Consider the following 70584-nt stretch of genomic DNA (forward strand, 5'->3'; position numbering starts at 1 on the left):
TCGGGGCCCCTCTGCGCGCTGCTGCCCCCTGCCGGCCGGCCGGGAGGAGGACGGGCTGCGTTGCCCGGGTGACCGGCGGGGCAGGAGGGGGCGCGCATGCGCGCCGAGGGGGCGCACCACGTGACGCGAGGGGCGCGGCGCAGGGCATGCCGGGGCTTGTAGTCCGCCGCTCCCGCCCCTCTTCCGCCCCAGCTGGGACCGGAGCGGGCGTCCTGCCCGCTTCGTTGGAGGGAGAAGTTCGCCCCCCGACCGCTGGGAGGGCGCTCACTCTGTGCCAAACGCTGTTCTCGGCGCTGCCCCCCCCTTCCGTTATGTAATCGCCACCCAGCCCCCCCCCCCCCCCCCCCCCGGCCCCAAACACTTCCAGCAGGCCCCCGCCGCCCCCGGCATCCGGTGCCCGAGGGGGCCCGGGCGCGTTACCTGTCGTGGCGGCGGGGCTCAGTGGGCTGGCATAGTCCGGCCCCCCGGGCGGAGGGGGCGGGCAGGGGGTGTGCTGGCGGCCGCAGCGCCCCCGAGGCTCGGGCCGGCTCCGCTTCGCGCGCCGCCGCCGCCGCCCGCTCAGCCTCTGCTCATGTTGCCTCGGCAGCCCCCGCCGCCCTCCTGCCTCCGGCTCCCCCCCCGCCGCCCGCCGCCTAGTGGAACCGTCCGCGGACCGCACCATCCGCGCCGCGGAGCGCGGGGGACGCCCCCCCTGCTCCTGCTGCGCAGCCGCACGCCTCCCCTCCGCGGGCTAGTGGGACCGGCCGCGGGCCGCACCATCCGCGCCGCGGAGTGGGGGGGGCCGGTCCTATGCGCAGGCGCGGAAAGACGCCTCCCCCGAGCCGCCCAGTGGAACCGGCCGCGGGCCGCGCCATCCGTGCCGCGGAGCGAGGGGGGAAGATCCCGCTCTGTGCGCAGGCGCGGGAGGCCGCGTCCCCTCCGCCGCCCAGTGGGACCGGCCTCGGGCCGTACCATCCGCGCCGCAGAGCGAGGGGGGGAAGCCCGCCGCCCCTCGGCCGCCTCCAGATGGAACCGTCCGAGGTCTGCGCCCCACAGGGGCGGGGCTTAGGACCAATTCATTCATTCATTCATTCAATCAAGTGTATTTAGTGAGCGCTTACTGTGTGCAGAGCACTGTACTAAGCATTTGGGAAGTACAAGTTGGCAACATATTGTACGTATTTGTTACTCTATTTGTACATATTTATTCTATTTATTTTATTTTGCTAATATGTTTGGTTTTGTTCTCTGTCTCCCCCTTCTAGACTGTGAGCCCGCTGTTGGGTAGGGACCGTCTCTATCTGTTGCCATCTTGGACTTCCCAAGCGCTTAGTACAGTGCTCTGCATATAGTAAGCGCTCAATAAATAGTACTGAATGAATGAATGAATGAATGAACGTATAGAGATGGTGCCTACCCAACAGCGGGCTCACAGTCTATAAGGGGGAGACAGACAACAAAACATATTAACAAAATAAAATAAATGGAATAAATATGTACAAGTAAAATAAATAAATAAATAGAAATAATGAATACGTACAAACATATATACATATATACAGGTGCTGCGGGGGGATGGCATTCAATCATCCTGTATCTTTTTTGGTATTTAGTTCAGTGCTTAATTGCCCAGCGAGCAATTAATAAATACTACTCTCATTACTATCACCATCATCATTAGTATTATTAATAACGATAACATTAATGATGATGAGAAGAATAATAAAGGGTCTAATAATAAAGGCCCAGACCAGCCTGCCCTCAGTGCTGCCACCTTGTGGTCATGAGGACTCACTGCTGGTGATAATTACTGCCAACTTGTACTTCCCAAGCGCTTAGTCCAGTGCTCTGCACACAGTAAGCGCTCAATAAATACAATTGATTGATTGATTGACTGATTGACTGATTCACTCATTCATTCATTCACTCAAACGAATTTATTGAGCACTTACTGTGTGCAGAGCCTCTTTTCCACCCAGCTTCCTGCCTCGGCACCAAAGAGAGTATTCAGAAGAGATAATCCGGGTGGGACAACAGGGGGGCAGCGTGGCCTGATAAAGGAATCAGAAACACAAGGAATAGCTTAGAATTATGATTAGGAGCTATTAATCAATCAGTGGTGTTTATTGAGCGCTTATGTGTGCAGAGCACTGTGTTACGTGCTTGGGAGAGGACAATATAAGGGACACATTCCTTGCCCTCAAGGAGTTTACAGGCTAGAGAGGGAGACAGACATTAATAAGTCATTGTCCTCTAACAGTAATAATAATTGGGGTATTAGTTAATAATAATAATAATGGCATTTATTAAGCACTTACTATGTGGAAAGCACTGTTCTAAGCACTGAGGAGGTTACAAGGTGATCAGGTTGTCCCACGGGGGGTTCACAGTCTTAATCCCCATTTTATAGATGAGGGAACTGAGGCACATAGAAGTTAAGTGACTTACCCAAAGTCACACAGCTGACAATTGGCGTAGCTGGGATTTGAACCCGTGACCTCTGACTCCAAAGCCTGTTCTCTTTTCACCGAGCCATGCTGCTTCTTATTAAGCCCTTTCTATGAGCAAAGCACTCTGCTAAGCATGATATTGGATCAGATACAGGGATCGCAGTGTAACGGGGAGGGGGGGACAGGTATTTAATCCCCATTTTACAGATGGGGCAACAGAGGCACAGAGAGGTTAAGTGACTTGCCCAAGGTCACAGAGCAGGCACATGGTGGAGCCGGGATTAGAGCTCAGATCTCCTGACCCAGACCTCTTTTTACTAGACCACACTGCCTCTCGGTGAAGCTGGAAGGTGGCAAAATTCAGGGCAAAGGAAAAGAAACATATTTTCACCCAGAAGAATTGGGCTAAGTATTTGGGAGTGTCCAGTAGAGTTGGTAGACACGAATTTAGGTGATGCAGTCGGAGGAGAAATAGAGTCAGGAAATGAGAGATTAATCAGGGAAGGCCTCCTGGAGATGTGATTTCAGAAGAGCCTTGATGAGAGGGAGAGCGGCCGCCTGTCATTCATTCATTCATTCATTCATTCATTCAAATACGATTCATTCAATCGTATTTATTGAGCGCTTACTGTGTGCAGGGCACTGTACTAAGTGCTTGGGAAGTACAAGTTGGCAACATCTAGAGACGGTCCCTACCCAACAGCGGGCTCACAGTCTAGAAGGGGGAGACAGACAACAAAACAAAACATATTAATAAAATAAAATAAAATAAAATAAAAGTTCGAAGTGCTGGGGGAGATACAAGGTCATCAGATCATCCCACGTGGGGCTCACGGTCTCCGTCCCCACCACCCCACCCCGTTTCAAGCTTTACTGAAGACCCATCTCCTCCAAGAGGCCTTCCCTGACTGAGCCCCCCACCTTTCTCAGTTCTCGGAAGGGACTTCTGCGTCGGCCTGACTTGCTCCCCTTTATTCATCATCAATCGTATTTATTGAGCGCTTACTATGTGCAGAGCACTGTACTAAGCGCTTGGGAAGTACAAATTGGCAACATACAGAGACAGTCCCTACCCAACAGTGGGCTCACAGTCTATTCATCCCCCGTCTTATGTCCATATCTGTCATTTATGTATTTCTATTAATTGCCTTCTTCCTCTCTAAACTGTAAGCTCATTGTGGGCAGGGAATGTGTCTATTTATTGTGATACTGTACTTTCCCAATACTCTGCGCACAGCAAGCGCTCAATAAATGTGACTGAATATGAATATGAGTCTGTCAGACGTGGACAGGGGAGGAGGCTCCAGGCCGATGGGGAGGATCAGAGCGAGGGGTCAATGGCGGGAGAGATGACGGTGAGGCCCGGTGGGTAGGTTGGCGGCTTCTCCGAAGGCTGAATACCAGCGGCTCAAAGGTCACAGATTCAAGCTGATCCTCCCTGATGAGTCTGTCCCGAAAGGGGAGTTAAAATTGCCCCAGGGGGTGACACCTGACGTTTAGGGAGCAATTGCCCCTGGGGTCAAAGGAGCAACTGGATCCAGCAAAGGAATCCTTGCCATTCCTGAGGATGAAGAAAGGCCGGGTCATGATGAATAACTCTGGTATTAGTTAAGTGCGTACTATGTGCCGGGAACTGTACTAAGTGCTGGGGTGGAGACAAGCAAATTGGGTCGGACACAGTCCCTGACCCTCGTGGGGCTCGCACTCCCAATCTCCATTTTCCAGATGAGAGAACTGAGGCCCAGAGAAGTGAAGTGACTTCCTCAAGGTCACACAGCAGATAAGTGGTGGAGCTGGGTGTAGAACCAATGACCTCCTGACTGAACATGTCCAAAACAGAACTCCTTATCTTCCCACCCAAACACTGATTTTCCCATCACTGTAGACAGCACCACCTTCCTGTCTCACAAGCTTGGCACTATCCTTGACTTCTCTCTTGACTCCTCTTTGACTTCACATACTCAATAATAATAATAATAATAATGGCATTTATCAAGCGCTTACTATGTGCAAAGCACTGTTCTAAGCGCTGGGGAGGTTACAAGGTGATCAGCTTGTCCCACAGGGGCTCACATTCTTAATCCCCATTTTACAGATGAGGGAACTGAGGCACAGAGAAGTGAAGTGACTTGCCCAAAATCACACAGCTGACAAGTGGCGGAGCCAGGATTTGAACCTATGACCTCTGACTCCAAAGCCCGGGCTCTTTCCACTGAGCCACGCTGCTTCTCTATCTACTCAATCCATCACTAAATCCTGTCAGTCCCACCTTCACAACGTGGCTAAAATCCCCCCTTTTCTCTCCATCCAAACTGCTACCATGTTAATTCAGTCCCTAATCCTAACCCGCCTGGATTACAGCATCAACCTCCCCGCTGACTTTCCAAGCCTCCTGTCTCTCCCCACTCCAGTCCATACTTCACCTGCTGTCCAGATTATTTTTTCTACATAGAGGTTCGGGACCCGCTTCTCGAAAAACTCCGGTGGTTGCCGCTTCCCCATCAAACAAAAACTCCTCACCATTGACTTTGAGGCCATCCACCACCTCGCCCCCTCCTACCTCACCTCGCTTCTCTTCTTCTACAACCGAGCCTGCACACTTCACTCGTCTAGGGCCGCTAACCTTCTCACTGGGCCTCCATCTCGCCCGTCTCACTGCCGAAACCCTTGCCCACTTTCTGCCTCTGGCCTGGGAGGCCCTCCCTCCTCAAATCCAACAGACAATGACTCTCCCCATCTTCCAAGCCTTAATGAAGGCACATTTCCTTCGAAAGGCCTTCCCAGACTAAGCCCCCCGCTTTCCTCTTCTCCCACTCCCTTCTGCGTCAGCCCGACTTGCTCTTTTTGCTCTCCCCCAACTTCCAGCCTCACAGTACCTGCAATTTATTTCTTTTTATTGACGTCTGTCTCCCTGCCCCGAGACTGTAAGCTCCTTGTGAGTAGGAAATATGTATTGTCCTCTCCCAAGCGCTCAGTACCATGCTCTGCACCCAGTAAGCGCTCAATAAATACGACTGAATGACTCCCAAACTCAATCAATCAATCAGTCGTATTTATTGAGCGCTTACTGTGTGCAGAGCACCGTACTAAGAGCTTGGGAAGTACAAGCTGGCAACATATGGAGACGGTCCCTACCCAACAGTGGGCTCACAGTCTAGAAGACTATATGCCATGCTGTTTGTTTATGACTGGCAGAGCTGACACGTTACTGAAAAACTAAGCCAAATTCGTATGCAAATATTTCCATTTATGAGGAGATTAATGTCACTGTAATTTCTTTTCTAAATAAATGTACAGAGAATGACTAATGCAGAACACCATCCCTGTGAACTCTCTGACTTCTCCTCCGTGGCTCCCGCGCCTATCCCTGCCCTCTGCCCCTGCCTCTCCTTTCATTCATTTGTATTTATTGAGCACTTACTGAACTTAATGAGCGCTTACTAAGCTCTTGGGAGAGTACAATGCAACGATAAGAAGCAGAGAAGCTGCATGGCTTAATGGCTAGAGCCCGGGTCTGGGGGTCAGAAAGACCTGGGTTCTAATCCCAGCTCCGCCACTTGTCTGCTGGGTGTTCTTGGGCAAGTCACTTCACTTCTCTGGGCCTCAACTGCCTCATCTGTAAAATGGAGATTATGAGTGTGAGCCCCATGTGGGACAGGGACCGTGCCCAACCAGATTAATTTGTATCTACTACAGCACTTAGCACGTAGTAAGCACTTAACAAGTACCACTATTATTAATAAAAACATTTCCTGCCCAGAATGAGGGGGAGACAAACATTAATATGAATAGATAAATATTTTTTAATGGCATTTATGAAGTGCTTACTGTGTGCAAAGCACTGTTCTAAGCGCTGGGGAGGCTACAAGGTGATCAGGTTGTCCCACGGGGGGCTCACAGTCTTCATCCCCATTTGACAGATGAGGGAACTGAGGCACAGAGAAGTGAAGTGACTTCCCCAAAGTCACACAGCTGACAATTCTGCTCCAGCTTCTATAGTTTCCCCTACCAATCTTTCTGGCGCTTCAATCATCATCAATCGTATTTATTAAGCGCTTACTATGTGCAGAGCACTGTACTAAGCGCTTGGGAAGTACAAATTGGCAACATATAGAGACGGTCCCTACCCAACAGTGGGCTCACAGTCTTAAAGGGGGAGACAGAGAACAAAACCAAACATACTAACAAAATAAAATAGAATAGATATGTACAAGTAAAATAAATAAATAAATAGAGTAATAAATATGTACAAACATATATACATATCATCATCATCATCAATCGTATTTATTGAGCGCTTACTATGTGCAGAGCACTGTACTAAGCGCTTGGGAAGTACAAATTGGCAACATATAGAGATAGTCCCTACCCAACAGTGGGCTCACAGTCTAAAAGACATATATTCTCAATCAATCAATCAATCAATCAATCGTATTTATTGAGCGCTTACTATGTGCAGAGCACTGTACTAAGCGCTTGGGAAGTACAAATTGGCAACATATAGAGACAGTCCCTACCCACCAGTGGGCTCACAGTCTAAAAGGGGGAGACAGAGAACAAAACCAAACATACTAACAAAATAAAATAGAATAGATATGTACAAGTAAAATAAATAAATAAATAGAGTAATAAATATGTACAAACATATATACATATCATCATCACCATCAATCGTATTTATTGAGCGCTTACTATGTGCAGAGCACTGTACTAAGCGCTTGGGAAGTACAAATTGGCAACATATAGAGACAGTCCCTACCCAACAGTGGGCTCACAGTCTAAAAGACATATATTCTCAATCAATCAATCAATCAATCAATCGTAATTATTGCGCGCTTACTATGTGCAGAGCACTGTACTAAGCGCTTGGGAAGTACAGGTTGGCAACATATAGAGACAGCCCCTACCCACCAGTGGGCTCACAGTCTAAAAGGGGGAGACAGAGAACAAAACCAAACATACTAACAAAATAAAATAAATAGAATAGATATGTACAAGTAAAATAAACAAATAAATAAATAGAGTAATAAATATGTACAAACATATATACATATCATCATCATCATCAATCGTATCTATTGAGCGCTTACTATGTGCAGAGCACCGTACTAAGCGCTTGGGAAGTACAAATTGGCAACATATAGAGACAGTCCCTACCCACCAGTGGGCTCACAGTCTAAAAGGGGGAGACAGAGAACAAAACCAAACATACTAACAAAATAAAATAAGTAGAATAGATATGTACAAGTAAAATAAATCGAGTAATAAATATGTACAAACATATATACATATCATCATCATCATCAATCGTATTTATTGAGCGCTTACTATGTGCAGAGCACTGTACTAAGTGCTTGGGAAGTACAAACTGGCAACATATAGAGACGGTCCCTACCCAATAGTGGGCTCACAGTTTAAAAGACATATATTCTCAATGTGTCTTCTACTGTTGTACTGTACTGTCCCAAGTGCTTAGTACAGCGCTCTGCGCACAGTCAACGCTCAATACGTACGACGGACTGACTTCCCAAACGTTGGCCCTCAAACCCTCCATCCCAGGGCCTCCCTCTTCCACCATCCCGTCTCCCTGCCCCCCCGGAGCCGGGCGCTTCTCCGGAGAAGTGGAGAAGGAGGAAGTGGTGATGTGAGGAGAAAGGGCAGTGGCTTGGGGTGTTAATGATTACCATGGGGCAGTGGGAAGAAGAACCAAAGTCTGCCCTTCTGTCAGAGGATCGGGCCGCCCCAGCTTTGAGAAGCATCTCCTAGCGCAGGTAGGGCTTCAAGCAGAGGGGCTTGGGGAGGGGGAAACTGAGGCGGCGGAGGGGGGGCTGGGGGGACTCCTTGAGACCCCAGCAGAGGGAAGAGTTGGGGAGCGGAGGCACTGGCGTACCCCCAGGGCGCGTTTCCGGGGTAATGTTGTCAGGCTTGAGAGGCTTCTCCCTCTCTGGGCCGCTTCTCTTAATCATTCACTTAATCGTCTTTATTGAGCGCTTGCCGGGTGCAGAGCAATCAATCAATCAATCGTATTTATCGAGCGCTTACTGGGTGCAGGGCACTGTGCTAAGCGCTTGGGAAGTCCAAGTTGGCAATATATAGAGACAGTCCCTACCCAACAGTGGGCTCACAGTCTAAAAGTATTAAGTGCTTGGAAAGTACAGTATAGCAATACAGAGAGATAATCCCTGCCCACAGTGAGCTCATAGTCGAGGTGGGGGGGTAGACAGACATCAATACAAGTAAACAGGCATCAATATAAATAAATAAAATTACATATATATCTGTAATTTTATATATGTTTATATATATATATATATATATATATAAGGAAGGACTTGGGTTCGGGGGAGGCCGGAGGAAGGGGTGGCGGGGTGGGGGGGGTCTTCTGGATCCGGGGATAGGTGTCGGCTGGCGGATTTTTGCTGGGCAGGAGCAGGTGGTGACTTGGGGGTGGCAGGGGAGGGCAGAGACAGGAAAGGAGGAGGAATTTCCAACAGGAGAAGGCCCAGGAAAGAAAGCACGGAAAATGGGAATGGAGAGAGGAAGGATAGCAAAGCCCTCTGGGACCAGGGAAGGGCATTTAGAGAAAACAAGGCTGTCATTCACTTGTATCCTTCCTGCTTCTTCTAGACTGTGAGCCCACTGTTGGGTAGGGACCGTCTCTACATGTTGCCAACTTGTACTTCCCAAGCGCTTAGTACAGTGCTCTGCACACAGTAAGCGCTCAATAAATATGATTGAATGAATTGAATGAATGCTTCTCTCCAGGGGAACGTCCTACCCTGAAGCCTCCAGTTTCTACCTCTCTCCCTCAGTCATGTCAGGCCTTACTTTCCCGCTCCATGCCCCGGCCTCTCAGGCAGTCTGCGGTCTGTCTCTGAGCGCCCACGGGGAGGATGGCATCAGGTTGGGCCCCTCCAGCCAAGCCTGGTTCTCCAGGAGCTGAGCTCCTCATGTTATGGCTGGGGTTCACTGTCCCGGAGAGCAGGGAGTTTCTCAAATTTTCCTCCAGGCCTGATCTAGGCTGGGGATTGGGATTCCCTCTAGACTGTAAGCTCGTTGTGGGCAGGGAATGTGTCTGTTTATTGCTCTACTGTACTCTTCCCAGCGCTTAGTGCACACAGAAAGCACTCAATAAATACGATTGAATGAATAACGCTCCTCCCGGCCTGCTATAATAATAATAATAACGGTATTTGTTAAGCACTTACAGTGTGCCAAGCACTGTGGTAAATACAAGGTAATCAGTTTGTCTCAGGTGGGGCTCACAGTCTTAGTCCCCATTTTACAGATGAGGTGACTGAGGCACAGAGAAGTTAAGTGACGTGCCCAAAGTCACACAGCTGACAAGTGTCAGAGCGGGATTCAAACCCAAGATCTCTGACTCCCAAATCAGGACTCTTTCCATTAAGCCACGCTGCTTCTCTAGACTGTGAGCTCGTTATGGCCAGGGGATGTATCCACCAACTCTGTTCTATTGGACTCCCAAGTGCTTAGTGCAGTTCTCTGCATATAGTAAGTGCTCAATAAATACCATTGATTGACTGATTGCTAATGCTGTTGTATTGGATTCCCCCAAGCACTTAGTACAGGGCTCTGCACATAGGAAGTGGGCAATAAATGCCATGGGCTGATTGATTGATTGATTGATTGGGAGATTCTAGTTAATTGTGGGCAGAGAACATGTCTACCAACCCTGTTATATTGTACTCTCAAGCGCTTAGTACAGTGTTTCAAACACGGAAAGTGCTCAATAAATTCCACTGATTGATTGAGTGACTGATTGGCTTCCTCAGCGCCCAGGGCAGAGCAGGCTGTCAGTCTCCTGAGGTTGAAGACGTCTACTGTTTCTCTTATGTGTGCAATAATACTAATAATATCAATCAATCGATAAATCAATTGTATTTATTGAGCATTTACTGTGCGCAGGGCACTGTACTAAGCACTTGGACGAGCACAACACAACAATATAACAGATACATTAATAATTAAGGTAATTGTTAAGTGATTACTATGTGCCAAGCGCTGTAGTCGCGGGGGTAAATACAGATTAATCAGATGGGACAAAGGTCCTGTCTCACATGGGGTTCACAGTCTAAGGAGGCGGGAGTAAAATTCAACCCCCATTTTGCAGATGAGGAAACTGAGGCACAGAGAAGTGAAATGACTTGACTAAGGTCACATAGCAGATACATGGCGGAGCTGGGAGCTTGGGTACTTCCCAAGCGCTTAGTACAGTGCTCTGCACACAGTAAGCGCTCAATAAATACGATTGATGATGATGATGATTAGAACCCAGGACTGCTGACTCCAGGGCCGGTGCTTTTTCCAATGGGCCACGTTGCTTCTAAAATAAGAATAGTAAATATGGCATTTGTTAAGCGCTTATTACACAACAAGCCCTGTTCTAAATGCCAGGGTAGATGTGGTACAATCAGATGGAGAAGCAGCGTGGCTCAGTGGAGAGAGCCCGGGCTTTATAGTCGGAGGTCATGGGTTCAAATCCCGGCTCCGCCAACTGTCAGCTGGGTGACTTTGGGCGACTCACTTAACTTCTCTTTGCTTCAGTTACCTCATCTGTAAAATGGGGATTAAAACTGTGAGCCTCCCGTGGGACAACCTGATCACCTTATAACCTCCCCAGCGCTTAGAACAGTGCTTTGCACACAGTCAGCGCGTAACAAATACTATTATTGTTATTATTATTGTTAGATCGGACAGAGTCCCTGTCCCATGTGGAGCTCACAGTCTATGGGACCAGGGATCTGGGACAGATAGGGGTCTCAACCCCGCTCCACCCCTTGTCCCCTGTGTGGGGAAGACACTTATCACAAAACAGTATGAACAAAACAGATAAAAGTTGCAATCCTCTCCCACCGGTGGCTTTGGCTTATCCATCAGCCACTTTTAGCTCTCAAGCAATCAATTAATAGTAGTCAGTGGTATTTACTCATCAACAGTGGTCTTTACTGAGTGCTTACTACGATCAGGCCACTGTACTGAGCGCTTGGGAGACCAGAGTGATAGACGCGTTCCATGCTCACGCCGATCTTACAGTCTGTAATCATGTACATATCTGTAGTTTATTTATTTGTATATTTATTTATATTAATGTCTGTCTCCCTCTCTAGACTGTGAGCTTGCTGTGGGCAAGGTATGTATCTATTGTTATGCTGTATTCTCCCAAGTGCTTAGTACAGTGCTTTGCACACACTGTGCTCAATTCATTCATTCATTCATTCATTCAATTGTATTTATTGAGCGCTTACTGTGTGCAGAGCACTGTACTGAGCACTTGGGAAGTACAAGTTGGCGACATCTAGAGACGGTCCCTACCCAACAGTGGGCTCACAGTCTAGAAGGGGGGGACAGACAACAAAACAAAACATATTAACGAGATAAAATAAATAGAATAGTAAATTCATTAATTCAATCATATTTATTCAATAAACATGATTGAATTATATTTCTTGACCATTTACTGAAGGCAAAGAACCGTAGTAAGTGTTTGGGAGAGTATATTACAGTTATAATCATCACTCAGTTATCCATAGATTTTATTTTTGCTTTTAATTGTTCGTTTTCCTTTTTTACAACTGGTATCTGGCTCTTACTTTTTGGTCTTCTTGTATGTTTTCAATTTTTGTCTGCCTTTCTCCTCGCCCTCAGAACGTAAGCTCCTTGAGGACAGGGATTGAGTCTACCAACTCGGTTTAACTGTGCTCTCTCAAGCGCTCAGTACAGAGCTCTGCACAAAGTAAACTGTAAGCTCCTCGAGAGCAGGGATTGTGCCCTCTGACCTTTCTCTTCCTTCTCCCATCCTTTCCTTTTTCATTTCTTTCTCTCTCTTCCGCTTCTCTTAGTGCTCAACTGAATTCTTTCTCTGTTACCTCATCTGTGAAATGGGAATTAAGGCTGTCAGCCCTGTGTGGGACAGGCAATGCTTCCAATCCAGATTATCTACCCCAACACTTAGAAAGCGTTTAGCAAATACCCTAAACAAACAAAGAAAAAGATAAGCCACAGCCACAGAGAGAGACAGACTAGTTTTTCTAATTCCCATTTCACAGAGGAGGAAACTGAGGCACTGAGAGGTTAACTCCCTCTGAAACTGAGAGGTTAAGAAGCAGCGTGGCTCAGTGGAAACAGCTTGGGCTTTGGAGTCAACGGTCATGGGTTCAAATCCCGGCTCCGCCAAATGTCAGGTGTGTGACTTTGGGCAAGTCACTTAACTTCTCTGGACCTCCGTTACCTCATCTGTAAAACGGGGATTAAGACTGTGAGCCCCCCTTGGGACAACCTGATCACCGTGTAACCTCCCCAGCACTTAGAACAGTGCTTTGCACATAGTAAGCACTTAATAAATGCCATTATTATTATTGCCTTGGGCAAAGTCACCCAGTAGGTAAGCGGCGGAGTCGGGATTAGAACCCCAGGTTCCTGGCATCCAGTCCTCTGCCCTTTTCACAAGGCCATGAGTAGTTGTAATGGTATTTATTGAGCTCCCATGGGGTGTACGGAATACTGGGCAAAGTTCAACTTGAAGATGTGACGTGTTCCCTCCCCACCAGAGGCTTCTGCTCTTACAGGGGAGGGGGGACATAAAGTATGGCTATTCTCCTGCTCCAACCCAGCGGGCACGCTTCACTCTTCTAACGCCAACCCCTTGCCCCCTTCCTGCCTCTGGCCTGGAATGCCCTTCCTCCTCATACCCAACAATGACTCTCCCCCCGTTCAAAATCTTATTGAAGGCCCATCTCCTCCAAGAGGCCTTCCCTGACTAAGCCCTCCTGTCCTCTTCTCCCACTCCCTTCTGACTTGCTCCCCTTTATTCACCCCCGCCTCCAGCCCCCCAGCACTTAAGTACATATCTGCAGTTTCTTTATTTCTATAAACGTCTGTCTTCCCCCTCTAGACTGTAAGCTCGTTGTGGGCAGGGAATGTGTCTGTTCTATTGCTCTACTGTGCTTGCCCAAGCGCTTAGTACTGTGCTCTGCACCCTGTAAGCGCTCAATAAATACGACTGAATCAAAGTATCTAGAACCAGCAAGATCGTCTGGAAATAGTCAGATTCTATAGGAAGACCAGGGATCAGGAGTCCAGGAGAGGCTGAGGGCCTCTTTTAGACTGTGAGCCCACTGTTGGGTAGGGACTGTCTCTATATGTTGCCAACTTGTACTTCCCAAGCGCTTAGTACAGTGCTCTGCACACAGTAAGCGCTCAATAAATACGACTGATTGATTGATTGATTGATTGATTGAGTTTGGGAGTCATTCAGTCGTATTTATTGAGCGCTTACTGGGTGCAGAGCATGGTACTAAGCGCTTGGGAGAGGACAATACACACTTCCTACTCACAAGGAGCTTACAGTCTCGGGGTAGGGAGACAGACGTCAATAAAAAGAAATAAATTGCAGGTACTGTGAGGCTGGAAGTTGGGGGAGAGTCAATGAGGGGAAGGAGGAGCCCAAAGCAGCGCAAAGAGGAGGCTGCCCGGATCCAGCTGTGGGAGCGCAGGGGATGGGGATTGCGCTGTGTGACTTCAGGAAGGTCAGCCGCCCTCTCTGGTCCTACCCAGGAAAGGACAGCGAGCAGGGTGGTGATTGAGGTCAATAAACGAGAGACTCTAAAGTGACTTCTCCTGCTAGGGGAGTGGGGGGTTAGGGTGGGTTGCGGACTCATCTTGAATCATCGATTCGTCGAGGGAGGAGGGGTTTGGTCAGGGGGTGCGGGCGAGGCTGGGGTGGGGTGCCCGTCAGTCAGCAGGTACTTTGGCCATGCCCACTGGCTGCCGGGCAGTGCCCCTTCCCCCTTCCTAGTTCAGCTTTAATGCCCTCAATCACCTCGCCCCCTCTTACCTCACCTCCCCGCTCTTCTACTCCAAGCCTGCCCACACGCTTCATTCCTCTATTACCAACCTCCTCACTGCACTTCGATCTCTTCTATCTCGCCGCCGACCTCTCTCGCCCAAGGCCTGCCTCTAAGAGCCCAGGCTTGGGGGTCAGAGGTTGTGGGTTCGAATCCCGGCTCCGCCAACTGTCAGCTGTGTGACTTCGGGCAAGTCACTTCACTTCTCTAGGCCTCAGTTCCCTCATTTGTCAAATGGGGATTAAGACTGCGAGCCCCCCGTGGGACAACCTGATCACCTTGTAACCTCTCCAGCGCTTAGAACAGTGCTTTGCACATAGTAATAGTAAGTGCTTAACAAATGCCATCATTATTATTATTATTATTATTAAATCTGACAGACAATGACTCTCCCTCACTTCAAAGCCTTACTGAAGGCCCATCTCCTCCAAGAGAACTTCCTTGACTAAGCCCTCTTTTCCTTTTCTTCCACTCCCTTCTTTGTCACCCTGACTTGCTCCCTTTATTAATCCCTGCTCCCAGGCCCATGGCACTTATGTCCATATCTCTCATTTATTTCTTTCTATTAACGTCTGTCTCCCCCTCTAGACTTTAAGCTCACTGTGGGCAGGGAATGTGTCTGTTACATCTTCCTTCGGCAGCACAAATACTAAAATCAGAACGATACAGAGAAGGTTAGCACGGCCCCTGCACAAGGATGACACGCAAATTTGCGAAGCGCTCCATATTTTTCCTGTTTACTTGATTTGATGTGTATGTATCTATAATTCTATCTATTTATATGGATGCTATTGATGCCTGTTTACTTATTTTGATGTCTGTCTCCCCCCTTCTAGACTGTGAGCCCGTTGTGGGCAGGGATTGTCTCTCTCTGTTGCTGAACTGCCCTTTCCAAGCGCATAGTACAGTGCTCTGCACACAGTAAGTGCTCAATAAATACGATTGAATGAATGAATGCTTAGTACAGTGCTCTGCACACAGTCAGAGCTTAATGGCACTTAGTACAGTGCTTTACACACAGTAAGTGCTCAAAAAATACAAATGAATGAATAAATACAACTGACTGACTACTGTGTGCAGGGTACTGTATTGAGTGCCCACTGTGGGCAGAGCTCCATACTGAGTGCCTACAATGTGAACCCAGAGTCTCCAAGGGAACAGTCTAATTTTGAAGTTCTCAAGGGATAGAGAGAAGGAAAAAGAGGCAATCTCCCAGTTTACTGGAGACAGAACGGCAAACATAAATTGATGACTTTCGATTACAAATAATAATAATAATTGTGGTATTTGACAATAATAATAATAATTGAGGTCTTTGTTATTAATAATAATATTTGTGGGCTTTTTTAAGTGCTTACTATGAGCCAGACACTGCACTAAACTCTGGGGTAGATAAAAGCTAATCAGGTTGGACGCAGTCCCTGTCCCACATAAGGCGCAGAGTTTTAATCTCCATCTTCCAGATGAGATAACTGAGGCCCAGATAAGCTATGTAATTTGCCCAAGTTTACCCGTGGATTAGTGGCGGAGCCGCAATTAGAACCCAGGTCCTTCTGAGTCTCAGGCCTGGGCTCTAACCGCTAGACCACAGTGCTTCTCACTGAGAAGGAATGTGCTAAACACCTTGTATCTACCCCAGTGCTTAGAACAGTTCTTGGCACATAGTAAGCACTTAACAAATACCACAATTTTATCCTTATTATTATATATTATAACCATTTATATTATAATATTATAATTATTATAAGCCCCTGCCCCATCGTAAGCCCTTAAGCCTGCCACTCAAGCCTCCTTCCCTCCAGGTCCTGGCAGGTGCCACCGGGGAGGATGGCGTGGCACCTGCTTGCCCTCCTGCTCTTCTTCACCGTCTCTGGTAAGTTCCCTTCTTGCCCCCCTTCACATCCTCCACAACCCCTGGTGCCATGGATGCCTCCTCCTGCCCACTGGCTAAATGCCCGTGCGGCCGGGCTACTGGGCGAAGCTTTGATGGGTCGGGCTTCTACACACTTGGGGGGGATGGAGGGGGAGAAAATGGTGACATCACTGGGGATGGAGCTGGGGTGAGGCCTAGTTTCACTACCCCCGCTCCCTCCAGGCTTGGGGCAGGGTGGATGGGGGAAGGGAGAAGGCCGGGTTCCTATGATGACCAAATGACACTTTCCCCCCCTTCAAAGCCTTATTGAAGGCCCATCTCCTCCAAGAGGCCTTCCCAGACTAAACCCCCCACTTTCCTCTTCTTCCACTCCCTTCTGCATCGCCCTGCTCCCTCCGTTCTTTCCCCCTTCCCAGCCCCTCAGTGCTTATGACCAGATCTGTCATTTATTTATTTGTACTGATATCTGTCTCCCTGCCTCTAGACCATAAGCTCGTTATGGGCAGGGAATGTGTTTATTGTTGCATTGTACTCTCCCAAGTGCTTAGTACAGTGCTCTGCACACGGTGAGTGCTCAATAAATATGACTGAATGACACGTGGTCTCTCTTACAGAGGGGAAGATCGTTCCATTTAATTTGGCACCCAGCTTTCTCCCAAACATGTCCCGGCTGACTGTGCCCGAAGATCGGCCCGTAGGTGAGTACCCGCTGAGCCGTGGGGGAGAAGGGGTGTGGACGGAGGGGTCCCGGAGGGCAGGAGGGGCCACACGGAGAGACCAGAGCCAAGATACACCTGGGTCAGTGCTCCACAGCTCTGAAAAGTGCCCGGCCTGACGATTCAAAGTAGCAGTGCCTGCTGTGAGACCGTGTAGAAAACAATCAGCGGTGTCAGAAGTGGTTCTGGTCTCTTCGGTTCTCTGTGCCTCAGTTACCTCATCTGTAAAACGGGGATTAAGACTGCGAGCTCCATGTGGGACAGGGACTGTGTCCAACCTAATTAACTTGCATCTACCCCAGCGCTTAGAACAGTGCCTGGCACACCGTAAGCCCTTCAAAAACACCATAAAAAAATCCAATATCTTCGATAGAGGTAGGGCAGGTATTGAATCCCCACTTTGCCAAAGAGGATACTGAGGCACAGAGAAGTTCAATGTCTTGCCCAAGATCACACAGCGGGCAAGACTTAACCAGATCCTACAAATTCAAAGTGGGGGTCTTATCCTTCAATCGCCGTTCTCCCTCCTCGCCCAGGCGCGGTGGCTTTCTGGCTCATGGCTACGGACGTTGACAATGACGTTCTGACCTACGGCATGGCTGGACAGTTCGGGGACCGCTTCGAAGTCGAGGAAAACACGGGGAAGGTTCAGGTGGCCAAGACTCTGGACTATGAGGTAAGAACCAGGATGGATTGGGAAGAGGGAGGAGGGAGACTGGAAGGAAGAGGAGAGCAGGGAACACTGTTTCGACCGGTAGGGAGGCAGGCTGGGGCAGGAGGCTTTCCCTTTTTTTGTCCAAGAGGCTCCCGCTTGTTTCCAGAGAGGCCTACTGGGTTTGATTCTGGGGCTGCTAGGAAGGCTTCTCCCCGAGTCCCCACCTTATCTCTACAGGCGAAACAACCCAGAAACCCCCCCTTCCCTTTGCTCTCTCTGTGGAGGTGTTGTCTACAATGATGGGAAAGTAGGGGGAAGACAGGCTTGGGGTGGGAAGATGGGGAATTCCCCTTCTGGCATGTTAAGTTTGACATCCAACCAGTCCTTTAGAGTGGAAACTCCTTGTGGTCAGGGAATGGATCTTGTGTTTCTGTTGGACTTTCCCGGGGCACTTAGTTCAGCACGCTGTACTCGGCAGACGTTAGGTAAATATCACCGCTACTACTAAGTGTTTACTATATGCAGAGCACTGAACTCAGCTCTGGGAAGAGGATGGAAGCTCAAGAAATATTCCCTGCCCTTGAGGAACTCCTAGGCTGATCGGGCGGGGAGACGTCCAACTCTCAGGGAGGGAAGGGGCTGATCTGGGGTGCCACTGGACGGCCCACCCTCCTCATATTCGAGAGACAATGATTCTCCCCCTCTTCAAAGCCTTATTGAAGGCCCATCTCCTCCAAGAAGCCTTCCCTGACTTAGCCCTCCTTCCCTCTTCTCCCACTCCCTTCTGTGTCATCCTGACTTGCTCCCTTTATTCATCCTCCCTCCCAGCCCCACAGCACTTATGTCTATATCTGTAATTGATTTATTTCTAATAATGTCTGCCTCCCCCTCTAATAATAATGATGATGATGATGGTATGTGTTAAGCACTTACTACATGCCAAGCACTTTTCTAAGCACTGGGGTAGATATAAAGTTCTCAGGTTGGACAGAGTCCCTGTCCCCCTTGGGACTCAGGGTCTCAATCCCCATTTTACAGATCATAATAATAATGATGGCATTTGTTAAGCGCTTACTAGGTGCAAAGCACTGTTCTATGCACTTGGGAGGATACAAGGTGATCAGGTTGTCCCACGTGGGGCTCACAGTCTTAATCCCCGTTTTACAGATGAGGGAACTGAGGCACAGAGAAGTTAAGTGACTTGCCCAAGGTCACACAGCTGGCAATTGGCAGAGCCAGGTCCTTCTGGCTCCCAGGTCTACGCTCTATCCGCTATGCCACGATGCTTCTCACAGACTGCTTCTCTAGACTGTAACCTCATTGTGGGCAGGGAATGTAGGTGTTTATTGTTGTACTGTTCTCTCCCAAGCGCTTAGTACAGTGCTCTGCACACAGTAAGCACTCAATAGATATGATTGACTGACTGACTTTCTCTCGTTCCCTCCCATTTACGTCCCTCTTCTCTTTTCCAGGAAAACGTTAACTTGCCAGTCACCCTCCTGGTGTCAGACAAAATCAATTCACAAGTGAGTACGGCGGAGGTGGTGTCTGAGGCGTGTGTGTGTGTGTGTGTGAAGTGTACCAATCAATCAATCAATCGTACTTATTGAGCGCTTACTGTGTGCAGAGCACTGTACTAAGCGCTTGGGAAGTACAAGTTGGCAACATATAGAGACGGTCCCTACCCAACAGTGGGCTCACAGTCCTGAAGCAGATGTGGAGGACACAGGAGGGGCAGCTGCCCCCCAGGAACTCTTGGCATCGCTGCCCACTGTACCTCTATCTCACCGCCAATCTCTTCCCCACGTCCTGCCTCTGGCCTGGCACATCCTCCCTCCTCATATCCGACGGACGATGGCTCTGTCCCCTTTCAAAGCCTTACTGAAGTCACGCCTCCTCCAAGAAGACTTCCCAGACTAAGCCCTCTTTTCCCTTTCTCCCACTCCCTTCTTAGTAGACCCGATCCCTGTCCTTGAAGGAGTTAGAGTCTAATTGTGTGAAGAGCACTGTATTAGGCATTTGGGAGAGTCCAACAGAGTTGGGAGACACGATCCTTGTCCTCCAGGACTTTACAGTCCGCTGGATGTGCAGAGCACTGTTCTAAGCCCTTGGAAGACTGTGAGCCCAATGTTGGGTAGGGACTGTCTCTATATGTTGTCAATTTGTACTTCCCAAGCGCTTAGTACAGTGCTCTGCACATAGTAAGCGCTCAATAAATACGATTGATGATGATGATGATGAAGAGTACAATTAGTCGACATGATCCCTGCCCCGATTCTGCCCTCCTGGGACAATGGGGCAGGGCCTTCCTCGCTCTCGGCTCTTATCCCATGGCTGGTGCCCCCTTGCCAATGGAACATACAGAAGCATCGTGGACTACTGGAAAGACCAAGAGCCCGGGAGTCGGAAGGACCTGGGTTCTAATCCTGGCCCTGTCGCTTGTCTGCTGTGTGACTTTGGGCAAATCACGTCACTTCTCTGTGCCTCAGTTCCCTCAACTGTGAAATGGAGATTATGACTGTGAGCCCCATGAGAGGACGTGGATGGTGTCCAATCTGATTAGCCTGTACGGACCCCAGCCCTCAGGACGGTGCCTAAAACATAGTAAGCGCGTAACAGATACCATAAAAAAATGAAAAACTCTTTCCCCGACAGGTGCGGAAAGACGTCGTCATCGTGGTGGAGGACAGGAACGACAACAAGCCGGTCTTTCAGAATCCTCCGTCCAGCGCCTCGGTCTACGAGGTGACTCTCCCTTCCCCGCTAATGCCACCATCCTGTGGTGTGGCCACCCGACTGTGGGCACGGGAAAGGGCTTTCTGCCCTCTGCCCAAGAGGACCCCATACCCTGACCGCCTGGGGGGCTGCTGCCTGATTTCCTTCCCCAGGAGCACTTGGGCAATCCCCACATGCAGTGCATCACGTGGGGCCGACGGCACGCTGAGACTTGTAGTTTCTGAGCCGACTGGGAGTCTACCTGAGGCCAAATTGGTCTTTCTGGAACAAGGGGTCCCTATTCTCAGAGGGGCTCACCCATCCCGGGGAGCGGGGGACGGAAAGGGAAGGGGCAAGGAGGCAGCCCCCACATCAAGCTGATCTCTGTCCCCGTTTCAGAATGACACCGTCGGAACGATCATCTGCACGGTGCTAGCCGAAGACCGCGACACTGGCTTAAGCGGCCTCGTGAAATACTCCATCTTGGGGGTGAGCTCGGGGTCCACTGGGGTCACTCCTGGTGCTCTGGGGTCCTCAAGGGCGGAGGGCCGCTCTGATGGGGTTGGGGGGGGAGCAACCCAGGGTCACTCCCGCTCCATCAGTCCTCCGTTCCCGCGGTGCTGCCTGCCCCGGGACTGGGGTCAACACCCCCATGGAAGTGGTTGGTAGAAGTGGAATTAGCCCGGCCCTGGGACGCAGAGGATCTGGGTTCTAATCCTAGTTCCGCCCCTTGTCCGCCGACTGACCGTGAGCAAGTCACTTCACTTCTCCGGGCCTCGGTTCCCTCACTGGCAAAATGGGGATCGGGACCGTGAGCCGAACTGAACTGGGGTGGGAGCCCATAGGTTCCCGTGGGTGCAGGCGGGGAGCTGGAGAGACGCCCCGGGGCAGTTGGGGAGGCCCAGGGAGTGGAGTCTGGAGGCCCCGGCTGCCCCTCCGGTGGTCACTGCCCTTGTCCCCAGATCATCCCGAACACCACGGAAAACGCGAACCTGTTTGCCATCTTGGACAATGGCAGCATCTACCTCAACGGTTCGTTGGATTACAACAGCAAGAGCACTTACTACCAGCTGCAGCTTCAGGCCTACGTAAGTCGGGAGGCCGGGGAGCGGGGCCGGGGCACGTGACCACCCCTACAACACACCCCACCCTCTCTCCCCGCCGTCCTCCCTCCCGCTCACTCTCCTCACCATCCTCCCTCTCCGTGGCTGTAGGATGGTGGGGGCCTCCTGAACGGACAGCACATTGTTCAACGATCTCAGGTCATCTACCTCCCCATCAACGTAGTGGACGTCCCCAATCTGGCGCCCCAGTTTATTGGGGCTCCTTTTGAGGGCTCCGTGTCTGAGGACGCTATTTTGGTGAGATCAATCAATCAATCCACTGTATTTACTGAGCGCTTAATGGGTGCTGAGCATAGGACTACGTGCTCGGAAGAGGACAATAGAAACATATAACAGACACACTCCCTGCCCAAAACGAGCTTGCAGTCCAGAGGGAGAGATGGACATTAATAGGAATAAATAAAGTATGGCTATGGACCATAAATGCCGTGGGGCTGAGGGAGGGGTGAATAAAAGGGGCGAATCAGGGTGAGGCAGAAGTGGAAGAAGAGGAAAGGAGAGCTTAGTCAGGGAAGGCCTCTTGGAGGAGATGCACCTTCAATAAGACTTCGAAGGCGGGGAGGGTCATTGTCCGTCAGATATGAAGAGGGAGGGCGTTCCGGGCCAGAGGCAGGACGTGGGTGAGAAGTCAGCGGCGTGATAGGTGAAAGGGAGGTACAGTGAGAGGGTTGGCGTTAGAGGAGCAGAGTGTGCTGGCTGGGTTGGAATAGGGGAGCAGTGAGGTGAGGTAGGAGGGGGCGAGGGGATTGAGGACTTTAAGAGTGAGATGGGGGGGGGGGGGGCCTGGGGGGGGCCATTGCCAGCCTGTACCGACAGGAGATGGGGGGGATGGGAGACCTCTAACACCCCCCTGCTATTCTGTAATGATGGGGGACTGGGGGGAGCCCCCTGACCCCTCCTCTGCCGGGTTCTAGAATACGGAGATCCTGAAAGTGGTTGCTATCGATGGAGACCGGGGTATCAATGACTTCATCTACTTCAACATCACCAGTGAGTTGGGGGCCGGGTGGAGGGGTCATCTCCCCTGGCCACGGTGGCCCCGGAGGCCCCCTGCGCATCGGCCCCTGGATGGCCTCCGCCCACCTCTGCCTCTCTGGTCAGGCCCCGGTTCCTGAGGCTGGGGGGTGGGTAGCCCCTCGCTCACAGCCCAGGCCCACGCCGGCCTTTCCCCGGTTCGCAGATTCCACCAGGCCGACCTGGTTCACGATCGACTCGGTTAGCGGCGTGATCAACGTGAACGATACTCTGGATCGGGAGGACCTGCTGAAGGAAGACGAGGCGGTCCGGCTGCTGGTTTATGTCAGTGGAGTGGGACAGGGAGCGGGACAGGGAGCGGGGAAGAACAGGACAGAGAGCAGGGAGAAGGAGCGGGACAGGGAGCGGGGAGGAGTGGGACAGGAAGAGGAGAAGAAGAGCAGGAGAGGGAGTGGGACAGGGAGCAGGGAAGAGGAGCCAGGCCGGGAGTGGGAAGGAGGAGGGCAACAGGAAGGGGGAGGAGTGGGACAGGAAGGGAGGAGGAAGATTGGGACAGGGAGCAAGGAGGAATGGGGGACAGGGACACGAAAGAGGAAGAGGAGCGGGACCAGGTGGGAGTGGGAGGAGGAAGGGGACAGAAAAAGGTGGAAGAGCAGGACAGGGAGGGGAAAGACTTCTTTCCCTTCTAGACTGTAAGCCCGCTGTTGGGAAGGGACCGTCTCTATATGTTGCCGACTTGGACTTCCCAAGCGCTTAGTCCAGTGCTCTGCACACAGTGAGTGCTCAATAAATACGACTGAATGAATGAACGAATGAAAGAGGAGCAGGTGAGGGAGACAGGGAAGAGTGGGACAGAGAGGGAGAGGGACGGGGAGGGAATCGCCGATCCCGGCTCGCTACTCCTGCTGGAGGCCCCTCCGGATGTACCCCTCTCCTCCCGCTCAGGCCACGGAGGCCCAAGAGGACGTCAGCGGGATCAGAGCCTGGAACAGCACGTGGGTGACGATCAAGGTGGCGGATGTCAACGACAATGAGCCCAAGTTCTACTTCTGTCAGCTGCCCGACTGCAACTTCAGCCCCGACCTGGCCATCGATACCTTTGAGGGCTTCATCGAGGAACACGCCTCCAGCCGGGTGCCCGTCAACAACCTGGACATCGTGGCCTACGACCCTGATAAGGCAAGCGGCTCGCGTCCTCCCGGCTCCCCTCTGCTGCGCTGGGCTTGTACTTCCCAAGCGCTTAGTACAGTGCTCTGCACACAGTAAGCGCTCAATAAATACGATTGATGGAATGAATGAATGAAGGGGCCCCCCACCCTGACCAACCCATCGATCACTGCCATTTATCGAGTGTCTACTCTGTGCAGAGCGCTGGACTGAGCACTTGAGAGAGTGCGATGGGGTTAGTAGACATGATCACTGCCCTCAGGAGGTTGCGGTCTACTGTGGGTACAGCACTGTACTAAGCGCTTGGGAGAGTCCAACAGAGAGTAGACACGATCCCTGCTGACCAGGAGCTTACAATCTACTGGGGGCAGAGTACTTTACTAAGCGCTTGGGAGAGTCCAATAGACAATAGACACAATTGACGCCATCCAGACCTACAGTCTATTGTGGGCAGAGCACTGGACTAAGCACTTGGGAGGGTTCAATAGATAGTAGACACAATCCCTGCCACCCAGGAGCTTACGACCTACTGTGGGCAGAGCACTGTACTAAGCACTTGTGAGAATCCAATACATAGTAGACACAATCCTTGCCCTCCAGGAGCTTACAGTCTTCTGTGGGGACAGCACAATACTAAGTGCTTGGGGGAGTCCGATAGATAGTAGACACAACTGCTGCCCTCCAGGACGTGACTCAGTGGAAAGAGCCCGGGCTTTGGGTCATGGGTTCAAATCCCGGCTCTGCCAACTGTCAGCTGTGTGGCTTTGGGCAAGTCACTTCACTTCTCTGGGCCTCGGTGACCTCATCTGTAAAACGGGGATGAAGACTGTGAGCCCCCCGTGGGACAACCTGATCACCTTGTAACTTCCCCAGCACTTAGAACAGTGCTTTGCACATAGTAAGCGCTTCACAAATACCATCATCATTATTATTATTCCAACCTATTGTGTGCAGAGCACTTTACTGAGCACTTGAGAGAGTATGGGGGCGTCCGTAGGTGCCGTCTCCATGATCGCTCACAGAGGGGAATCAAGGCAGCTCTGCCCACCCTCCGTCCTCTCCCACTCTCGTGCTGCCCCCTGCCCAGAGGTCACCATGGCAACGCTGGGGGCAGTCCCCTTTTAGACTGTGAGCCCACTGTTGGGTAGGGACTGTATATGTTGCCAATTTGTACTTCCCAAGTGATTAGTACAGTGCTCTGCACACAGTAAGTGCTCAATAAATACGATTGATTGATTGATTGATTGATTGAGGGGGCTATGGATGCCATTTTTCTTCCCTCGGTCTCCGCCACCAGGGCCCCAACGGCACGTTCCACCTGAGCCTGCGCGGGAAGGACCGAGACGCCTTCACCGTGTTCCCCAACAAGCTGGCCAACGAGGGCGAAGTCCAGGTGCTGGTTTTCAACTCCACGCTGGTGGACTACGAGATCAGTGACACCATGGAGGTGGAGGTGAGGGGGGGACCAGCGTCTGGGGCAGCGGGGCGGGACGGGGGACGGGGGATGCCGATGGGCCCCCCTCTCTCCGGCCCCCACAGGTCGTGGCCAATGACTCTATGAGCTACAAAACCTCCAGCGCCCGGGTGACCGTCGACCTCATAGACATCAACGACCACACGCCCACCTTCAACCAGAGCCTCTTCATCCTGGAAATCAACGAGAACAGCGAAATCGGCACGGTGGTCACTGACAGCATCCAGGTCGGGACCCGGGAGTTGGGGGTACCGGCCGTCGGGGGGGTGCCACCAGGGGCGGGGATGCTTGCGGCCCTTTTCTGGGGGTCTGGGGGTGTTTCCGTGTGCACGTCTGTGTGTACTTGTGTATGTATATGCCCGCGTGGATGTGCGTGAGTGAATAAGCACTGTTCTAAGCGCTGGGGTAAATACAAGTTAATCAGGTTGACCGCAGTCCCTGTTCCACCTGGGGCTCACGCTCCTATCCCCACTTTACGGATGAGTTAACTGAGGCACAGAGAAGGGAAGTGATTTGCCCGAGGTCACACGGCAGAGACGAGGTGGAGCTGGGCATGCAAATAATAATAATATTTGTTAAGTGCCTACTATGTGCCAGGCGCTGTTCTAAGTGCTGGGATAGATACAAGATAATCAGGTCGGACACAGTCCCTTTCCCACATAAGGCTCACAGTCTTAATCTCCACTTTACAGATGAGGGAACTGAGGTCCAGAGAAGTGAAGTGACTTACTCAAGGTCGCACAGCAGACAAGTGGCAGGCTCCGGGCTCTTTCCACCAGGCCATGCTGTTCTCTCTCCCCTGCTTAGGCTGTGAACGGGACAGGAGTTATGTCAGCTCTGATAATCTTGTTTCCTCCCTGGTGCTCGGCAGAGAGTTAGCGTTCAATAAATAGCGTCAGCGTCATCCTCATCCTTCCCCCAAGGAGTGAGCACTGTGGGGAATGAGCACTGATGTTGAGCAGCATGTTCAGGGGCGAGCTGGCCTGCTGCTTACCTGGGTCCTTTGGCTATTCCCAGGCTATAGACCCGGATACCGGCCTCTGGGGAAAAATCACCTACCAGCTGCTGCCTGAGTCCATGTAGGTATCAAACGATCGATCAATCAGTCAATCAGTGGTATGTGCTGACTCTGTGCAAGAACTTAGTAAAGTGCTCTGCTCACAGTGAGCACTCAGCGAGGACCACCGATTGACTGGGAGAATCCGAGTGAGTAGACTCAATCTCTGCCCTCAAGCAGCTTACAGTTTACCGTGTGCGGAGCACTGGACTAAGCACTGGGAAAGAATAGCCAGGTGGGAATTCGACACGGTCCCAGTTCCTCGGGAGGGCCTCACAAATCTAGGAATATTGAGGGATGGGGGGGAGAAGGGATTGGTGGTGAGAGACACCTAAGGAACGATTGATCAGGGAAGGCCTCCTGGAATGGGATTTCTAAAGCGGCGATCTGCCGGATGTAAAAGGGAAGGGATTTCCCGGCAGGAGGGAGGACGCGGGCAAGGGCTGTACGGCGAGAGAAGCGACAGTGAGGGGGATGAGGGGTGGAATTTCAGGCTGTTCCTCACCCCTTGCCTGACCCCGCCACGGTCTCCCCGGCAGCCGGGACGTTTTCCAGGTGGACGCGGACAGCGGGGTGGTGACGGTGAAGAACGGGAGTCTGCTGGACCGCGAACGTCAAGCTGTGCACTACGTCACGCTGCAGGCCCAGGACGGCGGCAAGCAGACGGGCTCCACCCTGCTAGAGATCAGGCTGAAGGACGTCAACGACAACCCGCCCGTCGTGAGCGGCTCCTACAACGCCTTCGTCAAAGAGGAGGTCGACGGCGTCAACTTGGAGATCCAGGTGAGCGGGCAGGCTGAGCGGGGAACGCGTGCCCCCTATTAAAAGGAATCGGGGCTTCGCCTCAGCCCACCCCCTGGGGATTTCTAGAATCCAATAGTAGTAATTGCGGTATGTGTGAAGCGCTTACTGTGTGCCAACCACTGTACTGAGCGTGGGGTAGATACAAAATAATCAGGTCCCACGGGGGGCTCGCAGTCTAAGTGGGAGGGAGGGCAGGGACTGAAGATGAGGGAACTGAGGCACAGAGAAGTGAAGTGGACTCCAAGGCCCGGAGTTTTTCCACTGGGTCACGCTGCTTCTCTGCTTGAAGGGTCCTGGAGAGGTCATGGGGTCCAGTCCCCTGCCTCCCTGCACGCTCCGGAGGTCCTTAAGGCTCTCTGGGAAGGAACCTTCACAAGCAGTCCTCCATTTAACCATCTCTCCACCATCTTTGTTCTCTGTTAATCTGAGGTTTAGTTACTTCCTCGTCCCTTCCTCATCAGGTCAGCCAGGCCCTGGGAGAAGACGGGTGAGGAGGGCACCCTTTAGGGGAAAGAGCTCTAGGTTAGGCTGTTGACCTCTTCTTTGCCCCCCACGACCCTGGCAGGCTTCCTGGAGGAAGCGGATCTTGACGCAGGCTCTACATGAAAACAGGGGGAGGGGTCCGTTTGACTGCGAGAGAAGCAGTGTGGCTTAGTGGATAGGGCCCGGGCCGGGAGTCAGAAGGGTCCCGGGATCGCCACTTGCCTGCTGTGTGATCTTGGGCAAGGCACTTCACTTCTCTGGGCTTCAGTTCCCTCATCTGTAAAATGGGGATTAAGCCTGTGAGCCCTATGTGGGACTGGGGCTGTGTCCAACCCTATTAGCATGTATCTACCCCAGTGCTTAGAACAGTTCCTGGCCCATAGTAAGCGCCTAACAAATATATATATATATATATATATATATATATATATATATATCATCATCATCATCAATCGTATTTATTGAGAGCTTACTGTGTGCAGAGCACTGTACTAAGCGTTTGGGAAGTACAAATTGGCAACATACAGAGACAGTCCCTACCCAACAGTGGGCTCACAGTCTAAAAGGGGGAGACAGAGAACAAAACCAAACATACTAACAAAATAACATAAATAGAATATATATGTACAGGTAAAATAAATAGAGTAATAAATATGTACAAACATATATACATATATACAGTTGCTGCGGGGAAGGGAAGGAGGTAAGATGGGGGGGATGGAGAGGGGGACGAGGGGGAGAGGAAGGAAGGGGCTCAGTCTGGGAAGGCCTCCTGGAGGAGGTGAGCTCTCAGTAGGGCCTTGAAGGGAGGAAGAGAGCTAGCTATATATATATATATCTCACAGTCTGTGGGACCCCATGCGTAAAATGGGTATTAGATTCCCCTTTCTTCCCTATAGACCGGGAACCCCGCATGGGACAGGGACCGTGTCCGATCTGATTGTTCCGTATCCACTCTAGCGCTTAGCAATCAATCAACCGATGGTATTTACTGAGCGCTTACTATGTGCAGACCACTATTCTGAGCGTGTGCTTAACAAACGCCGCAGTTACTGTAGCTGGTTGTTGGTCCCGGCCCGGTGGGCCGAAGCCTGAGACTCTGGCTTCGGGGGGGTCCGAGGGGTCGCCGCCGACCGTGCCCTCCTCCCCCGGGCCTCCCGCCAGGCCTACGACAATGACGAGCCCGGAAGCAACAACAGCCGGATCTGCTTCGAGATCCTGGCGGGGCCGTACAGCGGGAACTTCACCGTGGGGTACGACTCCGGGGTCCTAAGCAACGGGACCACCCTGGACCGAGAGGCCATCGACCCGGACCTCCTAGGCCGAATCCAGCTGACCGTGCTGGTGTTCGACCTCGGGGTGCCCTCCCTCAACACCACTGTCAACGTCACCGTCAATGTGGAGGTAACTTCTAGGGGTGGTCAACCGGGGCAGCTGCCGCAGGCCCCGGCCCTGGTGGACCCAAGTGGCCACTGGAACCGATGGGGCTCAGTCTGCTGGTGAGGAGCGTGTTCAAGGGAGGACCCACTGAGGCTCTGTTCCTTAAGCATGTCCCCTCGCGCACACGCACGCACCGCCTCTCCCCCCTTCCAGGATTGTCCCTGTCCACCCCTTTCTCCAGAAAAGGCCCCCCCACCACCAACCTTAATCCCCTTTCTGGACTATCGTTGTCTCCCTAGAGACCCTCTCCCAACCCCGTACCCGGGGGAAGTTGTTTGGGATGGGATGGGTGGGACGATAGGGGAAGAGCCGTACTTATGGGGTGTCCGAACCCCAGATTGTCCTCTCCCCACCCCCCGTCTCCAGGCTCTGCACTCGGGTTGGGGACAGGGGACTACTTTTCATGATGGAGGGATACGGGCCCCTTCCCGGTCCCATCGTCCCTCGTGGGCACCACGACCTCCCCTCTCTCTGCACCCTCGGGATTGCACCCACTTTCTGGTTGCTGTGGGGGCTGAAGGGGACTCTCTGGAGCCCCCCGCTACATGGATGGACCTCTGGGAGGGGATGGAGAGGGGCCTGGGGCAGGAAGAGGGGGTGCTCCACTCTGCGTCCATCCCTCTGCCCGCAGGACATCAACGATAACGAGCCAGTGTTCAACAGCTCCCTCTACGAGTTCAGCGTCAAAGAAAGATTGAAGGGTACGTCCCCTCGACCCTCCCGGACTCGTCTACCCCATCCTCCCTCGCCCCTGCCCCAACTCCCATCCCTTCCCAACCCAGGCCAAAGAGATCCAGGCCCCAGAGAAGACCGGAGACGAGGAGAAGGGGGTGACTGGATGGGGGCTGGGAATGAACCTGCCGGGAGAAGAGGGAGGCCGCAGATGGAAGCAGCGTGGCTTACTGGATAGAGCCCGGGCCTGGGAGTAAGGAGGACCTGGGTTCTAATCCCAGCTCTGCTACGTGCCTGCTGGGTGACCTTGGGCAAGTCGCTTCACTTCTCTGGGCCTCAGTTCCCTCATCTGTAAAATGGGATAAGGAATTGGCGGAGGTGGGGAATGGGGGCCCAAGAGGCCACTCTTGAGCTGAGGGAACGCCTCCCAAGAGGCCACTTTTGGGCTCAGTCAGTATCTCTCCAAGCGCTTAATACAGTGCTCTGCACACAGTAAGCGCTTAATAAATACGATTGATGATCATCATCATCATCGATCATATTTATTGAGCGCTTACTATGTGCAGTGCACTGTACTAAGCGCTTGGGAAGTACAAATTGGCAACATAATGATGATGATGATGATGATGATGATGATCACCCTGGGGTTTAGACAGCGTCTCCCATGAGACCACTCTTGAGGTCGGGAAGCATCTCCCTAGGGAGCACACTGGGGCTTAGGGAGAGTCTCCTAAGAGACCAACTTCAGACTCAAGAAGCATTTCCCTAGGGGTCATCCTCAGATTCAATCGGTGGTATTTATTGAGCCCTGACCATGTGCAGAGTACTGTACTAAGCGCTTGACAGAGTACAATACAAAAGTAAACAGATACATCGAGGATGAGATGAACATCAAATACCCCCCTAGACTGTAAGCTCATAGTGGGCAGGGAATGTGTGTGCTTATTGTTCTACTGTCCTCTCCCAAGCGCTTAATACGGTGCTCTGCACATAGTAAGTGCTCAATAAATATGAATCAATGCCCAGAGGTCACAGAACCACACAGTAAGCGCTCAATAAATATGACTGAATGAATGCCCAGAGGTCACAGATCCACGTACATAGACGACGCAAAAGGGAGAAGGTTCGGGGGGGCGTCTCCCAAGGGGTCACTCCGGGGATTAGAGGGCAACCCAACCCCCCGAGAGACCCCCAAATCCTGACCCTCGCTCCCCACCGGCCCCGCCAGGTGTGAAGATAGGGGTGTTGGAGGCCTGGGATGCCGACCAGACCGCGGTCAACAACCGCATCACCTTCACCCTCAGCGGGGTCGGCGCCAATAACTTCATGATCCGCGCCTCCCCCCAGCCCGGGAACTCCCACGGAGGCAGCTACTGGGGCACCCTGTCCCTCGACCCCGAGGTCACCCTGGACTACGAGACGAAACCCAACAACTTCTCGCTGACCGTGCAGGCGGTCAACACGGACTCCAGCGGGGGCCTCAACCCGACCCGGGCGGTGGTCGGGGTGGAGGACATCAACGACGAGCCCCCCTACATCGTGAGGGACTCGCTGCGGCAGGTGGAGGTGGCGGAGAACCGGCCCGATTTCGGGGTGGTGACCGTGGTGAAGGCCGAGGATCCGGACACCACGGCCGACGTGCAGATCCAGCTGCTGTCCGTGACCTGCCTGCAGGACCAGAGGGACGTGGGCCCCGTGTGCTGGCACTGGTTCGTGGTGGACGCCAACGGCTCCGTGTCGGTTAACGAGAGCTCGGCCGTCGATTACGAGGTCTGCGATCTGGTGCACCTGACCATCAGGGCCTGGGATAATGCCACCTGTGACAACTACCCAGCCTACAGCCCTGAAGGTGAGAGGCCACGGGCCACCACTTGGAAGGGCTGGACCGGCGCGGTGAGCCGGACTGCCACCTCCATAATAATAATCAATAATGACTGTGGTGTCTGTTAAGCGCTTACTACGCGCCAGGGTAGATACAAGCTCATCCGGTTGGACACGGTCCCTGTCCCACGTGGGGCTCACAGTCTTCATCCCCATCTTACAGGTGAGGGAACTGAGGCACAGAGAAGTGAAGCGACTCGCCCAAGGTCACACAGCAGACGCGTCGCAGAGCCGGGATGAGAACCCATGCCCTCTGACTCCCATGCCCGGGCTCTTTCTACTAGACCAGGCTGCTTCCTTAGACCAGGATGCTCACAGAAGGAGCAGCTTGGCCTAGGGGAAAGAGTGCGAATTTGGGAGTCCGAGGCCCTGGGTTCCAATCCCAACCTCACGACATGCCTTCCGTGTGACCTTGGGCAAGTCGCTTCACTTTTCTGGACCTCAGGTCCCTCATCTGAACAATTCAGAAGCTGTGTGGTTTAGTGGAAAGAGCGTGGTCCTGGGACTCAGAGGACCTGGGTTCTGGGATTATCACTCCTGTGTGACCTTGGGCAAGCGATTTCCTTCTCTGGGCCTCAAAGGGGAATTAAAGCTGTAAGTCCCATATGAGATACGGACCGTGTCCAAATTGATTATTGTCTATCTACCCCAGTGCCTGGCACATAGTAAGTGCTAAACAAATACCATTAAAAAGGGGGATGTGATACCTGTTCTCCCTCCTCTGAAGAATCTGAACCCCACGTGGGCCAGGGACTTCATCCGATCTGCCTGAATTGTATCTCCCCTAGCGCTTAGCACATAGTAAGTCTTTAACCAATACCACAATTATTCTTGTGAAGCAGAGGCCGGGCAATGCGGGGTGAGTGGGCTGTGGGGAGAATCTCAGAGACTCCCACAACCCCAACCCGCCCTCCGGGCCCGGGTGTGCTGGAAGCTGAGACTTCACCCACTGGTTTCTTTGTGCAGAGATCTTGCCCATCGCCATTGGAGATGTGAATGACAATTATCCTCAATTCCAACCCCAGGAGGAGACTTTTGGTGAGGAGCTCGGGCCCCCTTCCCTCGGGGGTCTCCACTCACCCCCCTCCCCACCCACACTGATTCACCCTCAGAAAGGGCGAAGCTGCAAGGCTTAAAGTCGGGGGTGGCAGAGGGTAAAGAGGAGCATCGCACGCGGGGACTTGTAATCTCCCTCGGCTGGCCCAGGAGGGTGGGAGCAGATTCGGACTCCCCCTTCATCGCTGTCTCCCCCTCCCCAACAGTGGTGGTTCCCGAAGTTGCCCCCCGAGGTCAACAGGTAGCTTCGGTGAAGGTAAGACAATCATCCAGGGGTTCCTGACGGGGGACTTGTCCGTTTACTGTTCTATAATAAGCTCCCAAACACGTAGTACAGTGCTCTGCACTCGGTAAGCCCTCAATAAATACGACTGAATGAAAGCATGGATGAACTCCGCAGGCTGGGCCTGCTCTGGCCCTGAGAGGCGTGTCTGTGTGTGTGAGATTGTGTACACTGATGTGCGCACATGTGTATGACTATATGTGTGTGAATGCGGAGGCGGGGGCGGGAAGAGATGAGGTCTGGTGGGAGATCTGTTGCCGATCTGTATTTCCCAAGCCCTTAGTACAGTGCTCTGCGTACAGTAAGCGCTCAATAAATACGACTGAATGAATGAATGAGAAGGGGAGAGCAAGAAGGGGGTAAAGGGGATAGATGTCTGATCCGAAAGAACAGGATATGAGGTGGGGGCTCCACGGTCTGGGACAGGGCTGAAGGAAAGACGGAGGCAGTGGGAGGGGAAGTCCCTATCTCCAGCCTAGTTGGCATCCTGGGTTTTCCCGGGTGTCTCCCCAATCCACACCCTTGGCCAACAGACAAACCCCCCTTGACCCAGGCCAACGACTTAGACGAGAAGGGGACCCAGGAGATCACGTTCTCCATCAGCCGAGTGGAATTCATCAACAAGGAAGAGATTGTCTCCACCCATCAGGGCCTGTTCAGCATCAGCACGCAGCGGGAGAACAACATGCACCTCGGCCGGATCACGTAAGGCCGTGGGGGCCGGCCCAGGCCAGGCGGACGGAGAAGCTGACCACTCGGGAGGGAAGGGGTGGGGGTGGGCGGGGAGGGCCGTGAGGGGAAGGGGCGGCCCTTCAGGACCACCCTGACCCCAGTGACTTCTTCCAGGGTGGCCACTTCCCTGGATGCCTCTCTGAAGGGGAAGTACCAGCTGACGGTGCAGGCCAAAGACAAGCCCATCAGCGGCGAGTCCTTGGCCACAAACTACTCCCTCAACGTGAGTGTCCGCCCCCACGGCCCCGCTGGGGTCCGCCGGGCGGGTTCGGTCCCGGGGGGCGACTCAGCTGACCCGGCATTCCCCCCAAATCCCGGCAGCTCTTCACCGTGGACGAGAGCCAGAAGGTTCGGCTACAGTTCTCCCAGCCGGCGAGCGGCGTGGAGGCCGACTTGGAAAAGATTAAAGGGTGAGAGGCGGTGTCGGGGAGGGGGCCGGGCGGCGGGAAAGGGGGCCGCCCGTCACCAGGAGCTGAGTGAGCGGAAGCCCCCGGGGACCTCGGGTGGGCATGTCCTGACGCTGTAAAGCACTTTGGGAAGGTGGTGGTAGAAGAACCAGGCCGGGGGCAGGAAAACAGTGGGGGAGGAGGCAGAGGGAGATTTAGGGGGTACCGGGGGAGCCCGATTAATCAGTGCCCCTAACCCGGGACAAGAAGCAACATGGCCTAGTGGAAAGAGCTTGGGCCTGGGAACCAGAGGACCTGAGTTCCTGGCTCCGCCCCTTGTCTGCTGTGTGACCTGAGGCAAGTCACTTCACTTCTCTGTGCCTCACCTGTAAAATGGGGATTGAACACGGTAAGCCCTCTGTGAGCCAGGGACGGTGTCCAACCTGATTTCCTTGTATCTACCTCAGTACTTAGTACAGTGCCTGCCACACAGTAAGCGCTTAGCAAAATACCACAATCATTAACCCAGAATCCCGGTGTCGGCTGCTTTTCTTCCTGCAGATCTCTTACCTTAGCCACCAGGACCACGGTCTACATAGCAAACATCGCGGACTTTTCTGAAAAAGATCGGGCCTCCAGGTGGGGATCAGCGGCCCTGGGGAGTGGGTCGGGGGGACCCCAGCCAGGGTGAGGGCCAGAGGAGGTTGAGGACTTTAAGCTGGACTTGGGGAAGGGGGCAAGACTGAAGTTTCTGAAACTGTGAAGGGCGCAGGGCACACGTGGAATTATTGCTCCTCGAATCCCACCTGCCAGGCGGAAGGGCATGCAGCGTCAAGGCAGGGAGGTGGCAAGTTCAGAATAAATACAAGGAAACCCGTCTTCACCCAGAGGGAGTGAGGATATGGAATTCACTCCACCAGGAAACTGCGGGCAGAAAAGATCAGTCGGGTCCAGAGGAGTTTGTTTACATCCATGGATGAGTTGGTCCGTGCCGGGTCACTGGGGGAGAGTCAGGGATGGAGAGGGGAGAGTCAGGGATGTTGGATGGTCCGTCACTAACCATGAGGCGTTCAAGAGAGCATCCCTCACCGGTTCTTCCAAGCTTTCTGACGGCCCCATCCGAAACAGAGCCCCAGGGTGGGTGGACAGTGGAGGTGACCGGGGATGACGATGGGCCCCAGGGCAGAAGCCCGGACGCGGGGGGCCCAGAAGGCTTCTGGTGGGGTCGCAATGGAGTGACAGGTAGCCAATCCCGACCTCTCAGGACCCAGGGTCAGGGGGTGGGGAGGAGGGCAGGTGGGGAGGTCCACCAGCCCGGACCCCCGGTCGTTCCTTTCCGTCCTCCGCAGGGTTCAGGCAAAGTCCTACATGGACGCCTACTTCGTGTACAAGAACGGCACCGCCCTGACCCTGAATGAGCTGAGCATGTGAGTGCGGGCGGCGGGAAAGGAGCCCCCGGGGACAGAGCGGGGAACGGTGGTCCTCAGCCTCGGCCGCCCTCGAGGTGCATTGTCCCCAAAGGTGGATGACCCGGACCTCCGTTCGGTTTCGATGTCGTTGGCAGGCTGATCCGGGGCGACTCGGAGGAGTTTCAGAATCTGCAGAAGCTGGGTCTGGTGGTGATTGTGAGTCCCTGGGTGATGGGAGGTGGGTAGGATCTGGGGAGGGTGGGTGGGTGGACCGACTCCCTGAAGAATCCCCCCTTGGCCCAGCCAGACTCGGGGGGTCAAAGGGGGGGGGGTGGGGAGGGGGGCAGCGGTTCAGGGGGAGGTGGAGTGGAGAGAGGGCAGGGGTCCAGGAGGAGGGGGTGGGGACCGCGGGAGAGGTCGGAAGAAGGCAGGGGTTCAACAGGAGGACGAGGAGGGGTCCAGAGGGAAGTAGGGAGGGGTGTTTGTGTTCTGCAGGGCTACACGCGGCAGGGGGAGGTTCGGATGTGTTGGGGGTGGTGAGGGGAGCGGCAAGAGGCTAGCTGACCCCCACCATGTCCCTTAGGGCTCTGGGGAGAAAGAGACAGCCAACAAGGAGAAGCAGCTGATTAGCACCACAGTGGGGCTGAGCGTGGCAGTGGTGTTGCTCATTGTCATCATGACCGTCGCCCTGGTGTGCACGCGGAACAGGTACTGGGCTCTGTTTGGGGTGGTGTCCCCTAGCCCCGGGGCCACCCCCTCTACCTGCCCCCGACTGTGCTTGGCTTCCCGTTCCCCCGCAATCCCAATCCCCGGGGGCCGCCCTCTCTCCCCCGGGCCTCCTCCTCCTCCACCGGACACCTCTGCCTCTCCACAGCTACCGGAGGCAACTGAATGCCGTGAAGGCCGCCAAGGAAGCCAACGGCGGCATCTCTGGAGCCACCCAACCCGGCCTCACCATCCCTGGGACGAACCTGTACAACAAGGAAGGGTGAGCGGCTGGCTTCCCCGGTCACTCCCGGGCTGGCTGTCCCCCCCCGTCATGCCTGCTCAGTTTGGGGGGGGTCGGGCAGGGCAGAAGCCCACTGCCCTGGCCTCCAGATGGGCAGAGGCCTCTGTGCAAGAAGGGAGGGCTTCCTGGCTCCCTCTGACCTGTCATTTGCAATTCCAGGAATCCTTCCCTGCCCTGGCACCATAAAGTATAAGCAACAAGAGGGCAGGGAGAAGCTGGTCTTTTTACCCAACTTATGTGGGTCGAGGGGCAGTGGGGCCTTCCCAGCAGGGGCTTCTGCTGATGAAAATGGGAACACCCTCTCTCTCCCCCCTCAAACCTACCCACATTCCCCCTGCCCCGGAGGCAGGGGAATGACTGGAGTCCTTCCTGTCCACCAGAGCCAATCCCGTGCTCAACCTGCCGGCTGAGGATCTCAGCTTCAGTGAGTCTCTGGCCTCCCACGATAACGTCAGGTGAGTCCCCCGCCCCCAGAGCCGCTCTCCTGCCTCAGTGGACTAAACTCCTTCTGCAGACACTGACCCGAGCAGTTGTGGGGGGGGAAGGGAGAAATTGGAGTGAGGGGGCCTGGGCTCCCCCACTCACCTCCTCCCATGCTCGGCCTTCTCTTCCAGCCTCAACTCCCTGGACGAGAACTTGGTGGGCAGCCAGGATGGCTCCAGTCCAAGACAGAAGGTGAGAGGAAAACCAGGTTTGGATCTGGGGGCTGGGGGGCTGTCCTACTCCCAGACTGTGGCCCTGGCTCCCAGCCCCAACATCCTCTGGGCCTCCTGAAGACCCCAGGCCTGACTCCTCCCTGACGGAGTCAGACTAGGAACAGGCGGCCTGCTCCCCGTCCCACGATACTGCCCGTCGTCGGCTCGGGGGCCGCAGAGAGAGTCGGACATTTCCGTTGACCCGCTGAACCCCTTGGGCCGAGCGAGTCAGGGCACAGGGGTTGGGTGGGTAAATGTGGGGGTGTCGGGATGCGTGCATCCGCGGGTCTGTGGCGAAGGCACCCCCAAACTGAGCCAGGAAGTCTCCCAAGCCGGAGGCCACTTTGGGGGTCCAGCAGGGCCAGCTGTGGCCAAGGCCGGCCAGACCTCAGCCCCGGGTAGACGGCTGCGGGCACCTCGGTCCTCTGTCCACCCCCAACCCCCAACCGTCTTGGGTAGACAGGGAGCGGGGAGTTTGGAAGGGGCAGCGTGGACCCCAGCAGAGGTAGGAGGGGAGGACGGAAGGCCCCAGGCTTGCGGGGGTCTGGCGCAATTGTCAGGAAACAGTTGGACCCCCCCCCCCATCCCCTCCAGGCTCTTCTCCCTACTTCAGAGGACAGGAGGAGGCAGAGGGGGGTGGGGGGAGCTAGACTGATGCCTCTTCCCTCCCCAAACCACCTGCTCCTGCTCCTCTCCTACCCTTCCCACCCTCCCTTACCCCTTCCACTCCGTGTCTGCCACGGCTCTTCCATCGCCCATCCCACCCCCATCTGACCTCTCTCCTCCTCTCTGCCGGCTCGCTGGCTGGGCCCCTCCACCCCTTCTCTCCTCCCCCACCATCCCCTCCCCAGTCGGACGGCGCGGACAGCGGGCTGGGCCTCGGCGGTCAGGAGGAGCCCCTGGTCATGGTGCTGGAGGGCCGGACCCCCCGGAACTCCAAGCCTGGCGCGAAGCCGGAGCCTCTCCAGACGAGCTTCACCAACCCCTCCCTGGACACCACGGATCTGTGAGCCCCCCCTGCTCGCCAGATCCTCGCCCCCAGCCTAACACTGATGCACAGGCACTTTGCAGAAGGCCTGCCGGCCAGGGAGTCTGTTCGGATCGCCACCCAGAACCCGCCTCGCCCGAACGTCCCTCCCTCCCTACTTCCAGACTGGAATCTCTTGGGGGGGGTCCTTGCCCCCTGCTGCTCCCACGTTCAGGAGGTGTCCCCCCAACCCCACCCCTCGGGGGGTAATAAATCTGGCTCGTGACTGAGGCTGCTGAGGATCTTCCCCTCCGCATCTCTTCTACCCCCTTCCCTCCGCCCCCCACCAACCTCACAGTGCAAACTCTGCACCGTAAGCTCGTTGTGGGCAGGGAAGTGTCTGTTTACTGTTCAAGTGCTTTGTACAGTGCTCTGAACACAGTAAGTGTTCAATAAATATGACTGAATGAATGAACTACCCAGACCACCCCCCGCCACAAGACACCCTTCGTGGAGGGGTAATAAATCTGGTTTGCAGCTCAGGCTGGTGAGGAACCTTCCCCTCCACGCCCCCACTCTGTCCCCGCTCCCCCAGCCCAGAGTCCCGGGAGGGCGGCGTTGTGCAGAAGGTTTTTATTACTCAATGTCGAGAGGTTTTACAAGTGTTAACAAAAACCAAGGCGGAGAGGAGGAGGGGGGGAGACGATGGCGGCAGAGGGGAGGGTCAGACATTAAAGATTGGGATGCACGGGGGCTCAGCTCACAGCACAGCTGGGGGCGGGGGGCTCTCCAAATGGCAGGGGCGGGGGCAACCTCTCTAGGAGCCACCGTGGGGTCCCCGCGCATTGCCAACGGAGGCACCGCACACTTAAATTTCCAAGGACTTTGGGGACCAGGTGGTGGACGAGGATGGGGGAGGCCTTGGGGAGGGGGGCCAGGGTCTCTGGCCACAGCTGCAGGGTCCCAAGTGACCAATTAGACATTGTAAATCAGGCCTCCCGCCCCCTCCCCTGCCTCAGAGTCATCATGGCAGCCCCCCACCCCGCCCCCACCCAGGCTGGCCTGGTGACTCAGTCCGACTTTTTCCGCTCCATTAAAATCGTCCCCTAGTCCTCTCTCAGCCCCGTTCGTTCCTCCCAAGACGGGGGAGGGCCCTCTTTGAATTCGCGTAGCCCTTTCAGCATCCCAAAATGCTCCCGCATCAGCTATCTCACAACACCCCTGTGAGGTAGGGAGAAGCAGGTATTGTTAGCCCACTTTCACAGTGGAGGGGGCAGGCCCAGAGAGGTTAGATGCCTTGCCTAAGGTCACACAGCAGGCGAGCTGGCGGGCCAGGCTCAGACCCTGCCCCTGCGGCCTCCATCTGTCCACACAGCTGCTGGGAAGGGTCCAGATGGGGTCACTGGGCTGCCATCAGGAGGGGATCTGAGCCCCAGGAAAGGAGTTGGAAGGTGGGGAAGGGTAGTTTGGGGAGCAGACTTGGAGACGGCGTGAGTGGGCAGAAGGGGGGCAGCTAGTTAGGGAGCTTGGTCCATAGGGAGTGGGCCATGAGCCTTTGCTAGGAGATCCCCAGAAGCTGAAGAGCTTCAGGCAGTGCCAGCCCTCCCTTGGCTCCTGTGTGAGCCCCTCCCGCACAGTGAAGGGTTCAGTTCTGGCAGCCTCCTGCCAGCTGGCAGTGCCAAGGTGAACCAGCTGGGCTTGCCTGGGGGGGTGGGTCAAGCAGAAGTGGGACCACTGATGGGGTGTTATCTACGGCACAAGCCACACAACTCTGGAGCGAGCAATAAAGAGCCTTCCCCTAAAGTCCTCCGCCTGGGAGCCGGGAACCAGACCCTGAAATCCCCTGGTAACTCGGCTCCTGGAGCCACATCTGGGTGGCAAATTCCACCAGCCACATCTGTTTCAGACGTCCACTGGCCACAGGCCTCATTCCAGCTGAAGGGAAAAAGCGGGCTCACTTACAGGTGGTCTTTAGTCCCTCAAGGGTTTCCAGCTATTTGCTGACAGCTCTTCAAACCTTGTCTGTCCCTCTCAGGCCCCATCCTCCCTCCCCGTTGACTCATGAGAAAAAGTTGATACCTCTGGGGGCTTCCTTACCTTGACTCTGCCACCTCCCCCCATTTCTGCCCGCTGTCCTCGGCTGGGTTCTATCCAGAGCTGGTGGGAGAGATCAGCTTTGGGGTGGAAAGATAGGTTGGAAGGTTGGGGAAGGAAAGGGGAAGGAGCTAGCCTGATTCCTGAACTTCCAGGTAATATCCACCCTAACCACAGGCCCTACCTTCTAGGCTGTAAGCTCCTTGTGGGCAGGGAATGTGTCTGTTGTTCTACTGTACTCTCCCAAGCGCTTCTGCACACAGTAAGTGCTCAATAAATACAACTGAATGAATTCTCAGAAGCCACCCCACCAGAAAGGCTAACCTGTTTCTAGAGCCAGGCCTGTTCTCAGTAGAAACACCTTTCAGGTTTCTCATTTTGTTTTGTTCAAGATTCCCCCTGAATCCTGAAGCAGTCCCCCTCATTCCTCCAGTGCTTTAGAAAATAATTGTCACAAACCCCTCTGCCACCTGAAACAATATCACCGGCATCTGGTGTAGGGGATACAGCACAGGCCTGGGAGCCGGAAGGCCATGGGTTCTAATCCCACCCCCACCACTTGTCTGCCGTGTGATCTGGTGCCAATCAATCCACTTCTCTGGGCCTCAGTTCCCTCATCTGTAAAGTGGAGACAGAGACAGTGAGCCGCACGTGGCACAGGGGCTGTGTTCCATCCTAATTGCTCGTACCCACCCCGGCACTTAGTACAGTGCCTGGCCCAGAGTAAGCGCTTCACAAATACCATTAGCATTATTACCTGGTTCCTGCCCTGGGTCGGCAGCCGAGGAGACAGCGCTGCTGGCTTGAGAAGGGGGTCCGACGTCGGTGGGGATGCTGGATGGGGGGTCCGCGGGATGCTGGCTTGGGCCTGGCCTCACTTTCCTGAGCCACTCGGGGCCACTGGGGGTTTGGTGGGGGTGGGCAGCTCAGACAACACCCAGATGGACGGTAGAGGGGCAAGGGAGGATGCCAACCTTGGGGTGGGGTTTCCATAGCAACAGGGATAGGAAGGGGGGCTCCCCATCCCCAGCTGGCGCCTGAGGCTTCCCTGCAGGAGGCTACCCTAGATAGGTGCTTTCTGCTCAGCTTCAGGTGCTGCTCCCTTTCCCCTCCTTGGGTGCCCCTCACCCTCTTCTCGCCCCCCGGGCAGCATCCGGGAAGGGGCAGTGGAGGGAGGTGGGCACCCTCGCGGGGCATCACGGGAAGGGGCCGGAGATGGGTAGAGAGGGCACTCACGCGGGGCATCACGGGAAGGGGCCATAGATGGGCAGAGAGGGGGCACCCACGCGGGGCATCACGGGAAGGAGCCGGAGATGGGGAGAGGGGGCATCCACGCGGGGCATCACGGGAAGGGGCCGGAGATGGGCAGAGAGGGGGCACCCACGCGGGGCATCACGGGAAGGGGCCGGGGATGGGGAGAGAGGGCATCCACGCGGGGCATCACGGGAAGGGGTCGGAGATGGGGAGAGGGGGCACCCACGTGGGGCATCACGGGAAGGGGCCGGGGACGGGGTGAGAGGGCATCCACGCGGGGCATCACGGGAAGGGGCCGGGGATGGGGAGAGAGGGGGCACCCACGCGGGGCATCACGGGAAGGGGCCGGGGATGGGGAGAGAGGGGGCACCCACGCGGGGCATCACGGGAAGGGGCCGGGGATGGGGAGAGAGGGCACCCACGCGGGGCATCACGGGAAGGGGTCGGAGATGGGGAGAGAGGGGGCACCCACGCGGGGCATCACGGGAAGGGGCCGGGGATGGGGAGAGAGGGCATCCACGCGGGGCATCACGGGAAGGGGTCGGAGATGGGGAGAGGGGGCACCCACGTGGGGCATCACGGGAAGGGGCCGGAGACGGGGTGAGAGGGCATCCACGCGGGGCATCACGGGAAGGGGCCGGGGATGGGGAGAGAGGGCATCCACGCGGGGCATCACGGGAAGGGGTCGGAGATGGGGAGAGGGGGCACCCACGCGGGGCATCACGGGAAGGGGCCGGGGACGGGGTGAGGGGGCATCCACGCGGGGCATCACGGGAAGGGGCCGGAGATGGGGAGAGGGGACATCCACGCGGGGCATCACGGGAAGGAGCCGGAGATGGGGAGAGAGGGCATCCACGCGGGGCATCACGGGAAGGGGCCGGAGATGGGGCACCCGCGCGGGGCATCACGGGAAGGGGCCGGAGCTCGGAGGCCGCAGTGGCGCTCCCTCCCCGCTAGGCGGCAGGGCCCGCCGGGGGTGATTGTGCTATGCGGAGAGCCGGGGGGGCGGGGGTCCACAGCGCCCCCTACCGCCCTCGGGGCGTGAGCTGCGGGGACGCGGTTCGACCCTTTGGACGGTCGCACCGGGGGCGGGGGGGGGGTGTGTTTGCCTGAGAGAAACCACAAGACATCTGTGTAGTCGTAAAGAGGGGCTGCGGCGGGGACGGGGGCGCTCACTCGGCCGCCGGCCCGGCCCGGGAGCAGCAGCGCGGCCTGCGCATGCTCCGGAGCAGCGCGCGGAAGACGCCGGGGGGCCGCTTGGGCTGGGCGGAGCCCGCGCGGGGGTCCTGGGGGGCGGGCGCCCCCTGGCGGCCGTGCTCTTCGATCTGCCTCTCCAGGTGCTTCTGGATGGCCAGGCCCAGGACTTCCACCTCCATGGAGGCCCCGTACACCTCCCAAGTCATGCCCTTGTCGTCCCAGCTGACCTCCCTCACGGGCTCCGGCGGGGCCTCCACCTCCCTCACGCGCACCTCGGGATAGGAGGCCCGGGGAGGGGACGGGGTCACGGGGGTCATGGGCCCGCTGGCCACCGACCGGGTCTCCACGGGCACGGACACCTGCAGCTGCGCGTCCCTGGACGGCCCGGGCGGCCCCCCCCGGCCCGGCTGGAAGCTGAAGGCCGGCCCGTCCTGGGGGGTCATGGGACTCACGGCCACGGACACGCAGGCCGCCCGCGTGCCCGCCTGGGTCCCCGCGTCCCGCTGCGGGGACGTCACCTCCAGGGAGGGCGCCTTGGTGAAGCCCGACACCGTCCTGGACGGGCCCCCGACGGCCTCCCTCTCCTGGGGTCCTCCGTTGGCCGGGCCGGCCTTCCCCGGGCCCCCCGAGTCTCCGTCCCGGACGGGGGGCGCCTCCCCCGCTCCTGGGCCCAACCTCGCCGGCGGCCGGGAGGCCCGCTGGGTGGCGGGAAGAGCCTCCGACCCTCCTGCTCCCTTAGCGGCGGAGAGGATGGGGGGCGGCCTCCCGGCCTTCTCGAGGCCCGACGGCAGGTCCCGGCCGCCCCCGGGCTCGACGGCGGCGGGAGGCGCTTGGGCGGCCCCGGGGACGAGGCCCCGGCCGCCCCCCTGACGGTCCCCCCTGAGGCTCGGTTTCTCGGCGCCCAGAGGAGGTTCCTTCGGGGTGGCCCCTGGAATCTCAGCCCCCAAGGGTACGGGGCCTGCCTTCGCTGATGCCCCAGGGTCCCGCTTCCCGGCGTCAGCCTCCCCCGGTTTCTTGAAGGGCGCGGAATCCGACCCCTCGGAGGGCTCGAACTGGGACTTTTCAGAAGCCGCGGAAGCGGACGTACTAGAGGGTGCGGGACCGGACTTCACGGAGGAGGCGGAATCCGACTTCTTGGACGATGTGGAAGCGGGCCTTCCGGAGGAGGTGGAGTCCGATTTCTTGGAGGATGTGGAATCAGATTTTGGGGGGGAGGTGGAATCCAACTTTTCAGAAGCTGTGGAATCCAATTTCCCAGAAGATGCAGAATCTGACTGCTGAGAGGCTACAGTATTTCCCTTCTCAGGGGTCACAGACTCCTGCTTCCCAGAGGCCATAAAATCTTGCTTCCGGGGGGCCGCAGTCTCTCCCTTCTCAGAGGCCATAAAATCTTGCTTCCAGGGGGCCGCAGTCTCTCCCTTCTCAGAGGCCATAGAATCCTGCTTCCTGGTGTCCACAAAATCTCCCTTCCCAGCGGCCACAGACTCCTGCTTCCCGTAGGCCCCAGAATCTGCCTTTCCAGAGGACACGGAATCCTGCCTCCTAGTGCCCACAGAACCTGCTTTTCCAGAGGCTGCAGAATCCTGCTTCCCAGAGGTTGCAGAATCTCCCTTCCCAGAGGCTGCAGAATCTAACTTTCCAGATGCCGTAGAATCCTGCTTCCCAAAGGTCTCAAAATCTGCTTTTGCAGAGGCCAAAGAATCCTGCTTCCCGGGGGCCACAGAATCCGTCTTTCCAGAGGCCACAGAGTCTCCTTTCCTGGAGGCTGCGGAATCTCCCTTTCCAGGAGCCGCAGAATCCTGCTTCCAGAGAACTGCAGAATCTCCCTTCCTAAGGGCCGCAGAATCTCCATTTCCACAGCCTGCAGAATCCCGCTTCCTGAAGGCCGCAGAATCCTGCTTCCCGGGAGCTGTGGAATCTCCCTTTCCAGAGGCCCCAGAATCCTGCTTCCCGGGAGCTGTAGCATCTCCCTTTCCAGAGGCCGCAGAATCCTGCTTCCTGAGAGCTGTGGAATCTCCCTTTCCAGAGGCCGCAGAATCCTGCTTCCCGGGAGCTGTGGAATCTCTCTTGCCAGAGGCCGCGGAATCCTGCTTCCCCGGAGCTGTGGAATCTCCCTTTCCAGAAGCCGCAGAATCCTGCTTCCTGGGAGCTGTGGAATCAACCTTTCCAGAGGCCGCAGAATCCTGCTTCCCGGGAGCAGTGGAATCTCCCTTTCCAGAGGCCCCAGAATCCTGCTTCCCGGGAGCTGTGGAATCTCTCTTTCCAGAGGCTGCGGAATCCTGCTTCCCTGGAGCTGTGGAATCTCCCTTTCCAGAGGCTGCAGAATCCTGCTTCCCGGGAGCTGTGGAATCTCTCTTGCCAGAGGCCGCGGAATCCTGCTTCCCCGGAGCTGTGGAATCTCCCTTTCCAGAGGCCGCGGAATCCTGCTTCCCCGGAGCTGTGGAATCTCCCTTTCCAGAGGCTGCAGAATCCTGCTTCCTGGGAGCTGTGGAATCAACCTTTCCAGAGGCCGCAGAATCCTGCTTCCCAGGAGCTGTGGAATCTCCCTTTCCAGAGGCCGCGGAATCCTGCTTCTCCGGAGCTGTGGAATCTCCCTTTCCAGAGGCCGCAGAATCCTGCTTCCTGGGAGCTGTGTAATCAACCTTTCCAGAGGCCGCAGAATCCTGCTTCCCCGAAGCAGTGGAATCTCCCTTTCCAGAGGCCCCAGAATCCTGCTTCCCGGGAGCTGTGGAATCTCTCTTTCCAGAGGCCGCGGAATCCTGCTTCCCGGGAGCTGTGGAATCTCCCTTTCCAGAGGCTGCAGAATCCTGCTTCCCGGGAGCTGTGGAATCTCCCTTTCCAGAGGCCGCAGAATCCTGCTTCCCAGAGGCCGCGGAATCCTGCTTCCCAGGAGCTGTAGAATCTCCCTTTCCAGAGTCCGCAGACTCCTGCTTCCCAGGAGCTGTAGAATCTCCCTTTCCAGAGTCCGCAGACTCCTGCTTCCCAGGAGCTGTAGAATCTCCCTTTCCAGAGGCCGCAGAATCCTGCTTCCCGGGAGCTGTGGAATCTCCCTTTCCAGAGGCCGCAGAATCCTGCTTCCTGGGAGCTGTGGAATCAACCTTTCCAGAGGCCGCAGAATCCTGCTTCCCAGAATCTGTAGAATCTCCCTTCTCAAAGGCTGCAGAATCCTGCTTCCCAGGAGCTACATAATCTTTCTTCTCAAAGTTTGCAGAATCTCTCTTCCCAGAGGCTGCAGAAACTCCCTTTCCAGGAGCAGCAAAGTCTCCCTTCCCGGAGGCAGCGGGGTCTTCCTTCTCAGAGGCTTCAGAATCCTGCTTCCTGGGAGCTGCAGGATCGCTTTTCCTGGAGGCCACAGAATCTGCCTTTGCAGAGGCCACAGAATCGTTTTTCCCAGAGGAGGTAGAATCCTGCTTCCTAGAGGCTGCAGAGTCTTGCTTCTCAGAGGTTGCAGAGTCTTGCTTCTCAGAGGTTGCAGAAACTACTTTTCCAGAGGCCACCGATTCTTGTTTCCCTGGGGCTGCAGAATCTCTCTTCTCTGAGGCCACAAAATCCTCCTTCCCAGAGGCCAAAGAATCCTGCTTCCCAGAGGCTGCGGAATCCTGTTTCCCAGAGGCTGCAGAGACTTGATTCTTGGAGGTCACAGAATCTCCCTTCCCGGGGGCCACAAAATCCGGCTTCCCAGGGATCACGGATTCCAGCTTCCCAGGGACCACAGACTCCGCCTTCCCAGAGGCCACAGACTCCACCTGAGCGGAGGCCACAGATTCCAGTTTTTCAGAAGTCACAGACTCCAGCTTCCCGGAGGCCACAGATTCCAGCTTCCCAGAGGTCACAGACTCCAGCTTCCCGGAGGCCACAGATTCCAGCTTCCCAGGGGCCACAGCCTCCAGCTTCCCAGAGGCTTCGGTCTCCAGTTTCCCGGAGGCCGCGGTCTCCAGCTTCCCAGTGGCTGCAGTCTCCTGCTCCCCCGGGGCCACTGAATCCTGCTTCCCAGAGCTCAGCGCTTCCACCTTGCCAGAAACAGTGGCACTAGGCTTTGTTGGAGATGTGGGCTCTGTTTCCACCAGGGAGGGGGTTTCCCGGGTCCCTGAGGACTCTAGACGTGTCTTCCTAGAAGGCCCCGAGGCAGCTTCCTCCACCCCTTCCTCCCTGTTGGCTGAGCCCGGGGCCCCCTGGGGACTCCCACTGAGCCCCGACTGGCTCCCGGGGTTCTCCGGCTCCCCTGGTATCGCCCTAGCAGTGGCCATCCCTGCCCCCCGGCCAGGGGCCTTCTCCCCGGGTTTCTCGCTCGACCCCTTGGCGGATCCTGTGCCCAGGACAGCCGGCTCCTCCCCACAGCAGTTCCTCATGGCCCGGTCGCGGGCCCCGCAGCTCCCGTCCGTCCGGCGGCGGGAGGCAGCCAATCCCGGCAGGCGAGCGGCCTCCTCGGGGACGGGGTCCGGTCTGCGCAGCTGCAGGCTCTCCGGCTCCTCAACGCTGCCCATGGCCACACCAGCCTCTACCCATTGTCCTGCCCCAGGAGGCCCAGTGACTCTAAAATGCAGAGCGGGAGGGGGGCCGTTAGCACTGGCCCACCCCCTCCAGCTCACCTGGGCAGGCACCGGTGTCCCTCTCGCCTGCTTCTGCCTCCAGGGCTGGGGTGATCGGTGGTGTTCCCCGGAGCCTACCCTGGCCATGTAGACAGGGTCAACCAGCTGTGAGATGCTGGCACGGGGTGGGGGGGGAGAGACATCTGGATCCCGCCAACTCCCCAAAGAGCTTACTACCTCAGGACTGTCTGCTCGCCCCAGGACTGGTCCGTCCGAACCAGTTTGGGGACCGGCCCAGCCAAATTCTCCCCCCAAGTCCCCTACATCCAAAATCACAGCTACTCCCTTCCCTTCACAGACCCAGGGAGAATTATCTTACACAAACACACACTTGTCCGTGCACCTTTTCTCACACTTGTCCTGCCAAACACACACACACAAACACACAGAACCTCAGTTGCACATGGAGAAAACACTATCTCAGTCTCCCTCACATACACTTTTCAGACACACACTTTCTCACACTTACATTGCCAAATACACATCTCTATATGTTGTACTTCCCAAGCGCTTAGTACAGTGGTCTGCGCACAGTAAGTGCTCAATAAATACGATTGAATGAATGAATGCTGCCTCATTTGCACATGGATATTTGATATTCACCCTAGCCCCACAGCACTTAAATCCTTATACTCCGCCATTTCCTAATCTGTAATTTATTTTGTTATCTGTAGCCCCTCTGGACTGTAAACTCCTTGTGGGTAAGGTCAACTATTGTATTGTCCTTTCCCAAGCACTTAATCCAGTGCTCTGCACACCGAACGGGTTCAATAAACACCACCGATTGATTGGTTTGAAAATGCTTCGTGATTTCATTCCCAGGAAGGTCCTTTCTGCCTCTGTAATCAATCAGCATTTACTAAGCTCCTCCAGAATGCGGAGAAGCAAAACGTACTTGCCTGCCAGGGGTTTACAATAATAATGATGGTATTTAAGTGATTACTATGGGCCAGGCATTGTACTAAGCCCTGGAGTGGATACAAGGAAATCAAGTTGGATACGCGGGGCTCACAGTCTCCATCCTCATTTTACAGATGAGGTAACTGAGGCTCAGAGAAGTGAAGTGACTCGGCCAAGATCACGGAGCAGACAAGTGGCAGAGGTGGGACGAGAACCCACGCACTACGCTATGGTGCTTCTCCTGTTGGAGAGACTGACAGAACCAAGAAACAGGGTGGCATGGTGGAAAGAACACCAACCTTGGAGTTAGAGGACCTGATTTCTAATCTCAGCCCCCCACTTCCCTCCTGTGTGACCCTGAGCAAGTCACTTCACTTCTCAGGGCCTCAGTTTCCTCATCTATAAAATGGGGATTGAGACCGTGAGCCCTATGTGGGACAGGGACTGTGTCCAACCTGATTGTATCTACCCTAGCGCTTAATAGTAGCGTACACAGTAAGTGCTTAACAAATATCAATCAATCAGTGGTGTTTATTGAGCGCTTACTATGTGCAGAGCTCTGTTCTAAGTGCTTGGGCGGGTATAACAACAGAATTAGCAGACATGTTCCCTGCCCATAATCAATCAATCAATCAATCGTATTTACTGAGCGCTTACTGTGTGCAGAGCACTGTACTAAGTGCTTGGGAAGTACAAGTTGGCTGTTTAGAGGATGAGCTGACAGTCGCAGCACTTGAGCGATTAAAGGATTAGGGAAGCAGCATGGCCCAGTGGCTAGAGCCCGGGAACCCAGAAAGACCTGGGTTCGATTCCCAGCTCCGCCTCTTGTCTGCTGGGTGACCTTGGGCAGGTCGTTTCACTTCTCTGGGCCTCAGTGACCTCATCTTTAAAATTGGGGTGAAGACTGGCAGCTCTACATGGGACTGGGACGGTGTCCAACCGGATTACCCCAGCAATTTGAACAGTGCCTGGCACTTAGTAAGCGCTTAACAAACACCAGAAAGAAAACCAAATACCATTATTCTTATTAATAATAATAAGAAGAAGAAGAAAGATACCCAAGTGCTTACTCCGGCCTGGGCCCCGTCCTCCCCGTCCACTAAAGGATCTGGCAACTGGTCAGGCTTGCCCGTTAATTGTTGCTGAGGGCTTCTTCTCCCGCTAAGTCTGGATCCTGAGACGCTTAAGACGTCCCCAGGGAAATGAGGCTGAAGTGCTTCTCAGCTCCCTTTAAAGGCTGCCCGGCTGGAAAACCGGCCCTGGCCAGCTTAACTCTCCCTTCCACCCGCCCCGTGCCGGAGAGGGGGAGATGGGCCCCTCCAGGCAGTTGTGGAGCTTGGTTAGAGTGCATCATCATCATCATCAATCGTATTTATTGAACGCTTACTATGTGCAGAGCACTGTACTAAGCGCTTGGGAAGTACAAATTGGCAACATATAGAGACAGTCCCTACCCAACAGTGGGCTCACAGTCTAAAAGGGGGAGACAGAGAACAAAACCAAACACATTAACAAAATAAAATAAATAGAATAGATATGTACAAGTAAAATAAATAGAGTAATAAATATGTACAAGCATATATACATATATACAGGTGCTGTGGGGAAGGGAAGGAGGTAAGATGGGGGGGATGGAGAGAGGGACGAGGGGGAGAGGAAGGAAGGGGCTCAGTCTGGGAAGGCCTCCTGGAGGAGGTGAGCTCTCAGCAGGGCCTCGAAGGGAACTCTCCCTTCCACCCATCCCGTGCTGGAGAGGGGGAGATGGGCCCCTCCAGGCAATTGTGGAGCTTGGTTAGAGTGCATCAGATTGAACAATAATAATAATAATAATGATGGTATTTGTCAAGTGTTTACTCTGTGCCAAGCATTGGATGTAGCACCGGGGGGAGAAACATCAGGTCAGACACAGTCCCTGTCCCACCCGGGGCTCACAGCGTCAGTACGAGGGAAAACAGGTATTGAATCCCTATTTTACAGATGAGGAACCTGTGACCTTGGGCAAGTCATTTAACTTCTCCGTGCCTCAGTTTCTTCACCTGTAAAATGAGGAGTCAATGCCTGCCTCCTTCCTTCTTAGACTATGAGCCCCATGTGGGACAGGGGCTGTATCAAACCTGTATGTACCAGAAGAGTGTTTGACACATAGTACATGCTTAACAAATACAATCAATCGTATTTATTGAGCGCTTACTGTGTGCAGAGCACTGTACTAAGCGCTTGGGAAGTACAAATTGGCAACACATAGAGACAGTCCCTACCCAACAGTGGGCTCACAGTCTAAAAGGGGGAGACAGAGAACAGAACCAAACATACCAACACAATAAAATAAATAGGATAGAAATGTACAAGTAAAATAAATAAATAAATAAATAAATAGAGTAATAAATATGTATGTAACAACAACAATAATCCCCCTACACTGCAAACCACCTCTAAGCGCTTAGTACAGTGCTCTGCACACAGTAAGCGCTCAATAAATACGATTGATGATTGATGATAATAACAGTAATACTAATAGTAGTAATAATATTCCCCTCTAGACTATAAACTCATTGTGGGCAGGGAACGTGTCCACTAACTCTGTTGTATTGTAATAATAATAATTTGGGTATTTGTTAAGTGGTTACTGTGTGTCAGGCACTGTAATAATAATAATGATAATACTAATAATAGTAATAATAACCTTCCCCTCTAGACTATAAACTCGTTGTGGGCAGGGAACGTGTCCACTAACTCTGTTTTATTGTAATAATAATAATTTGGGTATTTGTTAAGTGGTTACTTTGTGTCAGGCACTGTAATAATAATAATGATAATACTAATAGTAGTAATAATAACATTCCCCTGTAGACTATAAACTCGCTGTGGGCAGGGAACGTGTCCACTAACTCTGTTGTATTGTAATAATAATAATTTGGGTATTTGTTAAGTGGTTACTGTGTGTCAGGCACTGTAATAATAATAATGATAATACTAATAGTAGTAATAATAACATTCCCCTGTAGACTATAAACTCGCTGTGGGCAGGGAACGTGTCCACTAACTCTGTTGTATTGTAATAATAATAATTCGGGTATTTGTTAAGTGGTTACTGTGTGTCAGGCACTGTAATAATAATAATGATAATACTAATAGTAGTAATAATAACATTCCCCTCTAGACTATAAACTCGTTGTGGGCAGGGAACGTGTCCACTAACTCTGTTGTATTGTAATAATAATAATTCGGGTATTTGTTAAGTGGTTACTGTGTGTCAGGCACTGTAATAATAATAATGATAATACCAATAGTAGTAATAATAACATTCCCCTGTAGACTATAAACTCGTTGTGGGCAGGGAACGTGTCCACTAACTCTGTTTTATTGTAATAATAATAATTCGGGTATTTGTTAAGTGGTTACTTTGTGTCAGGCACTGTAATAATAATAATGATAATAATAATTATTACGGTATTTGTTAAGAGCTTACTATGTGCCAGGAGCTGTTCTAAATGCTGGGGTCGATACAAGGTAATCGGGTTAGATACAGTCCCTGTCCCACATAGGGCTCACTGACTTAATCCCCATTTTACAGATGAGGAAACCGAGGCCCAGAGAAGTGAAGTGACTTGCCCAAGGTCACGCAGCAGACAAGCGGCAGAGCCAGGATAAGAACCAATGACCTTCTGACCCCCATGCCCTTGCCCGGGCACTCCACCATATAGTCACCCCAGTGCTCCGCACATAGTAATCATCAATCATCATCATCAATCGTATTTATTGAGCGCTTACTGTGTGCAGAGCACTGTACTAAGCGCTTGGGAAGTACAAGTTGGCAACATATAGAGACAGTCCCTACCCAAAAGAGGGCTCACAGTCTAAAAGGGGGAGACAGAGAACAAAACCAAACACATTAACAAAATAAAATAAATAGAATAGATATGTACAAGTAAATAAATAGAGTAATAAATATGTACAAGCATATATACATATATACAGGTGCTGTGGGGAAGGGAAGGAGGTAAGATGGTGGGGATGGAGAGGGGGACGAGGGGAAGTAATAATAATAATAGTAATAGTAATAATAATAATAATAATGATGATGATGGTATTTGTTAAGTGCTTACTACGTGCCAAGCACTGTTCTAAGCGCTGAGGGAGATACAGGGTAATCAGGTTGTCCCACGTGGGGCTCACAGTCTTCATCATCAATCGTATTTATTGAGCACTTACTATGTGCAGAGCACTGTACTAAGCGCTTGGGAAGTACAAATTACAGTACAAAGTACAGTCTTCATCCCCATTTTACAGATGAGATAACTGAGGCCCAGAGAAGTGAAGTGACTTGCCCAAAGTCACACAGCTGACAAGTGGCAGAGTCGGGATTAGAACCCACAACCTCTGACTCCCCAGCGGAGTCAGAGGTTGTGGGTTCTAATCCCGACTCTGCCACTGATGGGCTATGTGACTCTGGACAAGTCGCTTGCCTTCTCTGGGCCTCAGTTATCTCATCTGGAAAATGGGGATTAAGACTGTGAGCCCGCCGTGGGACAACCTGATCACCTTGTAACCTCCCCAGTGCTTAGAGCAGTGCTTTGCACATAGTAAGCGCTTAATTAATGTTATTATTATTATTTTTTTTTATTAACATAGGACAGGGCCCGGAGCGCCCCCGCGCGGCCAGGCCCGGAAAAGCGCCTCTCAGTCATTTATTCATTCATTCAATTCAATTGTATTTATTGAGCGCTTACCCTGTGCAGAGCGCTGCGCTAAGCGCTTGAGCTCCCCCAGCCCCTTCCTGGAGGGAGGAGCCGCTCGGGTTCAAACCCAGTGGCTTCAAGGCAATGCAGAAAAAAAAGACATATTTCCTTTATATTTCCAAATATTCCTACAGCAATATTTGGGTTCACGGAGGGTGTAGGAGTCTGCCTACTAGGGCACGTAGTAAGCGTTTAGCAAATGCCCTAAAAAAGGGGGATGTTGAGTCACAGAGCTCACCTCTTCCTCGCTGGCACGAGACTTGCAATAATTATGGTATTTGCTAAGCGCTTGCTATGTGCCAGGCACTGTATTGAATGCTAGAGCTCAGGGGTTTGGATGAGGGGGGTCCCATCGACAACCCTCCTCCCCATAACCGTCCTTCCTCCCCCGAACTTCGAATAATAATAATGAGGGCATTTGTTAAGCGCTTACTATGTGCCAAGCACTGTTCTAAGCACTGGAAAACAGAGACACATGGCAAAGGCCTGGACGTTTGCCCCAACCTAGATCCGCGTGTCTGGTGGACAAGCGTGGAGTAATAACCGGGGCAGATTCCTCCGTGGGTGGGGGATAATAATAACAACAATAATAATAACGGTATTTGTTAATACCATTATTAACAAATGGTAATTGTTATTATTAATAATAATAATAATGGTATGTGGCAAGCACTGTTCCAACTGGGGGAGATACAAGGTAATCAGGTTGTCCCACGTGGGGCTCACAGTCTTCATACCCCTTTTCCAGATGAGGGAACTGAGGCCCAGAGAAGGGAAGGGACCGGCCCATAGTCACACAGCAGACAAGTGGCAGAGGCGGGATTAGAACCCATGACCTCCGACTCCAAATTCCGGGCTCTTTCCACTGAGCCACGCCTAGTCTTGGGAGTCAGAGGTCATGGAGAAGCAGCGTGGCTCAGTGGAAAGAGTACGGGCTTTGGAGTCAGAAGTCATGGGTTCAAATCCCGGCTCCGCCACTTAGCTGTGTGACTTTGGGCGTCACTTCACTTCTCTGGGCCTCATCTGTAAAATGGGGATGGAGACTGTGAGCCCCCCGTGGGCCAACCTGATCACCCTGTAACCTCCTCAGCGCTTAGAACGGTGCTTGGCCCATAGTAAGCGCTTAATAAACGCCATCACATTATTATGGGTTCTAATTCCGGCTCCGCCACTTGTCTGCTGTGTGACTTTGGGCCAGTCCCTTCACTTCTCTGGGCCTCAGTTCCCCCATCTGGAAAATGGGGGTGAAGACTGCGAGCCCCACGTGGGGCCACCTGATTACCTTGTGTCTCCCCAGCGCTTAGAACAGTGCTCTGCACACAGTAAGCGCTTAATAAATGCCATTATTATTATTATTATTATTCCCACTGATCCACACTGCTTCTCTAACTCGGTGATGCGGTGATGGGCGGGGGTCTTATTCGGTGCAAACGAGGGGCCGAAGCCACGCAAAAAGGCGCTGAAAAGCCGCGTTATAAAAGGTGGGAGAGAGGAGGAGGGGCCGCCACTCATTCATTCATTTATTCCATTCGTTCAGTCGTATTTAGTGAGCGCTTCCCGGGCGCGGAGCACTGGACTAAGCGCTCGGTACTAAGCGGGAAGCCGTCTCCTGGGAAACTAGCATCGCTCGGGTGGCTGCAACCTGACGAATGGAATCCCCCCATCCCCACCCCCAAAACACAGACACACACAAACACACACACACACACACACACACACGTCAAAATGTCAAAACAGACCCGCGCATGCGGGCGGGCGCTTGACACACATGTAACATGTGTGTACATGCAACCCCCCCCCCTCCCCAGGGGCAATTGGCAACTCAAAGGCAAAGCGTCGCGCATACACACACACACACACAAAATCACATACACACACTCTCCCATCCATTATAAATATATTCAGTCAGTCAGTCAGGCGTATTTATTGAGCGCTGACAGTGTGCAGGGCACCGGACTAAGCGCCTGGGAAGTACAAATCGACAGCACACACACACAGTACATACTCACAAGCACAATTGCACACTCCAAGCACACAAAGGACACCCCAGCCAGATCCGCACACCAGACACTGGGCACCCCCCCACCGATTAGACTGAAGCCCCCTCCCCATCTAGATGGGATGCGTCGCCCTCCCCTCCCCATTGACCTTTCAACTTTTCCGATCAAACCCATCTCACCCGCCCCCTCTTCTAACCAGCCCCCACCCCAAGTTTCCAGGACCGGGCCTGGATCCCGCAGATCCCAAGGGGACCCCCTGGGCGTGGGGGGGACACTCCCTTTTCCCTTCTCCCCCAACCTGGGGGACCCCCACCTCCCATCCACCGGCTTCCCAGGGAGAATGGGAGGGATGACAGGGTTGGGGGACAGATCCAGAGATGTTGCCAGAGACATGGGGAGTGAGCGGGAGACAAGACAGAGAGATGGGCCTGAGGGTGGAGATGGGGGGGTTACCTGTGTGTCCCCCCCAGAGGCTCCAGAAGGTCTGGATCAACGCTTGCTTGCACCTCTGCGCTCTCCTCCTCCTCCTCCTCCTCTTTTTTGTCCTCCTCCTCCTCTCCTGCTGCCTGGGCTAGCGGCTAATGCAGAGCTCACACCTGCTTCTGTTTCTGCCACCGCTCAATAAGAGCATGCGTGTGGAGAGGGGCAGGGGGAGAGGGGGAGAACCCCCTCCAGGAGCGGCCCCCTCCTCCCCGCCGCCCTCTGATTATTTATTATTTTTTTTTTAGTGGCATCTGTTAAGCGCTTACTAGGTGCCAAGCACTGTACTGAGCGCTGGAGGAGAGACAAAGGAATCAGGTTGGACAGGCCCTGTCCCACATAGGGCTCATCATCTTCACCACCCCCCCCCGCCCCCATTTTATTCACTCATTCAGCCAGTTTCTAGACTGCAAGCCCACTGTTGGGTAGGGACCATCTCTCTATGTTGCCAACTTGTACTTCCCAAGCGCTCTGCACACAGTAAGCGCTCAATAAATACGATTGATTGATTGATTCAGCCGGATTGATTGAGCGCTTAATGTGTGCAGAGCGCTGGACTAAGCGCTTGGAAAGTCCATCTGGGCAACAGAGGCAATCCCTACCCAACAACGGGCTCACAGTCTAGAAGGGGGAGACAGACAACAAAACAAGTAGACAGACGAGGAAACCGAGGCACAGATAATCGGTCAATTGGTGGTATTTATTGAGCGTTTACTGTGTGCAGAGCACTTGTACTTGTAAGCGCTTGGGAGGGGACAATACAACAGAATTAGCAGACACGTTCCTGGCCCAAAATGGGTTTACAGTCTAATAATAATAATAATAATAATAATAATAATAATAATAATAATAATAATATTTGTTAAGTGTTTATTTTTTTAATGGAATTTGTTTAGCGCTTACTATGTGCAAAGCACTGTTCTAAGCGCTGGGGAGGTTACAAGGTGATCAGGTTGTCCCACGGGGGCTCACAGTCTTATTATGTGCCAGACACTGTTCTAAGTGCTGGGGTTGATACAAGGTGATCAGTTAGGACACAGTCCCTGTCCCATATGGGGTTCACAGTCTCAATCCCCATTTTACAGATGAGGGAATTGAGGCACAGAGAATAATAATAATAATAATAATAATAATGGCATTTATTAAGCACTTACTATGTGCAAAGCACTGTTCTAAGCACTGGGGAGGTTACACCGTGATCAGGTTGTCCCACGGGGAGCTCACAGTCTTAATCCCCATTTTACAGATGAGGCAACTGAGGCCCAGAGAAGTGAAGTGACTTGCCCAAAGACACACAGCTGACAAGTGGCAGAGCTAGGACTTGAACCCATGACCTCTGACTCCAAAGCCCATGATCTTTCCACTGAGCCATGCTGCTTCTCTAGCAGAAGTGAAGTGACTTGCCCAAGTCTAGAGATGTGTCTCTGTGAGCCTGTTGTTGGGTAGGGGTTGTCTCTGTTGCTGAACTGTACTTTCCAAGCGCTTAGTACAGTGCTCTGCACACAATAAGCACTCAATAAATACGATTGAATGAATGAATGGAGTGATTTGGCCAAGGTCACACAGCAGATAAACGGAGGGGGGGGGGGGGGGGATTAGAACCCAGGTCCTTCTGACTCCAAGTCCCGTGCTCTATCCACCAACCCGCACATGCTGCTTTTCGGATCTTGGATGAGGGATCCTGGGAGCTGGGTGGATTTTCATTCCCTGCTTAAAAGGGGACTGGGGAGCAGTTAATAATAATAATGATAATAATACTAATAATGGCATTTATTAAGCGCTTACTATGTGCAAAGCACTGTTCTAAGCGCTGGGGGGGAAGACAAGGTGATCAGGTTGTCCCACCCGGGGCTCACAGTCTTAATCCCCATTTTACAGATGAGGGAACTGTAAATGATGATGTAATGATGATGATATTCATTAAGCACTTAGTATGTGCCAAGCACTGTTCTAAACTCTGGGGTAGATCCAAGGTAATCAGGTTGTCCCATGTGGGTCTCAACGTCTTAATACAGTGCTAAGCGCTTAGTACAGTGCTCTGCACACAGTAAGCACTCAATAAATACGATTGATTGATTGATTGATGTATATATGTTTATACGATTTATTACTCTATTTTACTTGTACATATCTATTCTATTTATTTTATTTTGTTAACCTGTTTCGTTTTATTCTCTGTCTCCCCTTCTAGACTGTGAGCCCACTGTTGGGTAGGGACCGTCTCTATATGTTGCCAACTTGTACTTCCCAAGCGCTTAGTACAGTGCTCTGCACACAGTAAGCGCTCAATAAATATGATTGATTGATTGATTGATTAATCCCCATTTTAAAGATGAGGGAACTGAGGCACAGAGAAGCGAAGTGGCTTGCCCAAGGTCACACAGCAGACCAGTGGCAGAGCAGGGATTCGAACCCACATCCTCTGACTCCCAAACCTGGGCTCTTTCCACTGAGCCATGCTGCTTCCCTCCACCCCAGATCACACTCTCCAAGGTGGGGTCTTCCTCTAGACTGTGAGCTCATTGTGGGCAGGGATCGTCACTCTTTATTGTTCTTTCCCAAACGCTTAGTACAGTGCTCTGCACATAGTAAGCACTCAATAAATATGATTGAACGAATTACCTCAGTAGGGTCTCTGGATTTGAGGTGCTCAGACAGAACATATGGGCTGGTAAAAGGCCCGGTTCTGTCACCCCCTCAGTCAGTCAATCCTATTTATTGAGCGCTTACTGTGTGCAGAGCACTGTACTAAGCGCTTGGGAGAGTACAATCATCTAATAATAATAATAATAAGCGCTTGGGAAAGTACAATCGTCTAATAATAATAATAATAATAATGGCATTTATTAAGCACTTACTGTGTGCAAAGCAGTGTTCTAAGCACTGGGGGGATACAAGGTGATCAGGGTGATCCCTTGATACAAAGTGATCAGGGTGATTGAGCGCTTACTGTGTGCAAAGCACTGTACTGAGTGCTTGGGAGAGTACACTATAACAACAAACAGACACATTCCTGTCCACAACGAGCTTATAGTCTACAGTCCACCACTCTCCCCACCTTCAAAACCTCCCTAAGGTCACAACTCCTCCAAGATGCCTTCCCAAATTAAGCCTTCATCCGCTCTCCCCTCTTTGACGATTCTTCACTTGGCTTGGACCCCTTAATAATAATGCTGGCATTTGTGAAGTGGTTACTATGTGCCAAGCACTGTTCTAAGTGCTGAGGTAGACACAAGGTAATCAGGTTTTCCCACTTGGGGCTCACGGTCTTTAATCCCCATTTCACAGATGAGGTCACGGAGGCACAGAAAAGTTAAGCGACTTGCCCAAAGTCACACAGCTGACAAGTGGCGGAGCCAGGATTAGAACTCACGACCTCTGACTCCCAAGTCCACTGAGCCACGCTGCTTCCCTAACCACTTTAATGCTCACCCCAGCCCCCCAGCATTTATGCCCATCCTTATTCTCGACTATTTTCCCCTATCCCTAATCTATTTTTCGATCGGTCTTCCCCTGTCGAGTGTAAACTCCTTGTGGGCAGGAATCGGGCCTACCTAACTCTATCATATCGTCCTTTTGCAAGCGCTTAGTGCAATGCCCTGCACACAGTAAGCGCTCAATAAATGCCACTAATCGATGAACAAATATTGGAAATTGGCAGAAAATTGTCATGAAGACTTCTACCTCCCCCATTTCCCCAGCTCTGTCCCCCTGCCCCCGACATTGGCCATCTTCCCACCTCCCTCTCCCCCCAGTAATAATAATAATAATGATGGCATTTGTTAATCAATCAATCAATCGTATTTATTGAGCGCTTACTATGTGCCAAGCACTGTGGTAGATACAAGGTCACCAGGTTGTCCCATGTGGAGCTCATAGTCTTAACCCCTGTTTTACAGATGAGGTCACTGAAGCACAGAGAAATCAAGTGGCAACCAACCCAGCAGACAAGTGGCAGAGGAGGGATTAGAACCCACATAATAATAATTATAATATAATAATAATGGTATTTGTTGAGCGCTTACTATGTGCAAAGCACTGTTCTAAGCGCTGGGGGGTTACAAGGTGATCAGGATGTCCTACATGGGGCTCACAGTCTTAATCCCCATTTTACAGATGAGGTAACTGAAGCCCATAGAACTGAAGGGACTTGCCCTTCTGACAACACACAGAGCCGGGATTTGAACCCACGACCTCTGACTCCAAAGCCCGGGCTCTTTCCACTTAGCCACGCTGCTTCCTAGAAGGGGAAAAGCCCCCCGGGGGGGGCAAACCGCTCACCCATCCGACCCCAGGCCTCTGCCCCTTCCCCTCCAACCCACCCCTGGGGAGACTGTGAGCCCATTGTGGGGTAGGGATCGTCTCTGTTGCTGAATTGGACTTGCCAAGTGCTTAGTCCAGTACTCTGCACACAGTAATCAATCAATCAGTCGTATTTATTGAGCGCTTACTGTGTGCAGCGCACTGGACTAAGCGCTTGGGAGGTCCAAGCTGGCAACATAGAGAGACAGTCCCTACCCAACAGTGGGCTCACAGTCTAACAGGGGGAGACAAAGAACCAAACCAAGCATACTAACAAAATAAAATAAATAGAATAGATATTTAAAAGAAAAAAAAAATAAATAGAGTAATAAATATGTACAAACATGTACATGTACGGTAAGCGCTCAATAAATACGATTGAATGAATAACAGGGAGGGGGCCGCAGACCAGAGAGATTATTTAACGTGTCCTTCCACTCCAGGCCTGCCTCTTTCTCCTCCTCCTCCTCCTCCTCGGGATCTTTCCCTGGGCGAGGCTGGGCTTTGTCTTGCTGCTTCCCACGCACCTGTTCGCTTCCCTCCGCAGTGACGGGGGGGAAAAACTGCCTTGATTCATCAGCTGCGAGGGGAGGGTTTTATTTTATTTTATTTTATTTTGCATCTCCTGCTCCCACCCCCTCCATCCACGATCTGACCCAGATGAAGCCTCTGCTCCCTTTGCTCTACCCCTCTGTCCCTCCCCACAGCCCTTGTGTATACATGGACATATCTACTATTCTACTTATTTGTACTCATGATGCGTAGGTATCTATAATTCTGTTTATTTATATTGATGCTACTGATAATCATAATTCATTCATTCAGTCGTATTTTTTGAACGCTTACTGTGTGCAGAGCACTCTAGCAAGCGCTTGGGAATAATGGTATTTGTTAAGCGCTTACTATAATAATAATAATAATGGCATTTGTTAAGCATTTTAAGCAATGGCATTTTTTAGACTGTGAGCCCACTGTTGGGTAGGGACTGTCTCTATGTGTTGTCAACTTGTACTTCCCAAGCGCTTAGTACAGTGCTCTGCACACAGTAAGTGCTCAATAAATATGATTGATTGATTGATTGATTAAGCGCTTACTATGTGCAAAGCACTGTTCTATGCGCTGGGGAGGTTACAAGGTGATGAGGTTGTCCCACAGGGGGCTCACAGTCTTAATCTCCATTTTACAGATGAGGGAACTGAGGCCCAGAGAAGTGAAGTGACTTGCCCGAAGTCACACAGCTGACAAGTGACGGAGGGGGATTTGAACCCATCACCTGTGACTCCAAAGCCCGGGCTCTTCCCATTAAACCACACTGCTTCTCTTGTGCCAGGCACTGTTCTAAGCGCTGCCTCTTTGCTTGTTTTGATGCCTTTCTCCCCCCTTCTAGACTGTGAGCCCATTGTGGGCAGGGATTGTCTCTCTTTATTGCTGAATTGTACTTTCCGAGTGCGTAGTAGCGTGCTCTGCACACAGTAAGCGCTCAATAAATACGATTGAATGAATTATTATTATTGTACTTGTTTGTTTCTTTTAATGGTATTTGTTAAGCGCTTACTATGTGCCAGCCACTATTCTATACTTGTTAAGAACTTACTATGTGCCAATAATAATAACAATAATAATGGCATTTATTAAGCTCCAGGGATTGTCTCTCTTTATTGCTGAATTGTACTTTCCGAGCACGTAGTAGCGTGCTCTGCACACAGTAAGCGCTCAATAAATACGATTGAATGAATTATTATTATTGTACTTGTTTGTTTCTTTTAATGGTATTTGTTAAGTGCTTACTATGTGCCAGGCACTATTCTATACTTGTTAAGAACTTACTATGTGCCAATAATAATAATAATAATAATGGCATTTATTAAGCGCCAGGGATTGTCTCTCTTTATTGCTGAATTGTACTTTCCGAGCGCGTAGTAGCGTGCTCTGCACACAGTAAGCGCTCAATAAATACGATTGAATGAATTATTGTTATTGTACTTGTTTGTTTCTTTTAATGGTATTTGTTAAGCGCTTACTATGTGCCAGGCACTATTCTATACTTGTTAAGAACTTACTATGTGCCAATAATAATAATAATAATAATAATAGCATTTATTAAGCACTTACTATGTGCCAGGCACTGTTCTAAGCGTTGTCTATTTGCTTGTTTTGATGCCTGTCTCCCCCCTTCTAGACTGTGAGCCCGTTGTGGGCAGGGATTGTATCTCTTTATTGCTGAATTGTACTTTCTGAGCACATAGTAGCGTGCTCTGCACACAGTAAGCGCTCAGTAAATACGATTGAATGAATTATTATTATTGTACTTGTTTGTTTCTTTTAATGGTATTTGTTAAGTGCTTACTATGTGCCAAACACTGTTCTATACTTGTTAAGAACTTACTATATGCCAATAATAATAATAATAATAACGGCATTTATTAAGCTCCAGGGATTCTCTCTCTTTATTGCTGAATTGTACTTTCCGAGCGCATAGTAGCGTGCTCTGCACACAGTAAGCGCTCAATAAATACGATTGAATGAATTATTATTATTGTACTTGTTTGTTTCTTTTAATGGTATTTGTTAAGCGCTTACTATGTGCCAGGCAATATTCTATACTTGTTAAGAACTTACTATGTGCCAATAATAATAATAATAATAATGGCATTTATTAAGCGCTTACTATGTGCCGGGCACTGTTCTAAGCGCTGCCTCTTTGCTTGTTTTGATGCCTGTCTCCCCGCTTCTAGACTGTGAGCCCGTTGTGGGCAGGGATTGTCTCTCTTTATTGCTGAATTGTACTTTCCAAGCGCGTAGTAGCATGCTCCGCGCACTGTAAGCGCTCAATAAATATGGTTGAATGAATTAATTATTATTGTACTTGTTTGTTTCTTTTAATGGTATTTGTTAAGCGCTTACTATGTGCCAGGCACTGTTCTATACTTGCTAAGAACTTACTATGTGCCAATAATAATAATAATAATAATAATAATAATGGCATTTATTAAGCACTTACTATGTGCCAGGCACTGTTCTAAGCGTTGTCTATTTGCTTGTTTTGATGCCTGTCTCCCCCCTTCTAGACTCTGAGCCCGTTGTGGGCAGGGATTGTCTCTCTTTATTGCTGAATTGTACTTTCCGAGCGCATAGTAGCATGCTCTGCACACTGTAAGCGCTCAATAAATATGATTGAATGAATGAATTATTATTATTGTACTTGTTTGTTTCTTTTAATGGTATTTGTTAAGCGCTTACTATGTGCCGGGCACTATTCTATACTTGTTAAGAACTTACTATGTGCCAATAATAATAATAATAATAATGGCATTTATTAAGCGCCAGGGATTGTCTCTCTTTATTGCCGAATTGTACTTTCCAAGCGCGTAGTAGCGTGCTCTGCACACAGTAAGCGCTCAATAAATACGATTGAATGAATTATTATTATTGTACTTGTTTGTTTCTTTTAATGGTATTTGTTAAGCGCTTACTATGTGCCAGGCAATATTCTATACTTGTTAAGAACTTACTATGTGCCAATAATAATAATAATAATGGCATTTATTAAGTGCTTACCATGTGCCAGGCACTGTTCTAAGCTCTGCCTCTTTGCTTGTTTTGATGCCTGTCTCCCCCCTTCGAGACTGTGAGCCCATTGTGGGCAGGGATTGTCTCTCTTTATTGCTGAATTGTACTTTCTGAGCACGTAGTGGCATGCTCTGCACACAGTAAGCACTCAATAAATACAACTGAATGAATTATTATTATTGTACTTGTTTGCTTCTTTTAATGGTATTTGTTAAGCGCTTACTATGTGCCAGGCACTGTTCTATACTTGTTAAGACCTTACTATGTGCCAATAATAATAATGGCATTTATTAAGCGCTTACTGTGTGCCAGGCACTGTTCTAAGCGCTGCCTCTTTGCTTGTTTTGATGCCTGTCTCCCCCCTTCTAGACTGTGAGCCCGTTGTGGGCAGGGATTGTCTCTCTTTATTGCTGAACTGTACTTTCCGAGCACATAGTAGCGTGCTCTGCACACAGTAAGCGCTCAATAAATATGATTGAATGAATTAATTATTATTATTGTACTTGTTTGTTTCTTTTAATGGTAATTGTTAAGCACTTACTATGTGCCAGGCACTGTTCTATACTTAAGAACTTACTATGTGCCAATAATAATAATAATAATAATAATAATAATAACATTTATTAAGTGCTTACTATGTGCCAAGCACTGTTCTTAGCACTGGAGTAGATACAAGTTAATCGGGTTGGGCACAGTCTGCCACTCTGCCACTTGTCTGCTGGGTGACCTTGGGTAAGTCACGTCATTTCTCTGTGCCGCAGTTCCCTCATCTGTAAAATGGGGATTAAGACCCTGAGCCCCCTGTGAGACAGGGATTGGCTACAACCTGATTAGCCTGTATCTACCCCAGCGCTTAGAACAGTGCTTGACACCCAGTAAGCGCTTAACAAATACCATCAGTATTATTATTATTATTATTACAGTGTAACAGAGTTGGTAGACACATTCCCCGCCCACAACGAGCTTACAGTCCAGAAGCAGCGTGGCTCAGTGGAAAGAGCCCGGGCTTGGGAGTCAGAGGTCATGGGTTCAAATCCCGGCTCCGCCACTTGTCAGCTGGGTGACTTTGGGCAAGTCACTTCACTTCTCTGGGCCTCAGTTACCTCATCTGTAAACTGTGAGCCCCCCGTGGGACAACCTGATCACCTTGGAACCTCCCCAGCACTTAGGGCAGTGCTTTGCACATAGTAAGCGCTTAATTAATGCCATTATTATTATTATCATTATTATTATTAGAGAGGGGGTGCCCAGTACCCTATGTCCCAGCCACAACAGCCTGAACTGTGTTGTGAGGGTGCAGCTGACCATGGTCAGAAAGAGGACACAATGTCTGCACAGTGTTCTGACCGCCCCTGGGGAGAGAGACCCCTTCAGCAATGGCTTCAGAAAATAAACCAGTTATGCAACCACCTCATGTCTCCCCCTCTCAACCATAAGCTCGTTGTAGACAGGGGCTTTGTCTGTGTTATAGCGTACTCCCCTAAACGCTTAGTACAGTGCTCTGCACACAGTAAGCACTCAGTAAATACTATTGACTGACTCAGAGCAAGCATGCAGCCACCTCAGGGCGGGCTTCACACGAGAGATAATAATAATGATGGCATTTATTAAGCGCTTACTATGCTTACAGTGCAAAGCACTGTTCTAAGCGCTGGGGAGGTTACAAGGCTGATCAGGCTGTCCCACTGGGGGCTCACAGTCTTAATCCCCATTTTACAGATGAGGGAACTGAGGCCCAGAGAAGTGAAGTGACTTGCCCAAAGTCACACAGCTGACAATTGGCGGAGCAGGGATTTGAACCCATGACCTTTGACTCCAAAGCCTGTGCTCTTTCCACTGAGCCACGCTGCTTCTCTAATATACACACTACACACAACCCCTACGTACCCATCTCACACACACATACCTTTGAGACACTGTCAGGAAAGCAGTGTGGACTTCGTAGCAAGAGTGCAGGACTGAGGACCAAGTGACCTGGGCTCTAGTCCCCGCTTGGCCACTTGCCTGCTGTGTGACCTTGGGTGAGTTATGTAACCTCTCTGGGCCTCAGTTTCCTCATCTGGAAAATGGGGGGGTTAAATAACTGTTCTCCTTCCCCCTTAGACTGTGATATGTGGGTCTGATTGTATTAAATCTGCCACAGGACTTGGCACTGAGTGGCACTAAACAAATGCCACAATGATTACACATATACACACCAACCCCCTACCACCCACCTCCACACACCACATCCTATCCCCTCTCGCACAACCCCTCGGAAACACAAACAACACAAAGACCTTACCCACGAAACATCACCCTCCTCACACCGCCTCCCCTCCCCACAGACACTTCACAACCACGACCCACACAGCCCAGGTTTTGCCTTCCAGATATCCCACACGGGACACACAAACACACACAAAGAAGACACCCACACATCCATCTCTCCATCGCAACAAGCCCCTCCTGAACAACGGACACGCGCCAAACTGCTTGCCCGAGACACTGGGGGCCCAAACTCCCACACAGATACTAACGCATCCGTCCACCACTCCCACGGGTGGCTCATGTTCCCCGGGTCATTTGTGGTTGTGAATCTGGGCCTCACACTGTGGGGGTACGGGGATGTGTGGAATAAACTGTCTTAACAACAATGACCCTGACGTTCTAAACAACGACAGTGTAAACCAGGCAGCACCATGGAGACAGGCATCTTGCCACGGAGAAACACAGACCCATTCCCCCCATGCATCACACGCACACACACTCTCTAGCTAAACATTGTGTAGCAAGCCCACGCATTGTGTAACTTCCCACACATACACCCCTTCCACATCACGAAAAACCACAGGCAACCCAGACATCACTATATATCTCACACATCTGCCTCTCTCTCTTTGCTTCCTTATTTCTCTCCTTTTTCCTACCTCTGTCTTGCTTTCTCAATCTCTCCATCTCTCTCGTTCTCTGTGTCTGTCTTGCTCCCCATCTCCCTCTCTGTCTCTCCCTCTCCTCTCTGTGTCACTCTCTCCCTCACCCCTCTCAGTCTGTCTCTCCCACCCTCTAATTTGATCATTCTCTCCCTCTCCTCTCTGTTTCCCCCCCTCTGTCTCTTTGTTCATTCTTTCCCTCACCCTCTCTCAGTCTCTCCCTCTCTGTCTCTCCCTATTCCTGCAATTCTTTCTCCTCTGTCTCTCCTTCTCTTCTCTGTCTCTCTCCCTCTGTCTCTTTGTTCATTCTCTCCCTCACCCTCTCTCAGCCTCTCCCTCTTTGTGTCTTTGTACATTCTCTCTCTCACTCTCAGTCTCTCCCTATTTCTGCAATTCTCTCTTCTCTCTCCCTCTCCTTCTCTGTCTCTCCCTCTTTGTGTCTTTGTACACGTTCTCCCTCACTCTCTTTGTCTCTCCCCATTTCTGCAATTCTCTCTTCTCTCTCCCTCTCCTTCTCTGTCTCTCCCTCTCCATCCCTCTGAATCATTCTCTCCCCCACCTCCTCTCAGTCTCTTTCTCTCTGTCTCTCCCTGCCTATTTCTGTGTCATTCTCTTCCTCTCCTCTCTTTCTCTCCCTCTCCTTCCGTCTCTCCCTCCCTATATCTGTCATCCTCTCCTTTTCTGTCTCTCTCTCCTTATGTCTGTGTCATTCTCTCTCCCTCACCTTCTCTGTCTCATTCTCTCCCTCACCTTTTCTGTCTCTCTCCCTCTCCATGTCTCTCCCTCCCTCTCTTTCTCTATTTCATTCCCTCTCCCTCCCCTCCCTCAAGGAATGGCCAGTTACCCTGCTGCCTCCAGCTGGGAAGCCCCTCGCCCCCCGACCCTCCAGTCTCCTGCGAGACCCCCTTCCTCCCACCGGGCCGGGCCTCTCACCCCTCAATCCCGCTAGCTGCAGGCTCCTGGGTCCTTTTGCCCTGAGCCCACACTGGTCACATACAAATGCAGAGCCTCCCCCACTCCCACATAAAAACACACACAAACCGGCGCAGGCATATGCCAGATATGCAGCCCCTCACCCCCACAAACACACATTCACACACACAAGGGCTCATAGACACGCAGCCCTTCCCCAACCTCGCCTATAACACATCTACACACACGCCCCCCTCCCACAGAAAGCCAGGCCCGGCCCCAGCCAGATAGTGGAAGAGGGCAAGCCCCGGCTTGGATGACACCTGGATTCTGAATGCATGAATCACCCTCCAGTTGCTAATTCACCCTGTCTTTTTTCCTCCAAACAAGTCAGTTTCAGATCCTCTCTGCCACGGAGGGAGAGGAGGAGGAAATGTAAACAAGAGGAGGGAAGAGAAGAGGCACCCCAGTTTTGCTTGGAATGGGGCCAAGCCTGGTTTTCTACCCGCTCCAGAAGAGAGAAGTGTGGAAGACCTTCCGATCAATTAATCAGTTAGTGACATTTAATTAGCTCTTGTCTGCAAAACAGCGTTCTGGAGAAGCAGCCCAGTGGAAAGACCAAAGGCCTGTAAGTCAAAAGGTCATGGTTTCTAATCCCGCTTGTTTGCTGTGTGACCTTGGGAAGTCACTTCACTTCTCTGCTGCAGATACCTCATCTGTAAAGTGGGGATTGAGACCGTGAGCCCCGCGTGGGACAGGGACTGCATCCAACTCGATTTGCTTGTTTCCACCCCAGCGCTTAGCACAGTGCCAGGGACATAGTAAGCACTTAACAAATCCCATCATTATTATTACTGAGCATTTGGGAGAGTCCAATAGAGTTAGGAGCCATGATTCCTGCCCTCAATAAATTTACAGTCTAATAATAATAATAATTGTTAAGCATTTGCCGTATACTAAAAGCTACGGTAGACTGCGCACCTGTTGTTGGGTAGGGATTGTCTCTATCTGTTGCTGAATTGTACTTTCCGAGTGCTTAGTACAGTGCTCCGCACACAAGTGGTCAATAAATACGATTGAATGACTGAATGAATACAAGATAGGAGGGACATAGTCCTTGTCCCACAGGGAACTCACTGTCTAAATCCTTCCTTATTTTTCCACTCCAGTATATGGGGGAGCAGGGAGGGAAAGCTAAATCACACCTCTACCCTCCCCTCACCTCTTTTCTCACCCCACTGCCACCTCCCTGCCCCTTACAATCCAGCCTCATGATTCAGGCTGTGGTAATAATAATAATAATAATAATAATAATAATAATGGCATTTATTAAGCACTTACTATGTGCAAAGCACTGTTCTAAGCACTGGGGAGGTTACAAGGTGATCAGGTTGTCCCATGGGGGGCTAACGGTCTTAATCCCCAGTTTATAGATGAGATAACTGAGGCACAGAGAAGTTACGTGACTTGCCCAAAGTCACACAGCTAACAATTGGCAGAGGCGGAATTCGAATCCATGACCTCTGACTCCAAAACCCAGACTCTTTCCACTGAGCCATGCTGCTTCTCACATGATCTCATGACCATGATCTCATGATCTAGGACCATTAACTGTGGTATTTGGTAAGCGCTCACCATGTGCCAAAACCTGTGCTAGGCACTGGAGTTGATCCAACATAAACAGTTCAGCGAGAAACAAGGAGAATGGCCCAGTGGAAAGAGCCTGGTGATCAAAGGACTTGGGTTCTAATTCTGACTCTGCCACTTTTCTGCTGTGTGACCTTGGGCAAGTTGTTTTACTTCTATGTGCTTCAGTTCCATCATCTGTAAAATGGGGATTGAGACTGTGAGCCCCATATAGGGCAGGGACTGTGCCCAACCTGATTTGTTTGCATCTAGACTGTGAGCCTAGTTGGGTAGGGACCGTCTCTATATGTTGCCAACTTGTACTTCCCAAGCGCTTAGTACAGTGCCCTGCACACAGTAAGTGCTCAATAAATACGATTGAATGAATGAATGAATGAATCTACCCCAGCGTTTAGTACGGTGCTTGGCACATAGTAAGTGCTTAACAAATACCACAATTATTATTATTATTAATTGCCATATATTTTAATGTCTGTTTCTCCCTCTAGATTGTAAGCTCCTTGTGAACAGGGCTCAGGTCTGCCAACTCTTTTAAACTGTACTCTCCCAAGCGCTTAGTACAGTGCTGTGTACACAGAATGCACTCAATAAATACCTTTTTTTGATTGATTGGTTGATGGACTGTTCTCCCTCTCCCTTAGACTGTAGGATTGGATCTGACCTGACTCTTTTGTTCTCTACTCCATGGCTTGGCCCCTAGTAAGTGATTAATAAATGCCAGAGTAATTATTATGATATGGGAGAGACCAGATTATCTTCCTCCTCCAGTTGTAGGGGTCAGTGGATCTAAGAGAACAGGAATCAGCTGGAGGCTGAGGGGAATCAGGGAATTGAGTAAAATGTAGAAGCGGGGCCAGGCATAGAGTAGTTTGGCAACTCAATCAACCAATCTATCCATCAGGCATATTTCTATGGCATTTATTAAGAGTTTACTATGTGCCAGGCACTGTACTAAGTGCTGGGGTTGATGCAAGCAAATCAAGTTGGACACAGTCCTTGTCCCATGTGGGGCTCACGGTCTTAATCCCCATTTTCCAGCTGAGGTAATTGAGGGCCAGAGGAATTAGGAGACTCGCCCAAGGTCACTCAGCAGACAAAGTGGCGGAGGTGAGATTAGAACCCGGGTCTTTCTGATTGCCAGGCCCGGGCTCTGTCTACTAGGCCACACGGCTTCTCCCTACTCCCATTCTATATGTAGCGTGTGTGCGTGTGTGTGTTTGGATGTGTGAGTGTGTGGGCACACATTTGTACGTGTGACAGTCTGCACAAACAGCTTTCATAGGGTGGTCCAGTCTGCCCCAGCCAATGAACGTTCATGCTGGGGCCGGTTTCTAGGCAACGGGATGAAGGGGGAGAGATGGGATGCAGGAGACAGTTCCTTCCAGCAAAGTTCGGGAGGAGGGGAGAGAGCTAAAAATAGCCAGAGAGAAAACCAAAATAAAGTTCCCAATAAGGAGGCGGGTCCCCTCGGGGGGTCGGGGTTCTGCAGGGGCTCTGTAGGGGCCGGAGCGGATGCGGCTGGGACACCCCCCATTTTCTCCACTGCCACTAGCCCTACCTTCCTGTCTGTCCTGCTCCAGCCCATCCCTAGGCACCCACCCCAAAGATTCCTCTGCAGCTACGGTGGACAAAGAGGAGGGCTCCAGATTGTCCCCTGAAAACCAGCTCCCCAGGTGCCCGGCGAGGGGGACTAAGGGGTCAGGGGGCTCAGCAGGGGTGAGGGATTTGGGGCTCCGGATCAAAATCCAGCTCCAGGTCTCTCCCACCCGACTCAGACTCTGTGGGGCTCCAGATGGAAATCCAGCTCCCTATCTTCCCCTCCTTTCCTCAGGCTCTGCGAGGCTCCAGATTGAACTGCAGCCCCGGATTTTCACCCCCTCTCTCGGGCTCTGTGGGGCTCCGGATCCTCACCTTGTCTCCATACTATGGCAGATGGACCCCTCAGCTGGACTGAGGCTAGCCAGTCCACCTGTCCCCTCCTGACTAGCCACTAAGGCCTCACACCTCACTGCCCGTGTCCAAACACAGCTAAGACTCGTCCTCTCCATTCATTCAGTCGTATTTATTGAGCGCTTACTGAGTGCAGAGCACTGTACTAAGCACTTGGGAAGTCCAAGTTGGC

At 52.4% G+C, this 70584-nt stretch overlaps 2 protein-coding genes and 1 non-coding gene across 4 annotated transcripts; 2 read left to right on the forward strand and 1 right to left on the reverse strand.

Moving 5' to 3' along the window:
• Positions 1 to 8181: 8181 nt before the first annotated feature.
• CDHR2 (cadherin related family member 2) lies at positions 8182 to 38334 on the forward strand. 2 transcript variants are annotated; one of them, XM_038771549.1, is made up of 32 exons: positions 8182 to 8200; positions 16096 to 16166; positions 16781 to 16864; positions 17419 to 17558; positions 19010 to 19063; positions 20193 to 20282; positions 20652 to 20741; positions 21215 to 21340; positions 21467 to 21613; positions 22291 to 22366; positions 22557 to 22675; positions 23297 to 23530; positions 24816 to 24971; positions 25058 to 25219; positions 26010 to 26071; positions 26589 to 26832; positions 28501 to 28740; positions 29408 to 29477; positions 30677 to 31297; positions 32296 to 32367; positions 32592 to 32641; positions 33222 to 33373; positions 33515 to 33623; positions 33722 to 33810; positions 34348 to 34425; positions 35136 to 35213; positions 35351 to 35411; positions 35779 to 35903; positions 36070 to 36183; positions 36585 to 36659; positions 36819 to 36879; positions 37751 to 38334. In XM_038771549.1, exons 2-32 carry the CDS (start codon positions 16121 to 16123, stop codon positions 37907 to 37909), a joined length of 3984 nt encoding a protein of 1327 aa, XP_038627477.1. In that variant the 5' UTR covers positions 8182 to 8200; positions 16096 to 16120; the 3' UTR covers positions 37910 to 38334. The 2 variants fall into 2 exon arrangements, with proteins under 2 accessions (XP_038627477.1, XP_038627476.1); XM_038771548.1 differs by lacking the exon at positions 8182 to 8200 and adding an exon at positions 11562 to 11580.
• Positions 14920 to 15025, forward strand: LOC119949760. Its single transcript, XR_005457297.1, has one exon. It is a non-coding gene; the product is annotated as a U6 spliceosomal RNA (small nuclear RNA).
• A 3617-nt stretch (positions 38335 to 41951) lies between the features above and the next one.
• GPRIN1 (G protein regulated inducer of neurite outgrowth 1) lies at positions 41952 to 55200 on the reverse strand. The gene is made up of 2 exons (XM_038771404.1): positions 55093 to 55200; positions 41952 to 46944 (listed from the first exon to the last, which is right to left on the reverse strand). The coding sequence occupies exon 2, from the start codon at positions 46893 to 46895 to the stop codon at positions 42387 to 42389; it is 4509 nt and encodes a 1502-aa protein (XP_038627332.1). The 5' UTR covers positions 46896 to 46944; positions 55093 to 55200; the 3' UTR covers positions 41952 to 42386.
• Positions 55201 to 70584: the final 15384 nt, after the last annotated feature.

Source organism: Tachyglossus aculeatus, chromosome X2 (assembly GCF_015852505.1).
Source record: "Tachyglossus aculeatus isolate mTacAcu1 chromosome X2, mTacAcu1.pri, whole genome shotgun sequence".
Lineage (NCBI taxonomy): Eukaryota > Metazoa > Chordata > Mammalia > Monotremata > Tachyglossidae > Tachyglossus > Tachyglossus aculeatus.

What these genes read in the sequence shown, in the direction of transcription:
- CDHR2 (XM_038771549.1), top strand. Translation starts at nt 16,121, where the DNA reads ATGGCGTGGCACCTGCTTGCCCTCCTGCTCTTCTTCACCGTCTCTG. An exon ending in AGCTGCAGCTTCAGGCCTAC is followed by an intron (nt 21,341 to 21,466) that starts GTAAGTCGGGAG and finishes CCGTGGCTGTAG; the next exon opens with GATGGTGGGGGCCTCCTGAA. An exon ending in CGGTCCGGCTGCTGGTTTAT is followed by an intron (nt 22,676 to 23,296) that starts GTCAGTGGAGTG and finishes CCTCCCGCTCAG; the next exon opens with GCCACGGAGGCCCAAGAGGA.
- GPRIN1 (XM_038771404.1), bottom strand. Translation starts at nt 46,895, where the DNA reads ATGGGCAGCGTTGAGGAGCCGGAGAGCCTGCAGCTGCGCAGACCGGAC.